This window comes from Schistocerca serialis, chromosome 11 (assembly GCF_023864345.2).
Source record: "Schistocerca serialis cubense isolate TAMUIC-IGC-003099 chromosome 11, iqSchSeri2.2, whole genome shotgun sequence".
Taxonomy (NCBI): domain Eukaryota; kingdom Metazoa; phylum Arthropoda; class Insecta; order Orthoptera; family Acrididae; genus Schistocerca; species Schistocerca serialis.
The window spans coordinates 109,734,936-109,807,024 of record NC_064648.1 but is presented as its reverse complement, the minus strand read 5'-3'; the positions used below and the strand labels follow the sequence as shown (position 1 = coordinate 109,807,024).

The 72,089-nt window shown below is 42.0% G+C and overlaps 1 protein-coding gene across 1 annotated transcript; it reads right to left on the bottom strand.

Annotated features, from left to right (window-relative positions):
* Nucleotides 1-14,006: 14,006 nt before the first annotated feature.
* Nucleotides 14,007-59,763, bottom strand: LOC126426787 (ankyrin repeat domain-containing protein 65-like). Its single transcript, XM_050088782.1, has 3 exons — nucleotides 59,626-59,763; nucleotides 29,605-29,760; nucleotides 14,007-14,599 (listed from the first exon to the last, which is right to left on the bottom strand). The coding sequence occupies exons 2-3, from the start codon at nucleotides 29,739-29,741 to the stop codon at nucleotides 14,107-14,109; spliced, it is 630 nt and encodes a 209-aa protein (XP_049944739.1). The 5' UTR covers nucleotides 29,742-29,760; nucleotides 59,626-59,763; the 3' UTR covers nucleotides 14,007-14,106.
* Between the last annotated feature and the right edge of the window lie 12,326 nt (nucleotides 59,764-72,089).

The following is a 72,089-nucleotide window of genomic DNA, read 5'->3' as shown; positions in this document are numbered from 1 at the left end:
AAATATTTACAAATATGATCAGCATGAGAAAAAAATCAGTACACTCCTTTTTAAGTGGTGCAGCAGAAGTACAGTATTTGGAAAATAGCTGCTTCTTGTAAGCTTGAAATTCAGTGTGTATATCTCGTAATGTTATGGGTGAATTACAATAGTCCGGTATTCGATCAGTATATTTGAGTTCGACATTTTCAACACTTATTCGAGGAATAGCACAATAATTGGGCACTGGTGTTATGCACGTACTAAAACAATGTTCTATATTATCTATGTGGATGCTACATGTGTGAAGCCAATTAATGATGTCGGTGTATACTGCCTGAACATATGGGCACCATCTATTTAGTCTCTCTATCGTACTAGTTAGAGCCATGTCTAAATTGAACAAGTCATCAACAGTGCGGTGGGGCATGAAAATATTATAACCATCCTAGATCGATGATAGCTTTCTGCACTGAAAGAAAATCTACATCGAATATTATGTCAGATGTTAGTTTCAGTATTATGAACAGATTTACAGTCATATGGTGTCCTTGGCAATCAAAATCTAGACATATTTGTTGAGATATTTCCATACTCTTTCCAACTAACGCACCTCATACCTTTGTTTTTGTGTACTGTGAGCGTAGGTGGATTAACTGACTTCTTGGATCTAGCGAACAGCCTATCTCAAATAGCTGAGAGTTCGCTTCCAATATCTATTACAGCAGTACCCATAATTCCTCCAATTTGTACTGTTACCACCAGATAGATTTCCTGTTTGGGTAATGTTTCCTTTTCATCAAGTAATATCTCCCTAAGTCCTCATATTCTATAATATTATTTAATTACTTCCGAGACGGTTTATGGGCGCATTTTCTCTAGTGTCTGTCGTCTGGCCTAGTCATTGTTCATTTTCAATGTTATTTTGCGTACTCTCCCAGGGTTAGGTGGTCTAATTTCAATCAATTGTTTCCAATTCCTGTTGTTGTCCAGTCCACCCCATCCTCGGTCAGACCAGTGACAGGTTTCTCTATTGTCGCCCCATGATGCGCCATAATTTTGTGGCTCCCATCTCCGGCCATTTTGTTGCCTACATTCTCTGCCATAGTTTCTCCACTGCCCGTTGTTCCCACTACGATCTCTCGCGCCCATGTTTTCATGGTGCGGACGATTTACATTGTTTTGCTAATCATGGCCTATATTATTCCCTTCGCTGTTCTCCCTTCTTTCGCCCTGCACGTCTCTCTGCCTACGTTTTTCTCCCGCCTGCTGCTCGTTGAAAGCGAACTCCAACTCTCTTAAGATACTCTTGAAGTCTTCTACACCACTTCCACATCGGTCGACGAGCGTTTGCGGGTAGGCAATTGGCAGCTTCATCTATCACAGTCTTATCTCAGCCGGTGTGCATGGGTCTTCCAAATACTGATTTTCTTGGTCAAGTCTTCGAAAACCTTCACTGGACTATGGAATCCTGAACTCTCCAAGTCTCTGCTCATCATTATTTTCGGCATTTCTTAAACAGGAGATTAGAAAACTGATGGATCGGTCGTGGTGGAGATCATGATCAGCAATTCATGTCATGGCCTCCACGCTCTCCCGACTTAACCCCATGTGATTTCTTTCTGTGGGGTTATGTGAAAGATGCAGTGTTTAAACATCCTCTACCAAGAAACGTGCCAGAACTGCGAGCTCGCATCAACGATGCTTTCGAACTCATTGATAGGGACATGCTGCGCCGAGTGTGGGAGGAACTTGATTATCGGCTTGATGTCTGCCGAATCACTAAAGGGGCACATATCGAACATTTGTGAATGCCTAAAAAACCTTTTTGAGTTTTTATATGTGTGTGCAGAGCATTGTGAAAATATCTCAAATAATAAAGTTATTGTAGAGTTGTGAAATCGCTTCAATCATTTGTAATAACCCTGTACTTTGGGCATCCCCTCTTCTATTCTCTGTCACGTTGTCCTCGCTGGAAAAATGTTCCGTGTTGCGCGTTAACGGATAACAATTAATCACTTGAAACGTTTCATTGCTCTTCTCCATGTTCGCAATTTTCGATCCAGTTGTACTCTGTGTGGACGCGGGGTCCGTATCTCTAGCGATATTTCGTCACTCTGCAGATACGCTTTCAGTCTCTAGTTGGCGAGCAACTCTTACATTGGAGCACATTCTAATAATGTCTGGGCTTGAACGTGATCGTGAAGAGTTTGAACTGGCTCTTTCACATTCTGTTGTTTCCAAATTACCTACTATTTCTTTTCCGGGAGGTGATTTTTGTCTGTCTTGGTTGCGATCTGACTTCCTGAGATAATTGTTTAATTTCGCTTTCTATGTTCTGTTTAAATTGGGAGAGCTCCACAGCCAACGCCTTATTTGGTGCAATTTCTGTCTTTTGCAGCTGCGTTATTTCTACTTGTCTCACGCGCCTCTGCAACTTCGTTAATGCACCTCTCTACCTGTCTTTGTCATGTTTTCAGTCTTCTCTAATGTTTCAATAGTAATCCGCTTTGCGCCCCTCGCTAGTAATCGCGCCTCGATCACGGTTCTTCTGACTTCCGCTGTCCGTCGTTCTAGTATTGTTCTGAGCGTCACAGCCTCATTTTCACTTCCCTCGTTTCATGTTTTATTGCCCGAATTTCGACACTAACGTTCTGGATTTTATTTCCCATTTCTGAGCGTACTTCGTCGGTCCCCTTTCTTACTTAACTTCCCAATTCAGAGCTGACCTCCTGAATTTTACTTCCCGTTTCTGGGCGTACTTCATCATTCCCCTTTTTTATTTGCTCTTCCAATTCAGACACGACCTTCAGCATTTCAGCACTAACGCTTTGAATTTTATTTTCCATTTCACTTCCAATTGCTTTTAGGTATGTAAGGACGCCCAACACATCTGTGTTATCTAAATCTTCTCTCCTGTTGTGACTTTGCATTCCACTACTCTTACATGAACTGCTCCCCTTTTCCCTTTCCACTTGTTGGTATTCAAAAGAGTCATCACCACACGCCCCTTATATGCTGACACGTGACGATGTCACTGACGGCGATATACCACAAATCTAAGTTGTTCAGCATTCACTTGGACTCCATACATAATACTCCCGTATCTTTATGATTGCTTCAGTGTGTCGCTGTTCCTCATCTTCGCTATCAGATTGCCCACCACGGGCTTGACTGTGTGTATCATCGTCACAAAATACCCTTGGATCGGTATTCTCCTGACCAGTGCCTTTTGCTGCTAACATAGCTGACTCTTTCTCATCCCATGGGCTTTCTTGACTACCCCGTGTATCTGCCATTTCTAGTACTCTGCTGTGCTACTTGGAGCGCTTTCACCCTAGTTAACATGGACTGACCCCTGATAACAGTTCTCTGATAAAGGTACACAATCTACACAACCCACATTTATTATGTAACGGGCATGTAACATAAAATATGTACAACAAGGAAGTTAAACTAATGGCTACGTCATGAACGACCGCCGGCCAGTGTGGCCAAGTGGTTCTAGGCGCTTCAGTCTGGAACCGCGCGACCGCTACGGTCGCGGGTTCGAATCCTGCCTCGGGCATGGATGTGTGTGATGTCCTTAGGTTAGTTAGGTTTAAGTAGTTCTAAGTTCTAGGGGACTGATGACCACAGATGTTAGGTCCCATAGTGCTCAGAGCCATTTGAACCAGCCATGAACGAGCAGTGTCTTTACAATACAAGCAAAAAACAACGATAAATACACTACGTGAATATCAGTGAATTGCAGCCAGTGGGATGAAGCGCAACGCCTCTGAAGAGAAATACATTAAAATTAACAAACATTAGCTTTAATGTTATTGCGTGAATTTGCCACTGCAAACTATACATGCAAGCTGGTGATCACTATCAACAACACCTAAACATAAAATTGAAATAAAGACTTTTAGAAAATTTCCCAGGTTTCAAACCACTTTATGACTACTATCGAAAGGGCATAAGTAGGATCCTGGCAGGATAAGCCATATCCAAGATAATACTAGAGGGAGGTTTAAATGAACGTGCACAACGGAAAATAATAAACGCTAAAATGAAGATTTGGCCCTGTCTGACTACCCCTTGAAGCAGACCTTAGGATCTCTTAATGGAATTTAACATGTAAATTACAACGTAAACATAAATGAATGAATAAGACAACTAATACTACTAAATGATAAACGTTGTTCCTGCTTATATATTTATTGTATATAAAAAGCTTTATATTACAAAGTTTACATTTCCTAACTAAAATTACTAATGCGACCTAATACCAATAACGTGAAATGACTGACATCATGTATGTACCAAACTTTAGAAGACACTGCTTTCAAAGATGATCTACGGTGGTGTGGAACCTCAGTGCATATAAGCTAAAGTGATCACAGCTGTTTAGCTTTTATTGCCCTAATAAGCTGAAGCAGTTTTCGATATCACCGTGTGTACAGCGTCCAGTGCGTCGAAGTGATGCTTCTCGTACTCGTCTGCTACGATGGAAGAACTCCAGCCACAAATAAAAACTCTTTCCAACACTAGGACGGCAGAAGGCGGTCCTCTGACTAATATACTCTAATACTGTCTTCTCCTCTCTGTGTTCTACAGACGAGAAATGTGAACTCCCAGCCACAATGACAGAGTTCAGATAACTTCGCAACGTAAGTATAGGCAGAGGAAGTGCTCTCAATCACTGAACGCTGCGTACTCAATGACGACTTCCAACCTAGAGGTGAAGTCCAGAATCGTATAGATTCGCAACAGTACAGTGCCTAACTGTTCTAAGTATAAACTCTCCTGAGAGGAAAGACAGCAAGTCCGTCTGTCCCAACAAAGCTGATTTCGACCGAACGTCACACTTGGGCGCTCACAACGGAAGACCTCGTCTCTCCAGTGCTGGTCTCCCAGCAAGGCTCAGTTCCCCACCATCGTAGTTCCACAAACGAATCATATTCCCGAAACTACGGAATACTTTACCTCTCTACATATCCTTCCGAGCGCCGACCAATCATATTTTACTATTTTGTCGTCCAGCGCGGAAAGTTTGCGAGGAAATGCGTATACTCATACAATGGTAGGCTTCTGAGTAAAAATCCTTGGAAATAACCCAGACTGCGTGGTTTCCGGGATGCCGCTTCTTCGTTCCTCTCACCTGCGTCCAAGATTTGCAGAGTTCGGAAGTATTATCCAGTTACCCTTCTGGCCCTACGCAATAGCGGCCGGTCGCCCCTGTATTGTGTCTTCGCGCTCAGGTGTCCAGACTGTCCGTCTCGGCACTTCCTGTGTGGGCCGTCCACCCAGGGCTTCAGTTCCTGCTGCCATTTCATTTCCACTGTCGTTCCAACCTCTACTAGTATAGGCAATCATTCATTACGCCGTTCTGATAATAAAGACACTGCATCACTTTTCATTCAATAAGCGTTAACAGTTATTTCCAAGGCGTATGTGGCAATGTCGGTCTCCTTGATATATTCATATATAAGAGGTGCAACATGATACTTAATTGTGTTTGTAGATCAGTGACAAAGAATGTGGATGGGTGCTTGTAAGATGCGAAATTATAGCGACCTTACAGATGAAAGAGGAAGAAAAGCGTGACGTGTTAGAATTGGTCTCTGAGCACTATGCGACTTAGCTTCTGAGGTGATCAGTCACCTAGAACTTAGAACTAATTAAACCTAACCAACCTGATGCATCACACACATCCATGCCCGAGGCAGGATTCGAACCTGCGACCGTAGCGGTCACTCGGCTCCAGACTGTAGCGCCTAGAACCGTGTTAGAACTGCAACAACATTCCTATTGCCATTTCTCCAGATATCGATGATTCTATCTGTTGGCTCCAATGTATTTATTTGTTTATTTTTCGTGTTCAGCTCATCTTCAGTTGCGGACGTATTCTCTTTGACGCATTCCTCACAGCAGCAGAAGGTCATCCTTGCATCTAATACGGCCCCATTTCTGACGAATATAGAGACTGTGTGTGTCTGGAGAGGAGATGGAGTCTACTTGTGGGGTGTGACGGGCTTGGCGCTGCGCCACTTACTCACTCATGTAAAATGCTCCATGTTCAGATAACAGCTGCTCCAGAAAAATGATAGCATTAAACTGGTGGAAGATATTTGCTGCTGTCAGGGCTATAACTCCCAAACTCCCAAATCGCAAGCTGAACCTCATCCGAAAGCTGAGCTCATAGACATCCTTTTGCTAGGAAAGTTACGATACGTGAACGTCGTTGATTAACCATGCCGTTTACTTGTGTCTGTGGCGGGGAGAAATTCGGTGCTCTAACGAAATAATGTGCAACCAGTTGCGTTTTGCTGTATGCACCTCACTGATGACACCTGCAAACAATGTGACAAGTATACCATCCTGAAGATGGGCCAGAAATCAAATTTCTTTTCTGCAGCTGGTTGCTTATTGCTCCTGGTTAAAACATTAAATTCGGTGCTGTTCGCCACGTTGTTTCATTGGATTCACACAACACCCCATTCTGCAAGAGCTCCTCCAGTGTTTCGGCGCATCTTTCTTACATTGTCATAAAATGCACAAAACTGACCACCATTTCTGTGCCAAAATGCTACCAACTAGGCACGAATTCTAAGTAAATGATTACTGGCTGACAATACTGACACTAGTAATGACATTATTCGTTAAACTGACACTTCACCTTAAATAAACATACAGATACAAAAAGAAAATCGAAAGACCGAAACGGAATTGTCTGACATAAACGACAGTTAGCAGGCATGTTCCTACATCTGAAAGATGAAGTCATCTCACATGTGGCGTCAGTAGAATAAGAGTGGAGCCAGTAGTCCCTCTATGAGGATGCAAATGAGGTGTGCTTCAAACGTGCGACGTAACAGTAGCGGTCGTGGGCGTTAGTTGCCTTTAGCAGTGGGAGTTGCTTTTAAGGCGACAAAGACGCCATTACCAACACCCCACCGAGTTTGAAGGAGGTTATGTAATATGGCTACGAGACGCCGAATGTTCCTTCTGCAGAAGGACTTGGCAGGAATGTAGACACTGTGCGTGGTTCCTGGCAGCTGTGGTCACAGGAATGCACAGTCGCCAGAAGACAGGGCTCCGAACAGCCACGTGGCTCTGCCAAGAGGGAAGACTGTCATGATTGGCGTATGGCTCTGGGTCATCGTAATGCATCTGCACCAGCAATCTGAGCAGCAGTTGGCACCATAGTGGAAATTTGTGGTAAGGTATTATGGGACCAAGCTCCTGAGGTCATCGGTCCCTGAGCTTACCCACTATTCAATCTAACTTACGCTAAGGACGACACACACACCCATGCCTGAAGGAGGACTCGAACCTCTGAGGGGAGGAGCTGCGCGGACCGTGACAAGACTCCTCAGAGCGCGCGGCTACCTCGCGCTGCAGGCATCACAGTGACACAACAAAGTGTTGTATATCCGTTACTTCGAGGACAGCTCCGAGCCAGAGGACCTGTAGCGTGCCTTCCACTGACCCTAAACCGCCGCCATTTGCGACCTCAGTGGCGTCAAGTGAGAGCTCATTGGAGGGCAGGGTGTGTTTTCTGATGACAGCTGGTTCTGCCTCGGTGCCAGTCACGGCCGTGTGTTGTTCAGTAGGGGGCCAGTTGAGGGCCTGCAACCAACCAATCTGCATGCTAGACTCGCTGGACCTACACCCTAAGTTTTGGTCCGGGAGGATGCACTCTCGTGGTTATCCCACACACCCGGATTGCAAATTTGTATGTCGATCACGTGATTCGACCTGTTGCGCTGCCATTCATGATCAGCATTCCAGGGGGTGTTTTCCAAGAGGATAACGCTCGCCTATACACTGCTGTTGTAGGCTAACATGCTCTACAGATTGTCGACATGTTGCTGTGGCCTGCAGTCGAGCAAACGTGGGACACCATCGGACGACAACTCCAGCGTCATCCACAAACAGCATTAACAGTCCCTGAGTTCACCATCACACAAACTGACCTTCAGCACCTCTACAACACAATGCGTGCACGTTTGCATCCTTGCATTCGCCGTTCTTGCGGTTACGTCGGTTATCAATGTACCAGCAACTCCCTTTTGCAATGGTTTATCTCACATTTACATTAATCTGTATCTTGCAATGATAATCGCTTAAATATATTACCTCGACAAATGTATTCTTGAAATTTCGTTAGTATACACTACTAAATTTTGGATGTAGCAATGGTCTTCACTTTAGTGTTCGTATAAATCTAGCGTAAAATCTCTTGCCATGAAACAAAGAAAATTATGTAAGAATAAATGAGATACTCAACACAGATAACAACTTCATGCAGTTTTATTTTCTTGAGTGAATATGGAGTAGTCTAATGGTTCGACATAGATTGACAATAAAATACGTAAAAACCTACCATCCACGAAAGCAGCATGTACTGTGATTTTGCTTGTTTCGTTGATAGCTGTTATCCAGGAGATGGTTCAAGGCACTTGACTAACTCATTTAAGCCGGTGTGGCCGTGCGGTTCTAGGCGCTACAGTCTGGAGCCGAGCGACCGCTACGGTCGCAGGTTCGAATCCTGCGTCGGGCATGGATGTGTGTGATGTCCTTAGGCTAGTTAGGTTTAATTAGTTCTAAGTTCTAGGCAACTGATAACATCAGAAGTTAAGTGGCATAGTGCTCAGAGCCATTTTTAACTTATTTAATATTTGACATGTTATCAGTTTTGCTGTAGTCTCTAACTTCGGTGTTTTTATTGATACAACTATGAATGACATTTTATTAGACACATCACACTGTGATTATTTGAAATGCTTGGTTTTGATCTACTATCTTCTCCTGAATAATAACAGATCATATACTTATTTAAGAATGTCCACCTTTCGTAGGCCTCAAATTCTCTCCAGTGTCCAGAGTCACCCACTCCAGGGAAGGCGAGCTGCCGGCAGACCTACGACGGCAACTGGGCAAAACCTGCTGGAATGGTACCTGCCTTGACACCCTCTTCCTTGCTGAGCACTCAGCCCTGCCAGAGGAAATCCCATACTGTGCTCAACAGCTACTCCACCCAGAACAGCACTCACATTTAACTTTGAAAACATTTTCGTCAGTCTCTCATTTATCCAGCATACACTTTAACTTATGGCTTCCAGAACAGTTCGTGCATAAGCTTCAGGAATTTAATATTAACTACAAGTTTCGATGTTTATATCAAAGCACTGGCCTGAACGAAGCAGTCGGCCACTAGCTATGTGTCATTCATAGATGTTGTCAGAGTACGAGATGTGTTTCCTTAAAAAAATTTTACTTCATTACTGAAAGAGTAAATATTAATTCTATCACATCATATGTGTTAGCCCTGGGTGGGGGGTGTGGTTTTGTAGCTTTAGGTACACATTATTCGCGCCAAATTGTAGTACATGTTTCTAGTATGGACAACTTAAAAACGAAGGGGAGGGGACACGGTGTTTGGGAGGAACAGATACTAAAGATAAATTTATTGTCTGTAGTCAAAGCAACCATTGTACTATTTAGATACATGATTGGAATGTGTACCGGTAACGTGTCACAGCAACACTTCTTGGAGGAAGATGCAACTATAGCGCAAAAAATTGATCAATATAGGTTTCACAATTCGATTACCAAGGCCGAAACTACAGCAATAAAATAACGTACATTTGATTATTAATGACCGGATTTCACGTTATTCTGCATCTTCCTTTTTCCGCCGACATATTTTGCGATAAGTAAGGATATCATGAAATTGATTTCCATCAGGGCTACTAAATAATATGTAAGCACTTCTTACCACACACTTACTATCACGTTCTTTCATTCAATGCACCAAAGCTTGTCCTACTTCCGGTATGGAAATTTTAGCTCTTAAATTTATTTCGGAGACATCTGTTGGTCAACTACGTCACTATCGTTGGCCATTTCTTTACGAGAATAACTGCCTACGATTTCTTCGTGTCAGAGAACCTGCAGTCGGTTTTATCGAGTATTTCAGTACTTACGAACCACATACTGCACTGTTTAAACGTTCATCTGAGAGGTTAAGAACAATTTTGTTCTTCAGTCCTTACTGGTGTTTGCCTTTGATGCGTGTTTAATTTTGATGTATCAGTTCGCATCTATCCTAAACCTCCATAGCAAGCCCCGAACATTCACAGTGCTATCCATGACTTGTGTGGCGAGATTGAATGCAAAGAATTTTTCGGACAGGAATTACGCTCATCAGATGATGGTACAGATTTATTCCAAACTGGGATTGTGTAGCTGTGGCTAGGGATAAATAACGAAACGTGTAAGCAGTGAGTGTGCCGTGAATTACGTAGGACATGAGATCTACTTAATGGCACTACTTTCAGTTCCTAGTATCCGTTGGTTTTCTCCTACCACACGTAATATTCTGGAGAATACAATTTGTTTTCCCATAACCTCTCACACCTTGCAACACCCAGTACCAAGGCGATGGTCTGGAAGATTGCGTGTGACATGATACGAAATGTTTACTGGAGTTCCTATTGGGACATTGGGAATGAATAGCAGAGGACGCGAAAAAACTAAACTACAGCCAAGAAGTGCTCCCCATCCAGAGTAGCTTAACTTGGGAAGGTGTACGAGAATCAGTGCATTCAAAGATGTACGGTTGTATGGGTGTCCCTCCAGAGACACAGAATTCACAATTGTCGGCCGAAACCGGACAATATTTCATGCAAGGATGGCCTTCCTGCACTGTGTACAATGCGGCAATGAAATTACGTGTGTAAGTGGTGGTGGAATGTTGGTCTGTTTCTACTGTAGACTGTCCGTTCCACCCTCCACTGGATTCAGCAGTTGATATTCCCGCTAAACTGGAGCCACACGCTTTTTGGAAAATGCCCATAATGCAGAAATAACTCGTGTCGGCATTTTAGTGAGAAATTGAAATGGGCTGTCCTATTTGCTATGTCAATTTTCAAGTTCTTTGGACCATGAATGTGAGTGCAGTTGTGAATGTGACAAATGCACTCAACTCTTGTAGCATCGGCATAACCATATTCGTTGTAGGTCTGTTCCCGAGATCACAGGTGTCACTTATTTTCCAGTCAGTAGCAGGCAGTGTGTGTAGGGCAGTCTGGCTGTGTACTCAGCTGGAAACTGGACTGCCGTGTGTTGGAGACAGCATTAGCTAAGAAGGACATTGTGCTAACATATTTCGAGTAATGATAACAAGTTCCTATTTCATATATTTGTAACTGTGTAGTTTGTTATTGTTATGACACTGCGTGTGGCTGCAGGTTATAGGGGAAATTTCATAATGCAACATAAGGTTTTGTCCTATAATTGAAACACATGATAAGGAAAGTAACAGTACATGGGAAATTTATCAAGAAATATTTTGCTAACCTGTGTAGTTGTGAGAATTTTATGGAAGAATGTATTGCTATTGTGGCTTAATAAAGCACACTTATACTTGGAATCTTTGTTCTCATTTATCAGTGGTGGACTTTAGTTCATCATTTTTCATTCTTTACCTCTATGAATGTGTCTGCATACTGGAACTACACATCGCGAGTTGCGTACTGGAGAAACATTTTTATGGAAACTGATAAGATACCGCTTGCACTGAATATCTTTATCAAGTGCGGTAGATGAAATTTGGTTTTTGACAGTTCCATCATTATCATAATAGTAACAGGTTGCAGAACAGACGAGCCTTCTGTTTGCACAGATAGGCCAACAAGTGTAATTACCAGCAAAGTTAATGCCCTCTGTAAGGTACAGTGACTGTCAGAATGTATCCGTTAAAATCCGTTTCAAATCGCTGAAAGATTTCAGAAAGTTGATATTTTGTCAATTTTCAAGCACTTTTAACACAAGGTCAGATGTGTAAAACTTTATGTTCTCTTGCTCTATGATTACAATAACAGTTCTGATAGAGTGATTGTTTGCAACTCTTAAGATAAAAATTAACAATATTCAGGGCCAACATTTTAATGTGAGTCGTTTTGCAGTCAAACAGCATTTGTAAAAACGGACTGCTCTCTCGCAGGCGAATTGACTTACTGGCTAGCGTGGATTCTGCTTCGTGTAGCGTGTGCTTCACGTACTTCCGCTCAAAATGTAATCTTAACGCATTTCTGTTGCCCTGCACGTAGATTTACGTATCTCTATAGCAAAATAAATTTTAATAATTTCTCAGATACCAACCATACATTCACAAACATGAGTTTAAATAAATAGGATCACATTTCAGAATATAGGATATCCCGTTATTGAGCAGTTACCAGTAGTGAATACTGGCGTTTTTGACGATTCGAGGAAAGGAGGTGGAGTTATGGGCTCTTTCCACTCTGCTGAAGCGTGCTGTACCGTTCCAATGTGAGGAAATAGCAGACAACACCAGATAAAGGGCGTCAGGTGCATCCCGTATTTTCGGCGAGGGGCATAAGATTGCGCTGTTTTAGTTCCATAAAGAGCGTTTAATATCATGGCGGAGGTGTGTGAGATTGTGTCTGAGATGGAAGTCATAGTTGCACACGTAGAAATCAGACGTCAGTTTATATCTGCCACATATGGGGAACATCTGGGAAAAAGAAGCACTCAAGATAACTGCGATACTTCCCGAAGACGTTTCTCCTCTGTTTTCAGGACAGCTGCTGTTTGTAAGAAACTCATTTAAAACGGATGTGGCAGCTATGGAAAGTTTTAAAAGAAAATATCGGCAACGAGATGGTCTATGCGGGTTGGCACCATGCATCCATTAGATGAGAATTTACCAGGATTACAAAGGCTAGTTGAACTTGCTAATAACTTGGACTGCGGGAGCAACATATTGAACTAAGGAGCATTCAGAAGTATTTGAAATTATTATCTGGAATAAACATACGTATAGTTGTACTTCAAACCAGAGAAACTACAACACATGTAAATAGTATTAATACGTGTCTCGGAGAAGAATTAAATCAACTGAGAAATGTTGGGATACTATCTACGCAGGAAGTTGTGAAGTAGCAGAAAATATTGGAATATCACCTGAACTGAATGTAATGATTGATGACGGAGACAAACGGCAAGGCAGAAGAAAACGATTTGTTGATGAAGCACCAGATGACGACTTAAACCAGAGCTGGAAGAACAGTTTTAACTAAATGTTTCCCATTTTAATACACAGCTGTATGAAAGTATAGTGTAGTGTGAGCAGGCACACACAGCACAAACATGTTGTTTCCTGTGCAACTACGTAAGGAAAACGACGAATCTTCCTAGAGTGTAGAAGTTAGTAGGGAGGGTCTCAGATAAGAAATTTTGCTGTTGAAAAGATTCATGAAGGCAATGTTGGGTCTGAGCGACTTCTTCTGCGTCTTTTAAATGCTCTTCGTAAGTGCAATTTTAACGATCTACTGCAAAACACGATGACGGCCTTACGGACTGTTCTGCAACAGGGTCACAGTTTGTCTGGTGGTTGCATTATATTAGGATTATAAAAGAGGTGACTCCTAAACAAACTAGAGAGAAAGTACAGTTTGGTGAAGTATCGAATTTATACAAACAGCTGTGGGGTACTGTGAGGGGTGAGGTTGTGCTCTAATTGTGTTTAGTTACATGTGGACCGACTGTATATTTCCTGATGACAGGCGCGTTATGTGGGATGAATGTTGCTACTAATATCTCATTGTAATTAGACACAGGGAGTATGGTAGTACACAATGTATGCTGAATGTGCTGAAGTAAAGTAAGTGTGATATCAGAAGGGAATATTCGGTTGATACAACTCATATAACAGTGCATGTTGCAAAATAAAGTAGTCTCATACAGCACCTTATAGACTGCTGTGAAATACTTTTCAGCAATCAGATATCATAGAACAGTTGTGTTTGTTCACAATGACCTGTTGACTTTTGCCAAGTTTAATCTGGAAGAGTACTCACGACATTTTTCTTGAGAGATAGATTGTCTGTTGTTATCTGAATTATTTTGCTGTTATCTGGCGTTGTCTCAGTTTTGCTACAGCGTTGCTTAGAGTATTTTTGTGCTGTATGCTACTTGAGGAGGGCTGAAATTAGTGAGTCACAATAGGATTGAGTTATTTGCTTCTTTATTTAAAAAATTGTGAATACTGCTCTTCTACAAATTGTTTCAGTTCTCTTTTCTCGCACAGAGTTCATTGTACTGGCTGCCTCATGACAGCATCTCCACCACCCGCCTGTAGCCCGACTCCCTGGCGATCTCCAGTGCTGTCTCCCCATCATCACCAGTTGTGGCCCCCCTGTCGGCCCCCGCGTCGAGCAACGCAGCCGCCACTTCTGCCTTGCCATAGGCTGCTGCAAGATGCAGAGGCCTCCACCCTCTGCAATCTCTGGCGTTGGGGTCGGCGGTCGCCCGCAGCAGCAGCCGCGCGACAGCGGCGCCTCCCTGCTCTGCAGCCAGGTGCAGAGGCGTCCTCTGCTTGCCCTTGATCTCCCTGGCGTCCACCGCCGCCCCTGCCTCCAGCAGCAGCCTCGCCGCCTCGACGTCTCCCCTGCGCGCTGCCCAGTGCAGGGCGGTCCGCCCCTCCAGCCCGGCCCTCGCCCCCACGTCTGCCCCAGCGGCGAGCAGTGCCCTCAGCTGCCCCACTGCCCTCTTCCCAGCCGCATGGACCAGCCTCATGTTTCTCGTCTTTGCAGAGAGCCTCCTGCACAAAACACACAAACTGCCACTTTCTGTTACAAACACACAACACACCCACATAACGAGGAAAACTGCCGCACGAGGAAAAAAAATGGTTCAAATGGCTCTGAGCACTATGGGACTTAACATCTATGGTCATCAGTCCCCTAGAACTTAGAACTACTTAAACCTAACTAACCTAAGGACATCACACAACACCCAGTCATCACGAGGCAGAGAAAATCCCTGACCCCGCCGGGAATCGAACCGCACGAGGAAACAACTGTTGTGAATACAAAAGTGTCATGAAACAAGCCTACAATATAAGCTACAGCTTATCTGTTCTATCCGCCCTCATAAAAAATTCTTCACTCATCGTCCATTACAAATAGCATTACACAACCTCTGAAAGAATTACGTTGTCACATTTTGTCACACTCATCCCTCGAATTCAGCTCCATTTCTATCATGACGCTACAGCTAACCAGTCGCTAACCTCCAATGCAGATCAGGCTTGTTGCAGCTAATACTACTACTCTGTCTGCAGCTTCACTGCCAGAGGTCACACACAAGAAGAATCCCATACCTTGGTTTTCAAAGGCACACTTTCCTGATATGCGGCCACAAAATTTTCACTGCAGTTACCGGCAGTTTTCTTGACACAGCCTCACCAAATACTGAAACTTTCTGACAGACAACCATGCCTTCGAAACATTTCAGACGTAACATACAGCACAGTGGCCACTCCACCCCCATAAAAAAAACTGTGTGCGAGTGTGTGTGCGCACATCACATTTCGTGTGGCTGGTAGCATGTGCACATGTATTTAACGTGTACTACCATGCACAAAAGCATCTGTACAATCTGATTTGTTGTCCATCTTCGCGTTTTCGCGGTGTAAAGACTGTGCCATGAAGTTTCTGGCATCCAGCAGCATAAATTCAGCGTCTTCTCCTAATATTTCGGCTGCGGCTGGACGGTATTCAGCCGAAATATTAGAAGAGGCTGAATTTATGTGGTTTCATACCCTAAACTTTGTGGAACGATCTGAATTGTGATTCGCCTGATTTGTGATCAGTCCACATGACATTGTTCATCTGCTCTGTTTTCGGTACAGTCTTTGCCTATACAGAATGTTCACTGCATGGGGCCACGAGAGACAACTGCTCTGTGCGATGCAAATTAATACTTCGATAATGCAATTACCAGAAACATGTTATTGGGGATTACACAGCCATTACGCTTGCAAATTGAAATTTATTGCAAAAATGAACCTTCAAAGCAACTTCCACCTTCAAATTACACGACGATTTTTATTTTACTGCGCTACTGTCTGGGAATTCAATCGAGCAATTAAGGACGACATATTTTTAAGTATGGTTTCAGTCAGAAGTAAGAAGGAGTGTGCACGTTCAAACTTGAAATGACCTGACGCAGATTTGTGTTTACCGGATATTCCAACACTTAATCGTATGGTTAACTAAGCACAGTCAAACGTCAGAAATCATTTTTCAGCAGCAGTGAGATGACAAACTGAAATGAGGAGACTAAAGTCTTGTCTTTTGGGGATTCCAACCCAGCACCTACCGACGTTGACATCTATAACCCGTTCATTATAAGAATAAACCTGGTGTAAACAAATGCAAACGCGATGACTGGTCAGAAGCCGTAGCACACGTACACTGGTGTTGTTGACACTTTTGGAAGTAGGACCTACTTATGTATCAGGTATCTTATTACTAACTTACGTTAAATGAAACTTTAAGATATTCAAATGCATTAAGAGCCATCAAAGTTTTTGTTAGTCACGCTTTAGCCACATAGTTGTTACTTCAAAAATCGTGTACAGTCACAGCCTCTGCAGCGTTGTGCTCTGATTGTCGTGCTGTTAATGCGCAGTATGAAACTGGCTGAGGCTGCTCTGTTCCGTGGTGAAAAATGCGCATGAATCACGGTTAAAAAGTGCCGAGAAATAGGCTGTTCCTAATGTTTTTACATAAATTTACAGAGATAATGGGCTGTGAGGTTTTTCCAGAGTTGTACATAACGCAGTTGTTTACAAATCCAAATTGATCGTGACAGAATCGCCTGTGCCGCAGCGCCGCTTGTGTCGAAGCCGCTCAGCTCAGTCTTGGTGTATCGGCCGGAGTCACATCGTAGTCGGCGTAGCGGAGTTTGTCGTCGTTTTGCTCTCGGCGGCGGTGTTTTCTGCCCGCGCCATGGTGTCCGTCGAGTCTCCAAAATCTGTTCCTCGTCGAGCCACTGTTCGTTTCAGTTTTGACGCGTCGTGTTCAACCCGGCTCCTTAGAAATTCAGGATTGGTTGGCTGATGTTATCCGTGGTACACCTGATCAGGTAGATACTGCTTACTTCGATTCTGATTTGTATGCATTCTTTGTGAAGTTTTATGATCCCGTTCAAGCAGAAAGACTTCTCTCCCGGGTTGGTTCTAAAGTGTTGTTTACACATCGCGATGGTTCCGTTAGTCAAGTCCTCCTTGAAAATGTGGCACTCGAGTACACTCCGGTTAGAATTTATTTCCTGAAGTGGACGATTCATTTCTTAAAACAGCGTTGCTTCCGTTTGGAGTCATACGGCACGTCCGATGGGAACGCCGGTCAGCACAACGTCGCTTGCAGTGTTATAATGGTATCCGGACTGTCAAAGTGAAGTGAATTCTTTAATTTTAATTGATTGCCTTCAGCAAGTACTTTGGAAAAAAAGGAGTGACTATTTTCGTTTTTTGAAGGAATACACTGCCATTTGAGTGTATAATTTCGGTGTTTTTCCTGTGTCTGGGAAAAAAAAGAAAAATTAAAATTGGTCGCGGTATTGTACTGTGGGGTGAGCGAGCAATATTAAAAAAAAAAAAAAAAATGTGTCTGCCATCTAAGTATGACATCCCGCGCCCGGGTTCCCGGGTTCGATTCACGGCGGGGTAAGGGATTTTCTCTGCCTCGTGATGACTGGGTGTTGTGTGATGTCCTTAGGTTAGCTAGGTTTAAGTAGTTCTAAGTTCTAGGGGACTGATGACCATAGATGTTAAGTCCCATAGTGCTCAGAGCCATTTTTAGCCAGATGACATCCTGCGTTCGAGCCCCGGTCGGAAAGAAAAAAAGAAACAAAGTGGTAATTGTAAAAAAAAGAGGTAATCGTCATACATTCTAAACTTACAGTCGCGTGTTCGCGTCCGAGTGTATCGACCTTTTTTTTTTTTTTTTTAACTACATTTCGGCCCTCGTCTAAAGTTACGAGTCAGATAGAAAATCTGACATAATTCGCTTCACATTCTACCCAACAGTAACACAAAAAAAGTGTCGGTTAGTCGGTAGCGTAACGAAATGCAAACCACACGCGGTTATTCGTGCGTTTGTTTAAATCTCCCCAGTATCATTTTTTTTTCCTCGTTCAATTTGAAATACCTACATCTCGCAATTATAGAACTACTCATTTTTTAAGAATAATGCATGTCTTCTTGTTTCTAATTACATACTGGACGAGAAGTTCCAGTTTCCATTTCAAATACAAATTCTTAATTATCTATGTTTTATGAAATACTGTTCATAAAAGTTGTTTAAATTAAAAAATATAATAGTTTAATTTTTAATGCAAAAATGAGAAACCAAATCCTCTTTATTTGGACTATGTCCATCGTATTATGCCACAGAGGTAGACTAGTATCGTACAAACACGTAATATGAACCCAACAGAACTGAGCTGGAGCCAATCAGCGGGATTTGGCCCGAGAAGTAACAAGACTGTTAAGCTGTCAGACGTACCGGAACTAAAGCACTCAGCTTTTTCACGTCACTGTCGTACGCTGGCGCCTTGTAGAAAGGGTTCATCATAAAAGAATAAGAGAAAATGCTCTGCCTGGTTGGCTTCGTGGATTCTAGCAGCAGGTGAACTGAATGTTTTTCTCGGATTCGTGTAAGGAAGGAGCTAAGAGATTACCAGATGACTGACTATAAGAAATACTTCAGTGGCTTCAATATTTACCTGTACAGTGAAATGCTTCACTCTTCTCTCACGTTACACACAGATTATACAGAAAAAATACCATGTGGCTCAGCCAGGAATTTTCATCATTCTTGCTGTCCGCCTCTCGTGGTCTTGAGACAGCGTTCTCGCTCCCCGCGCACGGGGTCCCGGGTTCGATTCACGGCCGAGTCAGGGATTTTCTGTGCCTCGAGATAACTGCGTGTTGTGTGTCCATCATCATTGACGAAAGCAAGTCGCCGAAGTGGCGTCAACTAAAAAGAACTTACGGCGGCGGAACTGCCCCGCATGGGGCCTCCCGGCCAACAATGCCATATGATCATTTCATTTTTTGCATCATTCTTGTTTATAATTACTATAAAACATTAGCTAAAAACGATAACGTGTTGCGGTTTGCGTCTAGTCGTCTAAGGAGCGTATTGAGGAAGATTTGCAGTGTATTATTTCATTCTGCTTAAATATTAAATGACATTCGAAGCTGTATTGCTCCTCTGGTCGTCTCTTGTTACGTGTGAACTGCAGCTGGGCACGCCACACCACGCTAGCTGCACCAGCTGACCGGCCACTGCTGTCCAAGATAAAGGCACCGGTACAGCTGTTGTCGCGTATTGTCGCACAGTCCATGTGCGCGTAACGCACCACACAGAACATACCCTTATTACCGTACCTGACAGTACTTCAGACAGCTTGGCTGCAGTTCCACGTGAAAAGAAATCCAATGAGGTTCCAGAAAATGCCGAAGAATACATAGTGCAATGTTTACATCAGGTTTATTCTTATGAATAACGGGTTATAGTCACTCGTAGACGTTATATATTGGTTTACTCCATGAGCAGCGAAATGTGCACATGTATGAATTGTAAATACCATGATGAATGTTATCTGCTGACTAGGAATCGAACCCTAGACACATAGTTGTTGAGTACATACAAAGACACATTGACTGTACTATTCTCTTTCACCAGTTGCTAGGAGTGGCATGTTTGAAACTGACATAAGAGAACGAAAAGCTGCCTGTCTGACTTGGGAGTCAAAACTAGAACCCACTATTATTGTTGACAAAGCGCAGACAGGCGTTAAAAATCGTAATAACTTGTCACATGTAGTTTGGTGTGCGCATGGTACAACTCAAAATGACATACCAGCATTCCAACCCAGACCTGTGTCTTTTGTGAAGGTCTTTATGACTTTTCAGACAAGTGGAAACAATGAGGCGGAGGAAATGTATCATCTGAAAGGCATCGAACGTCGCGAAAAGGGAGAGGTGAGTTCGAATCCCAGTCCAGCGCCAATGTTTTCCACATCTCAGGCTCGAATACAGTAAGCGCCCTGTGGCCTTGCACGGTGATTGGCTCATTGATTTAAAAATATATCGCTTAAGAAAGGTGACTGGTGACAGAGTTTCGACCTGGCATGACTTCCTCCTCTGCCAGGGCCCAGCCTGTACCGACTCTCCTCCAGGCTACCAGAGGTGGGAGAGGTGCTACTTATGCTTGTTAAAAATGATTGCCGGATGTGAGAAACAAACCCAGACCTTCGGCATTCGTAGCAAGAATCATTTCAACTTTTTTTAACTAACAACTATTATCACGAATTAAAATTCATGCAAGTTGCGGTATTCGAACCCACTACGCCCTTAACCCCTTTTCTTTCATTTAATTTTTTGACGATTCCGACGTCTGGCCACGCCTCACCCATACCTGTCACCGAGTCGTTGCGTTATTTTCGCAAAAAAGAAAAAATAGCAAACAGTTGAAAGCCTTTCCAGGTTTCTGTGGATTTTACAAAAAAATTGTTAAGGGACAAGGCTTCAATAACCCATACTTGAACAACCTCTTAAAAAGGAATAGTGCGTTTGTTTGGACAGATGAGTGTCAGCTGGATTTCGAATCTCTGAAGAATGAACTTTTACATAATAAATGTTTTACATCAGCCAATACTGTCAGAGACTTTCCATATGAATACCGACAGTAGCAGCTATGGGATTGGTATTGAAATTTTCCAAGCGGTAAATGGTTCAGAAAATTCAGAACAGAGCTATAGCTTTTGCCAGTGGGATGTTGACGGGATATGAAAGGAACTATACCATACACAGAAGGAGGAGTTGGTCATAGTACGGGGCCTAAAGAAATTTAGAAATTATTTGTGGGGTTATAAGATCATCATGCACACTGACCACAAGAGTCCAACATTTTGAAGAATCTTGCCTTCTAAATGGCATGCTAACTTGATGAGTTTTATACCTGTAAAAATTTAATTGCAAAGTCTGCTATGTAAAGGGAACAGAAACTTATGTGGCAATGCATTGTCCCAATGGTATGTATGAGGTACTCAAGGAATCCAATGAAGATGAATCTTTCCACATTAATCACATGAAGGAAGTTTCAGGCAAAAATAAAATTGAACGATTTACAAAAAAATGATATACCAATAAAATGAGGATCCAAGTTGAGATCTATGAAAGTAAATTTTGATAATATATAATATCCCCAGATTGAGAAGTTTTTAAAAATATCTTGTGTAGGAGGAAAGACTTCGTTTCTGAAGAATGGAGGGTGTGTTGGCCTATCAAATTTGATACCAATGTCAGATTATTTTCACCTAGCATTGAGACAAAGGGGTGTCCAGATAAACTGGCTAGTGTTATAGTGATTGCCAATAGTGCGCGTAGAAAGGTCACTGAACATATTAAGTCTTCTGACATCTGCAAGAGAGCTAAGGTAACCAACAGAATTAACCAAGGCCCAATGCAGAACACATTACCTAAAGATACCATGGATTTATCATCCGTGGATCTGTATGGCGCCCCTTCCCCAAAACTTCTCGTAATTGCAAATATAATTTAGTGATTTTGGAAGTATTTTCTACATTTTCAAAACTGTAGGTGACAGCAAAGTCAGTGTTCTATAGGATGATTGAGTATTTGGAAAACCCAAAGCAGTACTGTCCGATAATGGCACCCAATTCAATTACAAAATCTTGAAAGATGGCATGGAGCGAAATGGTGCAGAAATTAAATATATTTCAGCCTGACATCCAGCAAGCAACACTGTTGAACGGTATGTGAGGTAAATAGGAAGGTTATGTAGGACCTATTCCATCGACAACGGGGCAGATTTGTATCTGAATTTGAGTGTGTAATGAATATCTTGGCTCGTGAATCTACTGCGTTCACACCTGAGGAAATCATGCTCAATAATAAGAACAAATGTTTAATTGAGAAAAAAACTAGTTCCCACCATGTACCCGATTTGACATTAGTGCAGAAGAAATAATTGATAAAAGAAGAAACAAAGCAGAAACGAGATCTAATAGGCACAGTAGGAGCCTGAAGTTTGCGACGTTCATAATTGGAGGCTATGTTCTTCTGAAGACCCATGAAAAATCAAGTGAACTTAAGAATGATATTAAAAATATATATAACACGCCATTCATAATACAAGACATACCTTACAACAATGCCTTCTATTTAATCTATCCCAAGTCCAAGAAGCCCCTTGGTGTCCATAATATAGTGGATCTCAAACCGTATGTCCCTAGGAATAAGTAAATGAAGTATATTCAGAAATGATACAGAAATTAAAATGTGTATTATGCTGTAAAGGAAATACGAGGTATGTCCACAAAGTAAGTTCTGTTTGGTTATATAAAACAGATGTGTACAAATACAGAAAAAATATTTATTGTACAAAAGCTACAACTGTTGAACTACTTTCCTACATAGCTTCTGAAATTTTGTGGGCACTTGTCATAGCATGACACAAGTTTTTGTATGCCTTCTTCAAAGAAGGTTGCCGCCTTTGTATTTAACCATATGGTAACATGTTCTTTCAGCTCGTCACCATCGTTGAAGTGTTGACCACCAAGGACAGATTTGAGGTGCAAGAAGAGATGGAAGTCGCCAGGAGCGAGGTCCGCGCTGTACGGAGGATGAGCAAGCGCGTCCCAGTGAAATTCCCGTAAGCGTAGTTTGGCCACATTCGCCGTGTGAGGCGAGGCATTGTCATGGAAAAAAACAACACCTTTTCACAGTAATCCTCGGTGCTTGTTCTGTATTGTGCGTCGCAATTTCTTAATGGTCTCGCAGTAACCATGTGCATTGATTGTTTAGCCTTGTGGTAAGAAATCAATCACAAAAATGGCTTTTCTGTCCCATTAAACTGTGCAAATGACTTTTCAAGGTGTCAAGATTTGCTTAGGCTTAACCTTCATTGGGGATGAAGTGTGCCTCCATTCCATTGATTGCCGTTTTATCGTAGGGGCGTCATACGATACCCAAGTTTCATCCCCGGTGACTTTCCGAGAAAGAAAACCATCGCCTTCTTCATTGTAGCGTATCAAAGCCTGAAGTGCACTGCTCTTCCATTGTTTTTTTTTTTTTATTCGTCTCACCCATCTAACCACTGAATCACTCCTAGCATTTTGTCCCTAAACCTTGCAGATTTACCGACGAATTTCCTTTGGCTTAACTTTCTTTACATTTAGAAAACGAATCATAGATCTGTTTTCACATACGGCCCCGTTTTCAATTACGGCTGACAATATAAGGAAGCACTACAAAGCACACGTCGGCAGCAGCGATCTGCAAATGGTGTACACTTCTTCTCCTCGAGTCAGAGTAACTGCCGTGCATGCTCGGAACTGCGATCGTAGCGCTGCCGCGGATAGAAATAGAAACGTATCTTACTTTGTGGATGACCCTCGTACATCTGTCTAATGAAGATATTGTACTGTACTTAACTGCAATTTATGTCTTTATGTAAATGATGGTACCTATCTAAAATTGCTGATACTTTCTTGTAAGTTACACATTCTTAAAGCTGTTGTAAAATGTGAAACCCTATGTTGAAATGGCTAAAGGCAAATGTTGCCGAATTGAAAAGAAATGTGGATTGCCTAAAATACAGAGTGGGCGGCATAAAACACTTGCCAAAGTGGGGCAAGAAAACGTGTCTGGAAGACTTCCAAAACTAAAAATGGGCAGTCAATCGATTGATGAGATACGTGATGTGTCAAATGTTGTCAGACTGTGAGATGCTGTGTCAGGTAGGAAAATTATTCGATTATCACCTCTGTTAGTATCGTATGTGTTTGCTATGGTTTTCAAAGAGGGACTGTGTTTCAGATAAGGGCAGTGAGAAAGAATACTAGGTTCAGTTTAAATATTTTTGTTTGTTTATGTAAATATCAAAGAATGGACTGCTATTATTAGAAGCAGCATTTGTAGATTCCTGTTTCGTAGCTTCAAACTTATGCTATAGGATGTGTTGCACGTACAATGTCAAATTGCTTGTGATATTTGTAGGGGTATACTTGTATAAGAGTACCTACATTTTTTGAATGCTTACAACATGCTACTCTCAATAATCTTGGCAATACAGAAAAATTTTACTTACTACTCAACTTAACTGTTTCTCAAAATGAGATCCAGTTATGATAGGTGTACATAACTGAATAATGATGCTTATGTCTTGTTTTGGTAATTATGTGTATCGAGTGTATAGTGTTTTAACATGTTTTTTAACGTATTCTTTTCAAACCCAACTCTGGTAGAATTGGTTATTTCTCTGACTGTTCAACACCATTAAGGTGTTATTGATGTTAACCTAACAGCAAACTTCAGTGAACCATGGGGTATATGTAACATCCATTTTTGACCATTTCTATGTCAATTTGTAATGCTGCTTATGTAGACTGTTGTATCAATCATGGAAAGTCTTTGACTATGTATACATATTTCAGTTATGTGAACCTTCTGAACAATATTGTTTAAACCGTGCTTGTTGATTTAAATAACTACTGGAATGATTGTTATATAATGTACTGTAAATGACTTGGTCCACAGTTAGGGAATGTAGTGTTGAATGTCAGAGATACGGGGGAAGCCCTGCAGCTATGGAAGTAGCCTGGCGGACTGAAAAAGGTGTGGTTGGTACGCAAGTGACGACTCGTCCTTTGTGACGGGTATGGAGTCTGGGCAGAGCAGTACTGAGGTTAATACCTCGCTAGCAGTAGCGGAACATCGTGGCTCGTGTTCTCGGAGTTTTGAAGCAGAGGAGCCTAAGAGCAGTATTTATGGGCCTTGGGTGATGAATTTGGTGACACTGTTATCATGGCATTGTTTTTGGCCCTTTAAAAATATAATTCCGATTCCAATGAGGTCTGCAGTAGGGCGAGGCCAACAGTACAGCCGTGACTGCATCGCCGCCATGTTAACAGCCACTGTAAATCACGCCACCAGTGTCGCCAGCTTCCTTCAAATTTTTTTATATTTGGCACTCTGTAAATGACCCAGGCATTGGTGAACTTTTCTTGATTTTAATAATAATCATGGTGTTGCTTAAAACTGTCTTACACCCGTGATTATCCCAAATCTCAAACCTGCACAGGAACCCCATCCTAATGAATTTAATTCCGAGTAGACTAACGTATTAAGGAAAGACTTATTCAGCAGTTGTAAAAATAATTGTGATTGCTTTCTAACGTGTGGAGTTATAGTGTTTAAAGTTCAGTTTTATAGTTTCAGAAATATTCCACTTCCAGTTCATTTTTAAATTGATCTGCAGTTATTTTCTTAAATAATTTGCTTTACTTGAAAAGCTGCCCATAGTAGTAGAGTTACTATTTAAAAGAACAATATTGATTTGAGGTGAAAAAGATTAATTGTTGCACTTATGCAGTTTGATCAGAATTACAAAGTTTTACCGCTCTTCATTTCATGAGAAACTGTTTGAACTTGAATTTAATGTTGTGTTGGCATTTGCACAGCCAAGTATACTTTCAGAAGATTAAAAGACTGTTTACCAAAGCACATTTGTTATTTAAAGAGTTACAGTTTGTTGTGCTTCAGTTAATAATTGTTGATGACAATACCTACCATTTCCCACACACGCTTGGGTAGTTCTGTTAATGAGCATGGTTCTTGAAACCATGAAAGTGTAACGACCATCGTGTGCTAGGGTAGTTAATGAAGAAAAGCAAAGACTCCTTCAGTGTAGTTAGATTTGCATTCTGATTAATTGCTTCATACTGAGTGTCAGAAAGATTTCCTGTTTTAGCTATTCTAAAGCAATTTGGTTAATGCACAGGCATAGAGACCCTGTACTAAGTAATTATTTTATAGAGTACAATCATTAATAGACCCACTGATTTAAATCAGAATCATTTCATGCTCTGACCTGTTTAGTATTGCTATTAGCATCATGTGTGTTGAAGACTGTTGCTATCTCATTGGCCATTTGTTTGTCTGTCTTCCAAGTCAGTACTACTTTTATCTGCAAAGTTAGGTTACTGTGTTGTAGTGTGTTCATATAAAAGAATTTAGTGTGTGTGTGTCAAGGAAGTTTAGGTTAGCCGTAACACTGTGTTCTGATTTATTATATTGTTTGACAGAAGAATGCCTAATTATGCTGATGACCGATATTAATACCTAATATTACAACTTGCTTTTGTGCTGGCAGAATGTCGTTTCCTGACCCACCAGTTTACTGTTCTTTATACTCTGTTGAAGTGTTTAGGGAAACGAATCCCCATCTGATGGTTCTGTTCCCTTTCTGTTATCTCAAGGCCATAACTTTAAAAAAAAATTCCTCGCACAGGATTAAAGTTAGCATCAACTGCTGTTTAAGGTGGCCAGTGTTACCGTTATAAGTGCTCCCTGTGGAGGACGCCTCCTGCAGCATTCCAGCACAGTTTCTGGATGGCGGACTCACTGAAGGACTACGCCCTGTAGTATTCTGTGACATTTGTATGGCTGCATCTGTGTCTCAGCATTTTCGGCTCTTAGGGATGGAGGCGGAGGTATAGTTGGTAAAGAGGTTTCCAGCTGGAGTACATCACAACCAGACACACATTCCAAAGTCAGGTATTGAATTGTAAGGTGTACCCAGGAACAAACGTATAGTAAAATCACAATTCAGTTATGATGATCAATGAAGTTAATTTTTAGAGAATTGTCACGAGGAAATCAATGTGTAAATAAATGGAATACGGAAGTACTGAGGAATGGAATGGGAATTTTAACTTCTATGAGGCTCTAGATAATGTGATAATGAATGCCTAACTGGAAGTTCAGGTGAACAGTGGTTGGCGACTCTGGAAAGGCCAATAATCAAAGTTTGACAGACAAATCTAGGTACAAGGAGAGGAAATCTGAAGAATCCTTGGCAAACACAAGAGATATTTAAACTGTTTGACGAAAAGAAATACATCATTACAGGTTACTAAGGAATGAAATCAATCGGAAATTTGAGGAAAGTACAAGCAGAATGACTACAGGAAGAATTAGAAGAAATGAACGTAGCAAGGACCTATTCAACACATAGAAAATTCGGAACAATCTTCAGTGAAATTAAATGCACAGCAGTCAACAAGAGTTCGAAAGGAATTTCACTGTTAAACGTGCAGGAAAGAGCAGATGGCAGAAAACAGTTCATGGGAGGAACTATCACATGACTTGATGGAAGAAGAGATGAAAGCCGAATTGGAAAATGTGGGGGACTGACAGTTAGAATTTAAAGCTCAGGAAAAGTTACACACAAACAAGGCGGAATGGTTAGTTACCATTCCTTCAGAACTTACATGATCGTTGGGGAAGATGGCAATCAAATGAGTATTCACGTATCTGTGTGATTCATGAGACAGGAGTCTTAACAGCAGACTGCCAGAAAAAGACCATCTAGACACTACAGAAGCGACCAAGGGTCAGTAACTGCGATAGCTTTCAGACAATGACCTAAACAGCTCATAAATTCAAACTACTGACAAGAATAATAACAACATGCAAAAGAATGGAATACAAAGCTGACGATCTGTTTGAGGATACTAAAGTTGGAGTAAAGGATCCACAGAGGCCGATCTGACCTTTGACTTGATAGTAGAAGGGGTGTGTAAGAAAAATCAAGAGATCTTTATTGAATTTGTAGATCTTTAAATGATATTTGATGAGGAGAAATTGTGAAAATGTAAGACCTTTTTCTTAAAAAAAAATAGGTGTAAGACATAGGGATCAGAAGGTAACATACAATATGTACAATAATCAACAAGGATTGGTACTCTGATTAAAGATAGTGAAAGACAGGGTTGCAGGTAGCCTCCAAAAATGTTCAGACTGAACACTGAAGAATCGTTGGTGGAATTGAAGAAACTTCTAGAAATATAATTAAAACTGAGGTTGAAGAGGATTTCAATGATAAAATTCACTGGTGATATTGCTATGCCGACTGAAAGTGAGAAAGGAATATAGTAAACAGTCGAATGACCAAATTAGGATTAATGAACAGAAGAAAGACGAAAGTGCTAGGGGGTGGTAAAAATAACATTGGTGGCAAAGTTTACATCAGAATTAAGGACAAACTGCTACCCTGAGGGACGAAGTGTGGTTGTTGTAAGGAGTAATGCAGCATGGAAAAACAGGAGATTCCTCATAAAACAAAGTTACTAATACCAAAGATATGCCTTAATGTGTGTTATATCTGAATGTATGTTTGGAGCTCAGTACTGCAGGAAAATGATTTGTGGATTATGGGAAAAACAAGAAGGGAATCGGAGCATTCTAAATGTGGTGCTATAGAAGGATGTTGAAGTTAGGTGAATACATAACAAAGGAACTCTAGAATATCTCTGCAGAGTAGGTGAGGATAGCGATACATGGAAAACCATGACACTACAAGGGTCAGCGTAATAGGTTAAATGTGAAGGCAACAGGGATTAACTGCAGTGGTAATGGAAATAGCTGTAGAAGGTAAAAACTGTAGGGCAAGACAGATCGAAATGCATACCAGAAATGATTGTGAACTTTGGGTGCTCATGGCACTCTAAATCTGGTGCTCAAAGAGGCAGAAACATCATGTGCAGCAGGCAGAGTCTCTACTATGCATGTTTTGTTACTGAGAGTGGCTGTTACACCAAACTACGGTGGGATGACAAGGTGATCCACAACCTGGCAAGCTGAGGCTCTGAAGAAAAATGGATCAAATGGCTCTGAGCACTATGCGGCTTAACTTGTTAGGTCATCAGTCGCCTAGAACTTAGAACTAACTAAACCTAACTAAGGACATCACACACATCCATGCCCGAGGCAGGATTCGAACCTGCGACCGTAGCGGTCGCTCGGTTCCAGACTGTAGCGCCTAGAACCGCACGGCCACTCCGGCCGGCTGGGCTCCAAAGACATTTGCTACTGTTTGGTGCTTTATTAGCATATTTCTTGCTACCAGCAGAAGTTTTATGGCAAATAATTAGGTTTTTTTGTCCTCTCTCATTCATGCCAACCACCGCTAATGGTCTTATAAACATGTGTTTATCTGACCTCTGCTAGACCATTCCAGTACTTCGGCAGTATTAGATGTTTATCAATCTTTACCTAAAGTGTTACATACTCAGTGCATACCACCCTACCTCTTATAGTAGATTTTCTTTGTATGATGCTAGTGTACATGCCTGAATTATTGCAGACATTGGTTTGCTGATTCTGATGAGAATGAATCACTGAAGTGTTGACAGTAACACACTATTTTCTCTACCAACCTATTCTTAATTAACCACTCTCTCATGATACTACAGTCCGCCTTCTTAGCTGGGTGGTAATGCGCTTGCCTCCCATGCAAGTGGGTCCAGGTTCGGCTCCCAGCTGGATTGGAGTTTTTCTCCACTCGAGGACTGGGTGTTGTCCTCACCATCGTTTCATCCTCACCACTGGCACGCAAGTCGCCCAATGTGGCATCGACTGGAGTAAGACTTGCACTCGGTGGCGGAACTTCCCCACAATGGGGCGTCACGGCCAACAATGCCATACACTCATTTCAATTTTCTTCATGATACTACAACCTAATCCTGTGGATACCAGCCTGTTATTCATCTATGTTCTGATTATATTCCCAGTTGACTTTGCTGACCCTAATTAAATCTAGACTGAGCATTTACAGTTGACTTTTTGGTATTTATATCTTATCTACCACATAATGGTGTGTGTGTGTGTGTGTGTGTGTGTGTGTGTGTGTGTGTGTGTGTGTGTGTGTGATGACAACTCACCGCATGCGAGAGACAGTGGCCTCATCAGGTTGAGGAGTCGTGGGCCGTGCAGCAGCAGGTGTCTGGCGAGGTGCGCTGGCAGAGATGTCGGCGGCGGGGGCGGTGGTGGTGGCAGTGGTGGTGGTGGCAGGCCTCATCTGTGTGGCGGCTGGTGGGCTGCACACACACAGAGAGAGAGAGAGGCAGAGTGTGAGCTGGCTGATGTGTCCTCGTGGGGTCCTGGGCGCGGCTCACTGCAGCCAGCCTGTCCACACACACACGCACACACACAAACGCAGAACGCACGCCGACGACGGGAGTAGCGGTCCAGATTGTGCAAACGACTTGCCGGTGACAAAATCACATCAGTTGTGTCGAAGTGGGAGCAATGAAAGTGAAAGGTTGGCTCTATGCTCTTATGTGTCATGTAAGTGCATGAGGAAAACTGTCCCTGCATCTTGACAGAAACATTTTAATTTCCACATATAGAAACAAGACTGACTTAAAAAAGGAAAAATGGAAATTATCGTATGGCACTGTTGGCCAGGAGGCCCCATGCGTGGGAGTTCGGCCGCTGCATCCTTTTTAGTTGATGCTGCTTTGGCGACCTGCGGGTCAATGATTATGGACATATAACACCCAGGCCCCTGCCGGGAATTGAACCCGGGCCCCATGCGTGGTAGAAGGAAACGCTACCGCTAGACTACGGAGGCAGACTTTAAAAAAAAGGGAAAATTAGTGAACATTTAAGCTAGTTGTCCATCCAGCGGAAATACGCTACTGGCCATTAAAATTGCTACACCACGAACATGACGTGCTACAGACGCGAAATTTAACCGACAGGAAGAAGACGCAGTGATATGCAAATGATTAGCTTTTCAGAGCATTCACACAATGTTGGCGCCAGTGGCGACACCTACAGCGTGCTGACATGAGGAAAGTTTCCAACCGATTTCTCACACACAAACAGCAGTTGACCGGCGTTGCCTGGTGAAACGTTGTTGTGATGCCTCGTGTAAGGAGGAGAAATGCGTACCATCACGTTTCCAACTTTGATAAAGGTCGGATTGTAGCCTATCACATTGCAGTTTATCGTATCGCGACATTGCTGCTCGCTTTCGTCGAGATCCAATGACTGTTAGCAGAGGGTAATACGGAACGCCGTGCTGGATCCCAACGGCCTCGTATCACTAGCAGTCGAGATGACAGCCATCTTATCCGCACGGCTGTAACGGATCGTGCAGCCACGTCTCGATCCCTGAGTCAACAGATGGGGACGTTTGCAAGACAACAACCATCTGCACGAACAGTTCGACGACGTTTGCAGCAGCACGGACTATCAGCTCGGAGACCGTGGCTGCGGATACCCTTGACGCTGCATCACAGACAGGAGTGCCTGCGATGGTGTACTCAACGACGAAACTGGGTGCACGAATGCCAAAACGTCATTTTTTCGGATGAATCCAGGTTCTGTTTACAGCTTCATGATGGTCGCATCCGTGTTTCGCGACATCGCGGTGAACGGACATTGGAAGCATGTATTCGTCATCGCCGTACTGGCGTATCACCCGGCGTGATGGTATGGGGTGCCATTGGTTACACGTCTCGGTCACCTCTTGTTCGCATTGGCGGCACTTTGAAAGGTGGACGTTACATTGCAGATGTGTTACGACCCGTGGCTCTACCCTTCATTCGATCCCTACGAAACCCTACAGTTCAGCAGGATAATGCACGACCGCATGTTGCAGGTCCTGTACGGGCGTTTCTGGATACAGGAAATGTTCGACTCCTGCCCTTGCCAGCACATTCTCCAGATCGCTCACCAATTAAAAACGTCTGGTCAATAGTGGCCGGGCAACTGGCTCGTCACAATACGCCAGTCACTACTCTTGATGAACTGTGGTATGGTGTTGAAGCTGTATGGGCAGCTGTACCTGTACACGCCATCGAAGCTCTGACTCAATGCCCAGGCGTGTCAAGGCCGTTATTACGGCCAGAGGTGGTTGTTCTGGGTACTGATTTCTCAGGATCTATGCAACCAACTTGTGTGAAAATGTAATCACATGTCAGTTCTAGTGTAATATATTTGTCCAATGAATACCCGTTTGTCATCTGCATTTCTTCTTGGTGTAGCAATTTTAGTGGCCAGTAGTGTAGTAACTTTAATTCCATAAAAAGGCGAAGCCACATTTTCAGAAATTCACTTCGGCTAAAAAAATGGAAAAAAACAAAAATGTGCAGTAGTGGCAGTGGTTACACTGACCACACACACGCGCGCGCACACACACACACACACACACACACACACACACACACACACAGTTAGCGTTAAATGGATGTTGCTTTCGTGCTGTACAATTTTACTCCTTGTTTTCCACAAGCGTATTACATAACAGCAAAAAATTACACACAGCGATGTGTTATGCCTGCTCAGGAAAACTACAGCTGTAAAGCAGGACCCAGTTCATCGAGTGGACGTCAGAACGCTTTGATTAGTATACTGAAGGTAATAACAGCTCTCTATTAGCACGGGACGTAGCCGTTTAATGCCGTGTTGGACATATTTCTAGTTCCAGATGATTGTGTCACATAGACATCACTCACAAACGAAAGTACTTCTGACAGATGGCTGCTAGCAGGTATTATTATGCCAGTTTATAACTTTGTACTCCAGCTCGTGTGACTTCCTTCACAGAGCCAAAGTCATGCTGTCTGGGGAGTGTATGTTCGACGTTATCTTTCCCTCCATACTCGCGCAATTAAAGCTCCGATCTAGGATTGCGGTCATACCAAGACAAGCCGCATATGTACCTGAAACACTGGAAGGCTTGCAAGGGAGTTATCGTTTTGGTCTGATGTTTCAACTGTTCTGTAGTGTGAGTCATTCTACAGTCCAGACCCACTCTGACAGTGTGTGAAAGGTTTCCGACCAACGGTCCTGCGCTTACTTTTCCGAACGACAACATTGTACATCGATCCCCTTCTCAAGCAAACCGAAAACCTTATAACGATAGATTAAACAAATTAGATCCCAAATAAAGTTGTACATCCATGTACGGCCATGAAATGAGGGGACATTCCATAAAGATCTTCATTTTCAATCTCTATGCTATTTACACTGCAAATAAACCAAAATAATGTTCGATACATTGTATATGTCAACATTTTCATAAAACGAAAGGACAAGCAAATCCACAGATATACGACGAAAATTTTCAGGCTAAACAATCGCCATCGTGCAGTGTTTAGAGTGATTCTTCCCGATATATAGTCCGTTGTCATCAGGCACAGAATTTGGTCAAAAATCTTCACAACCATACTTATCGTGAGAGAAAAGGAAATCACATCCAAACAAGACTGCATCAAAATATATTCCATTCTACATCACCAGCTATGCTTGCCAATATTTGGCGAAATGGTGCGTTGTGTGTGGTTTGCTGCCAAGCTATGCACTGAGGGAGAAGCTTTTATGTATCTAAATCAAGTTTTCTTTTTCTGGGGAATCCTTAAAACAAGCATGCAATTGTAAAAATTCAGAGTGGATTAATATCGACCAAGCACGTGTAAATCATCAAGTGTAAAACGTTAAAAGTATCGCATTTTACGTACGAAGTTTTCGTGCACGCTCTACAATCCAGTTCAGTTGCTGACCGCAGAAGAGTCCGTCCGCACACGGAGCGCCCTCCCCCCCGGCGCGACATTTCCGACCGTCCGACGCCCGCCCTGGTTTCACTGCCGCCTGACACCCCCCGCACACTCCCGACTTGGCCCCATCCATCCCATTTTCATCTGCTCCCGAAACTTAAAGAAACGCCACCGAGGACTTTGCTCTGGTAGTGGTGAAGCGGGGCGTCTAGAGTTGAGGTTGTGGCTTCGTCAACAAAGTCAAACATTCTTCAGTGACGGCATCGCGAATATGGTCTCTTGTTCGCACAGATGTGTTCGTCGTAAGGGCGGTATGTTGATTTACAGATACGTAAACATGGAGAGAAAATGCAGAATGTTAATAAAGTCTGCCGTATTTAAAGCGCTTTAAGACTTTCCAAATAATTCGACAGCTAGCACTGATATTTGCAAACTCAAATTTTACTTTCCCATTCGTTTTCATGGCTTTTAATAAAATATTAATAAATACATTGCCTGGAGTATTACTCCGGTTTATTTGCGCTGTGACGTACAAAATGAGAAATAAACTAAAAAGACTGCACCAAGAGACTCGACCCCAGGACGCTGGGATTACTGCTCGGAACTCTCTCTGGACCGCTGGCTGGGGGCTGTGCCGACATAAATGACTCATTCCCCGCCCGACCCGCGCCAAAAGACCCAACGTTTGCTGAACGCTTGGCGTTCTGGAGCCCTCATTTATGTCACAGTGATTTATGGCCGAGCCCTGCTGAGACCATAAATTTGGAGGAAATCGGTGTTGACCAGCAGGTGAGCTGCCCTTGTCAGTGAAAAGGAATAGAGAGACGCATGTTCGACAGAGAACGCAGAATAATTTCTGTCGGCGAACATGCAAAATCTGCACCAGATGAGGTACGTAGTACCAGGTTGCAACCCATTTTTCATGGTAGTATTATGATTCCATAACCTTAAATAACTAGCCTAGCTTGTGACTAGCGAAGCAAATTTCCGTCTAGCCTTTATTGTGAATTATCACGAAGTAGCGCAAACCATATCGCTATATAATGTATCATTACACAATGGAAAGGTTAGGCAATACAATGCTTAATAATAAAACACTACAGAGCACGTGAGTTACACCTTCAGGCAATATTCTTCAATCATTGTGTTCGACTGGATAAATAACGAGTTATTTATTCAAACACTGTTTCAAAAGGTGGTTATTGTTTACTGTGATCCCAGGCATTCGGCTGCAGGTGCACCTAGCAACCTAAACGAATTGCACTGGATACGAAACACACAGTTTAAAGACTTCTATAGTTTGAATTACAATGAACAGTCAGTATTGTTGAAACAAAACTGTGTCAAAATTGAGCACACCAAAATAAGATATGTCAAAGATCTTTCTCGTAGACACTGCAGTTTTTCTTATTTGGTAACAATACCATCAGGTGACAGCAGCTTTGTCAAAAGACGCTATTTCACGTTTGTAACAACTCTTCATGGAATACATGAATTGGAAGAGAAAATAAAAAATTCGAAGGTGTTCTGTGACAAGACGGGCAAACATAAAAATCAACTTGCGCAATACCTGGTCATCGGAAGCTATGTGAAATCAAACGTACACTGCCAGGACAGTCGCCACAAATCTGTTAAGAGTTGCTTGTCCGCTGATCTATATTTAAAAAAAGATGTTGATACGTTTAGAAAACAACATCCCGTATATAAATGCAATGAATGCACATAGAGAGCGATTTTCCACTCGTGTTTCAATCTGAGATTTGATGTTCCTGGAGCAGAGTCTTGATCCTACTGTGACAGGTTTTATTTGGGTATTATGTCAGCAGAGAACGATGAAAGAAAAGCTATTGAAATTGAAGGAAGATTACATCATTACAACGCTGAAGGGCCTTATAAAGCGGTGAAGGAAGACGAAAACAAATCCCCAGTCCTATCTCCTTTTTTACTTTACGTTGCTTTACAGCAAGTGTTTTTCTGTCCTGTATTGTCCCTCTCCTCCGTGTTTTATCAACGGCAATATTCCTGTTATAGTGAAGCCACACATAATGCGGGAACTAATGATGGAACAATGTGCTTTTGGCGTGAAAGTGTTGACAGGCGAGGATCAACCGACATTTCTTCGTGTATATTGAAGTACATCACCACAAACTATCAGCTCCTTCCTCAGGGGGAAGGTAAGACTTTCGTCATTTGGTCTGACAGATACACAGGGCGGAAAAATAACTGGCATATGTTGTCACTTTGGCAATATTTAATAACTCTGGAATATTTTACTACAGTCAACCATAAAACTTCCTGGCAGATTAAAACTGTGTGCCGGACCGAGACTCGAACTCGGGACCTTTGCCCTTCGCGGGCAAGTGCTCTACCATCTGAGCTACCGAAGCACGACTCACGCCCGGTACTCACAGCTTTACTTCTGCCAGTATCTCGTCTCCTACCTTCCAAACTTTACAGAAGTCTCGGTCCGGCACACAGTTTTAATCTGCCAGGAAGTTTCATATCAGCGCACACTCCGCTGCAGAGTGAAAATCTCATTCTGAAGTCAATCATAAGTTCCTGGTATCAGGTCACAATTTTCTGCGGTGTGACCGAGACCTGGTCCTGATACAGCATCAGAAGGATCATCATACTGTGCATTTTCCTGAACATTGGGTAGAGGTTTTCGCTTCATCGGGGCTATGAAACCTTTCCTCGTATATGATATGAAGCCAGAGGAGTTATATTGGAGTGATTAGGAACATTCGTTGAGAAGATATTCGAAATTCAAAATAACTTCTTCACACTGGATACAGATAACTGCAGATTATCCAGGAAGAGTTCGCATCAGAATCCGCCACAATGTATTACAACGGTTGCATACATATTCCACCATAAAGAAATCAGGAGGGTGTAGTGGGACGAAATTAAACGTCACCCATCCACCAAGTCAGCCCAGTTTGCAGGTGACTATAAGTTTAATTTAGTTTTTGTTTATGTGTTTTCTTATTATTTGTAATAAATGTGAATTATCTAAAAGTTTTGTATTTTTTTTTATGTGTTTCATGTACGGAGAGATCGGCGCAACGAACGGGGACAGCATCTTCGTTGCCGCGACCAGAGAGGAAATTGCTGGCCGCTATACGTCGCGGGTCGACAGCCAAGGAGCAACAGAAGATCCTGGAACCGAGTTGTTGCGTCGTGTTTCTAAAAAATTAAAAATGAATTTTTATACTCTTTTTGTACAACAATGACATCAAATAGAGCTGAATCTTATTGAGATGTTAGTCACTAACTCTCAACGCTCAAGTTCACATCTGTATGTGTAGGAAGCTAATAAAATAGTGTATGCTACTAAAGTTGAAACACGTGTCTTGAAGATTTATTTATGAAGAATTATGTCAACGGATTAAAAATATATTTGACAAGATTCGTGATTCTTACGGCGTTCGCCGAAACTTTGAATCTAAAAAGTTTATTTAATGTGTGATTCTGATATCGATTAGATCAAGATAACGTGTGTCAATATAATTTCTGAGGAGAAACAAACGAAATTTAAATTCGAAAAAGTTACAAAAACCAATTGGCCCAAGTGATGTAATTCTTTGCACACGACTCAACGGATGTTTTACAGTTTCGTTCAAGAACCATCCTATGACAATTTAAAAGAATATGAATCATTTTTGAAGTGGGTTGTAACTGACGTAGGTGACGAAGTCTGCACATGGTCATACATATATCAAACGAAACCTAAATACGTCGTTACACCGCAAGGGGAAAACAACAACACTTAACTTTAGAGTTGTTAGACCCTCCTCCATATTCTAAACGGTGGGGAGGTTATAGGAATTATTTTGAATGGCATTTAAACCGTGCTAAATTAATTGAAGAACCAATTATTGAAAGTCATTTAATACGAGTCCTAATTAGTAGGTTACCGTATTACGTAAAGGAAAGAATGATAGAAAGAGAATGGTCACAGCCGTGCGAATTGTTAGGATATTTAGAGCAGTTAGATATACTTAATAGAGAAAGGGAAGACGAGAAGTTTAGATTTGGTAGAAATGACAATCCTCGAAATAATAATAATGATTCAGAACCACGAAAAGCTAATAACAACAATCATAGTCGGTTCTGTTATATAAAACGTCAATCTAAAGATAAAGAGAGCCAACAAAATCGTGGTAATAACTCTAAAGTGCGGAAATTACACAATAACGATCATGAGATAAATCATCCTCAAGTAATTAATGAAGGTCAAGTGGTAGGTGACGTCATCATAGAACGTTCGGAAAACTAGTAAAGTCCTTTAGTACGGGTCAACTAAAGGGAACTATTGGTCAAGATTATCCAAGACCCAATTGCAATTTATCATTAAGCTGCCAAAAGGACGATGACTGGCAACAAGATTTACTTCAGGAAGACAATCAGATAAGGGAGAATGTAACTTATAAACCCGTTATTAAAGGTTATATTGAAGATACCGAAGTAAATATTATAGTTGATTCGGGTAGCGAAGTAAGTATTTTATCCAAAGAATTATTTCAGCTTAAAAGAAAATATTGGAATTTCCCGACTTTACCTGTAACTGGGGTGAAAATTATAGGAGTTACTGGTAAAAGAAGTCAAAATATTACTGAGGAAGTTTATGTAACTTTTGAAATTGCTAAACAATTAATTGCTCACTCTGTACTCGTCGTAGCCAACTTAAATGTGGCCATAATTTTAGGTATAGATTGGCTGTGTAAATATAAAGCTATATTAGATTTTAAAGACTCTTCCTTAACCATCCATAAGGAGGCATGTACTTTTAAAGTGAAGTTCTCTAACAGTCAAGTACCTGAAAATTGCTACGAATCCTTACAGATTAAGTACGCACCGACCATGAATCTATTAACAGATTTTAGTGATCTTGGGTATGCAGTATACCAATGTCAGGCTAGTAATAGTATCGAAACCGTAGTGAAAGAAAAATGTTTATCTACGAATTGTCTATCCGAGCAAGAAAAGGAAGAGTTGCAATCTTTGATGTTAGAATTTAGAGCCGTCTTTTCAGATGAACCGGGGAGAATTAAAGATTACGTTTGTAAACTTAAGATTAAACATCAAAAACCATTCTTTAAGAAACCTTATCCTATTCCAGTACAATTCAAAGAACCGGCTAGTAGAGAAATAAGTAAGATGCTAGAACAAAACATTATCGAACGATCATGTAGCGCTTTTAACAGTCCGTTGTGGGTAGTTAAGAAAGCTACTGGTGGGGTACGACTGGTTCTGGATGCCCGTGAATTAAATAAAATTATAGAGATGGAAAGAGACAGACCTATTCCTATGGAGGACGTACTTCTTAAGATCGCTGGTTCTCGTTATATGAGTACAATGGATCTAACCTCTGGCTACCATCAAGTAACATTACACCCGGATTCACGGCAATATACGGCTTTTCTTTTTGAAGGCAGATCATATCAGTTCCAAGTTTTACCTTTTGGACTTAATATATCAGTGTCAACTTTCATTAGGGCATTAGATTCTGCTTTGGGTCAGCAATTGTTACAAAAGATTATTTTATATGTAGATGATATTTTGGTAGCTACTAAAACGTGGGAAGAACACGTAACGATATTACGGGAATTGTTTAACCGTTTAATTGACAGAGGAATTACTTTAAAATTATCTAAGTCTTACTTCGGAAAGGAGGAAGTGAGATTTTTGGGGCATATAGTGGACAGTAAAGGTATTAGGCCAGACCCAGCACGTATTGAAGCTATTGCTCGATGCCCGAGTCCTAGAAATCGGAAACAATTGAAATCATTCTTAGGAATGGTAGGATTCCTGAGAAGATTTCTTCCAGGGCAGGATATTGTTAATCCTACATTACTAGATTTATTGAAAGAGAAGTCAGTATGGCTCTGGGGACAAAAGGAAGAGGAAGTTTTTAATAAGATAAAAGGAGCGTTAACGAAAGCCAAAATGCTATACCACCCAGATTTCGATCAGGACTTTGGTATGTGTACGGATGCCTCTGATTATGGTGTGTCTTGTGTAATATTCCAAGGTGATCTGACCAATGAAGAGGGATTATATCGGCCTATTGGATTCGCTAGTCGAACTTTAAATAAACATGAAAGAAATAATTTTGTATCCGAGAAGGAAGCTCTCGCAGTGGTATGGGGTTTTCAACGATTTAGAGGATTATTAATGGGAAGAAAAACAATTGTATATACTGATCATCAGGCTTTAATCTTTTTGAACAATTGCCGGTTACTTCACCGTAGGCTATTACGTTGGGTATTATGCTTGCAAGAATTTCAGTACGAAATTAGGTATATAAAAGGATCTCAGAATGTAGTTTCAGATGCTTTGTCGAGGCTTCCCGTAGGGATGGAGAATATTAATATTGCAGAAGAACCAGGAACAAATTACCATGTTTATTTCCTTTTAACTAAGGAGAACGAACGTAAGGTTAAACGGATAGTAACTGCTGTTAGATGCAATCAAAGAAATGACGATCAATATAGGGACCTTATACAAAACCTTAATAATGGGGACGAAACAGTTAACACCCGGGGTGTGTGGTTATATTTTAACGACTTGTTGTATTGGAAAGCACAGAGGGAACACCAGAGATGGAAAATCTGCATTCCGAAAACTGTTGTGGACGAGTTAATTACTTATATTCATGAAGGTTACGGGCATTTTGGGATTCATAAATGTATTAAACATCTAATGAAGTATTATTATTTCAAAAATATGTCCCGTATTGTGAGAAGTATTATTAGGGCTTGTGAAACCTGTCAAAAGGTTGAAGTTAATAACAAATCTAAGCGTTATAAATTATATGCTGTAATTCCTCGAGGTTTGTGGGATCTACTATCATTAGATTTTTTCGGCCCTCTGCCTCGGAGTTCAGGAGGATTAACATATGTGTTTGTTGTAATGGAATGTTGGTCCAAACATGTGAAGCTATATACTTTGAAACGAGCGAATACAGCAAGCGTTATACGCTGCCTCACCCGAAATTACTTTGTTAACTGGGGCATTCCTAAACGACTTATGTCTGACAACGGTAGTGCCTTTATTAGTCAAAGATTTCAAGATATGATAAGACAATATGGAATCAAACATATCTTAATTTCGAAATATCACCCTCAAAGTAATTTAGTAGAAAGAGTCATGAAAGAATTAGGACGATTATGTAGAACTTATTGTGCACATAAACATACTCGGTGGGCCAAACTAATGCCTGAATTCGAAAAGATATTAAATGAATTGCCTCACCTAACGACGGGATTATCACCTATAGAAATTTTAGGCAAACGAATTATAGGTGAGCCTTTACTAGCTGCTTTACCTTGGCCACCAGTAAATGAGATCCAACAATGTATCCCAGACGAAAAAGTTTGCGAACAGATTGTAAAAAATGCCGAACGGAGAATTAAAAGTTATAATCAACAGGCTATAGAACCCTCATTTCAGGTAGGAGATCTTGTGTTAGTACGATCTCATCCTAAAAGTTCTAAGATCGATAAGGAATGTAGAAAGTTCTTCTTTATCTTTGAAGGTCCATATGTTGTACATAAGATTGTACATCCCAAAGCATTACTTCTTATGGAACCTTCATCAGGTGTAATTAAAGGATTATATAGTGTTGATCAAATGAAACCCTTCATTCCTAAATAAGTTAATAATTAGTATATGCCACACACGGAAGAGCATTCATAGTTTATTCATGTGAAGTTTTTCGTGATAGTTACGTATTATTTTAAAGAATAGAACAGAAAGCTTAAACAAGTGTTCTGCAATAATCTACTGGTACTTCAAAAAGAGAAAGATAACCAAAAAGGGGGATTTATATGGAGGAAATTTTGCTCTTAGGTCTAAAGGAATTTTGCGTATTTTCAATTTACTCGGATAGTAGGAGCCAAAGGGGATGGTTAATAGTTTTAGGGACCATGGGCGTCCAGAGCTATATGGCTCACGATAACATAGCAGAGTGCCTTTAATAGAGGTTTGTAATAGTGTTAATATAGAACACACCAAACGGGGCTCTCTCGCTTGTTTCTCCTAAATAAATGGCCATTACCCAACAAGGTGTCCGAAGGTAAAGAAAGCCGTGCCGAGATTCTAAAGAAAGTTTTGCTTGATTTCTTCTTGACCTCAGGCATAAATAAGGCATTAGGGAAGAGAATGATGTAAAGTAAATAGTACTATTAGTTATTGTGAGAAACTTATTAGTAATATACATTCTTGGAAAGAATAACTCTAGTAAATAAATGAAACTATAACTAATCTATCACAATTTGAATGCTCTGTCCTAATGTATAACGTTAAAGAACGTACTAGATTGGTATTTATTAGCAACTGTTAACTGAAGAGGAGCAATCTCCCTATATTCGGTTACGAATTACCATAATAGCACAATTAAGAGTAAATAACAAATAGTCACAACAATATCGTATTAAAAGGATTAAGTCTATCTAATAGCAAGGACTCTAGGTTACGTAAAATGTGAGGAAAATGTATTAACAGTTAAATATTGTATATTGAACAGTCTTAATTTCGGTTAAAACCTGACAAACTGAGCTTGTGGGTGGGGTATGTAGTGGGACGAAATTAAACGTCACCCATCCACCAAGTCAGCCCAGTTTGCAGGTGACTATAAGTTTAATTTAGTTTTTGTTTATGTGTTTTCTTATTATTCGTAATAAATGTGAATTATCTAAAAGTTTTGTATTTTTTTTTATGTGTTTCATGTACGGAGAGATCGGCGCAACGAACGGGGACAGCATCTTCGTTGCCGCGACCAGAGAGGAAATTGCTGGCCGCTATACGTCGCGGGTCGACAGCCAAGGAGCAACAGAAGATCCTGGAACCGAGTTGTTGCGTCGTGTTTCTAAAAAATTAAAAATGAATTTTTATACTCTTTTTGTACAACAATGACATCAAATAGAGCTGAATCTTATTGAGATGTTAGTCACTAACTCTCAACGCTCAAGTTCACATCTGTATGTGTAGGAAGCTAATAAAATAGTGTATGCTACTAAAGTTGAAACACGTGTCTTGAAGATTTATTTATGAAGAATTATGTCAACGGATTAAAAATATATTTGACAAGATTCGTGATTCTTACGGCGTTCGCCGAAACTTTGAATCTAAAAAGTTTATTTAATGTGTGATTCTGATATCGATTAGATCAAGATAACGTGTGTCAATATAATTTCTGAGGAGAAACAAACGAAATTTAAATTCGAAAAAGTTACAAAAACCAATTGGCCCAAGTGATGTAATTCTTTGCACACGACTCAACGGATGTTTTACAGTTTCGTTCAAGAACCATCCTATGACAATTTAAAAGAATATGAATCATTTTTGAAGTGGGTTGTAACTGACGTAGGTGACGAAGTCTGCACATGGTCATACATATATCAAACGAAACCTAAATACGTCGTTACACCGCAAGGGGTTCGCAATACATAAAGTCTAAGCCCTATAGTGTGCCACTAACTGAAACTCCTCTTCTCTGTTCAGAGCTGTTGCCAATATAGGGAGGAAAATTGAATGACTTAATGGATATGCACAACTGTATTCCAGTGGGACTGAAACAATTTTATGAAGTGAAGGTTGAGTAACATTTTAGTGTACTTATTTCGTTGTAAATGACGTCAGCATAATACATAGTACAAGAATTTACTTCAGTGACAATTTCCTCTGCGCTGCACGTAGGTGCAACACAACAGACGGGTATCTGTTGAGAGGCAAGAAAAAACGTGTGGTTCCTGAAGAGGGGCAGCAGCCTTTTCAGTAGTTGCAGGGGCAACAGTCTCGATGATTGACTCATCTGGCCTTGAAACACTAACCAAAACGGCCTTGCTGTGCTGGTACTACGAACGGCTGAAAGCAAGCGGAAACTACAGCCGTAATTTTTCCCGAGGGCATGCAGCTTTACTATATGGTTAAATGACGATGGCGTCCCCTTCGGTAAAACGTTCCGGAGGTAAAATAGTCCCCGATTCGGATCTCCCGGCGGGGACTAATCAGGAGGACATCGTAATCAGGAGAAAGAAAACTGACGTTCTACGGATTGGGGTGTGGACTGTCAGATCCCTTAATCGGGCAGGTTGGCTTTAAAAAGGGAAATGGATAGGTTAAAGTTAGATATAGTGGGAATTAGTGTTCAGTGGCAGGAGGAACAAGAAAATGGTTCAAATGGCTCTGAGCACTAAAGGACTTAACTGCTGAGGTTCGAAATGGTTCAGCCGGCCGTTATGGCCGAGCGGTTCTAGGCGCTTTAGTCTGGAACCACGCGACCGCTATGGTCGCAGGTTCGAAACAGATCGGGCTTGGATGTGTGTGATGTCCTTAGGTTTAAGTAGTTCTAAGTTCTAGGGGACTGATGACCTGAGATGTTAAGTCCCATAGTACTCAGAACCATTTGAACCATTTCAAAACGGTTCAAATGGCTCTGAGCACTATGCGACTCAATATCTGAGGTCATCAGTCGCCCAGAACTACTTAAACCTAACTAACCTAAGGACATCACACACAACCATGCCCAAGGCAGGATTCGAACTTGCGACCGCAGCGGTCGCGCGGTTCCAGACTGTAGCGCCTAGAACCGCTCGTCCACCCCGACCAGCGAGGAACAAGACTTCTGGTCAGCTGAATAAGGGTTATAAATACAAAATCAAATAGGGGTAATGCAGGAGTAGGTATAATAATGAATAAAAAATAGGAGTGCGGATAAGCTACTACAAACAGCATAGTGAACGCATTATTGTGGCGAAGATAGACATGAAGCCCACGATTACCACAGTAGTACAAGTTTATATGCCAACTAGCTCTGCAGATGACGAAGAGATTGATGAAATGTATGACGAGATAAAATAAATTATTCAGATAGTAAAAGGAGACGAAAATTTAATAGTCATGGGTGAGTGGATTTCGATAGTAGGAAAAGGAAGAGAAGGGTAAGTAGTAGATGAATATGGAATGGGGTAAGAAATGAAAGAGGAAGCCGCATGGTAGAATTTTGCACAGAGCATAACTTAATCATAGCTAACATTTGGTTGAAGAATCATGAAAGAAGGTTGTATACAGGTAAGAGACCTGGAGATACTGGAAGGTTTCAGACAGATTATATGATGGCAAGACAGAGATTCAGGAACCAGGTTTTAAATTGTAAGACATTTCCAGGGGCAGATGTGGACTGATGACAATCTATTGGTTATGAACTGTAGATTAAAACTGAAGAAACTGCAAAAAGGTGGGAATTTAGGGAGATGGGACCTGGATAAACTGACAGAACCAGAGGTTGTAGTGTTTCCAGGAGAGCATAAGGGAACGATTGTCAGGAATGGAGGAAAGAAATGCAGCAGAAGAAAAATGGGTAGTTTTGAGGGATGAAATAGTGGAGGCAGCAGATGATCAAATAGGTAAAAAGACGAAGGCTAGTAGAAATCCTTGGCAGGGCGTATACGCGGACAATGAAAAAAATTCCCGGCTTTTTCCTGGATTTCCTGGTTAAAAATACTCTTTCTCCCAGGTGAAAACACACTTTTTCCATGTTTTTTATGTGACACTATATTTTCTCTCGGAACTATAAAACTTATCAATCATTTGGATGGTTATGGTTTTATGCACGGGCGTGGAATTTCCCGGCACTTTAGAAAACGAAACTCATGGGGGAAAAAACACGTTTGGAAATATGTCTAACGTGCAGCAACATATACGCTGCGTATTTTCGTATTACGAAAGTATACATTGGAATTCCATCAAACACCGCATGCTGCTTTCCGAATCATTGAAATCGAGATTGCGATGCGCTTTTGTAAGCCAGTCACAGCTCATGTCACGTGATCTCGCCAGCCGTTGACAGCGGATATTCAGAGCATAGGACACGTGATGTAGTCAGCCAACAGCAACGTCACTGTTAAGTAGCACGAAGACAAACAGCGAAAGTTAATAGTTTAAATTAATATACATGGTGTTGTTACAAGAAAAGCAAAGCTTTCACATATAAAATTATGTCTCTAAGGTTAATAAGCTGCAAGGGAAGCTAAGCTTTCGCATATAATGTTGATCTTTTCTGCGCGTGTTACACTTTAAGATATATCACACAAATGTGCCAGTAAAATTTTCAATAATGTCGTAAATGTCTGATCTTCAGAGTTCGAATTCTTCTAAATGGCTCGTCATTGAACAGTTGATTTGTAAATGAGAGTCAAATGCTCTTTCATTTAAGGAATTCATGGTACTTTTTCGCACATAGTTCAACTTACGTAAAAGGATATTTACTTTGAAAGTAAAGCTTTTCAAACCACCATTCGCAATATTTTCCCGCGACCTGTTAGAAACAGATTCGTTTCCGCAGTTGCCAGAGAGCGCAGATAACGCGACACCGCGCTTGCGCAGCTACCATGACGTAGGAAGCCAGTATGTGCGTACGTGTAAAACATTAAAAGATCGCACATTATGTCATAAAAGAAACAAGACGTCAGAGATTACTGCAAGAGCATCGGAATTTCGTGAACCATACTAAAATGTGCACATTTAAAGTGCATATTTAAAGTGCACATTCCAATGTCCAGATGCCCAATGAAGTAGTCCTCGACCTGATACTAAGCTTTTCAGTGTGGTTTTCAGGATGTAAATTTTATTGGAGCACCAGTACGGTATTATATCATGTCTGGCTCTTAATTGTGGCAAAATGTCATACGTGCTAGAAGATGAAAACGTGCACTTGAAATTCAGCAACCAGTTGAAACTAGCCAGTACTGTACAATTTCGTTTCAAATACATTGACTGCCTCTGCGGAAAAGGTTAATAAAATCAAATTTCTTTAGCAAACAGACAAAAATAACTACATTGTTCTGTAACGTGATTAATGCTTGACTGTCAGAAAGGTGGAAATAAAATAAAATCTGAAACTAATAAGATATTTTAGCCTTCCGTAATTATGTGAATGTATTTTAATTCACTTGATAGCTCCCGGCCACAGACATCCGTTTTGTTTCCATTTGACGTGAGAGTAAACGAGGGGGAAACAGAAAAATCGCTAAATGTAAAGAAGGGTCACGTGGGGACTCCCCACTACAGCTCAGACTGCTCTGCGCGTCAGCCCCGGATCTACGACATTTGCGAACCGGGTCAATACGAAAAAATCGAATTTTCAAAAATATCTTCATCTTGTAGCTTACATCTTTCTGAAAAGTCTGAAACATAAAACATATGTGTTCGAGGAAATGTAAGACATGTTATATGGTCTGAAGTGCGCCAGTGTGTATTTTGTAATGGATGCCATCAAACTATATTCAAGACAGTGGAAATTGAAATGTCCTGTTGTGCCTCTCCTGCCCCCAGTCGGCCCGTTTGACAGCCTGCCCCCCCTTTTTTTCAAATCTCGCAATTAATAGTGAATGGGATTATTTGTAAAAGGGAGAGTAAGATCTCTTTTGAAAATTTTCACTCTTTATTGTCTATTAGCTAATAACTTGCTCTTTTGTGGAACATAACATTAAATATTAGGAAACACAAAACCAATAAAGACAAGAGAAACAAGTAAGTACACATTTCTTCAATCCTTAGCTCCTAGCATTTTTTTCTCTGTAATCTTGCTATAGCTTTACATGGTGTGCTTACCTCATCAAAGTTCGTCAAACGTTTGCTACATGAAAAATCGAAATGTCATTATCTAATACTGAAAAAGCTGTTAATACAAATCATACCCAAGATGGTGTGGTTTCTCGATCTGATTACGTCTATTTTGTCACTGTCTGATAGATAAAACAAAATAGGCCTTTCTAATATTGCAGCAATTTTGTAACACACACCAAATAAACGACACTGTTTTGGCACAAACGGTAATTTTTACAACACGACAGAATATAATTGACGAAGTACCAATATCAAATGCCTATAAGACCTACTACAAGCAAAAAGCTTTATGTTAGGAAATAGTTTCACATTTCATTCATACGCACCAGTTTCTCAAGCACGAGATCGAAAAGCAGTATTACGAAATTTTTATATAAATTTGGAATCGTCTTATTCTTCCATAATTTGTGTGATGTCCTCGTTTCTTCTCCTGCCCCGCTCTAACAAACAATCTTGTCATCAAGAATTCTGTAGCTATTCCTGCCATTGTGAAAATTTGTTCGCCGATTAACTTCACAAACCCTGCCAGAATCACGGGTTTAGTTACCCCGCGATTATTTTCCGGTTAGGCGCTATTACGTTGTCGTACAACACGTTTGTCGCGTTAGTTCCAAAATATAACTTAAGCGGCTGCTAGCCGGGGACTGTACAACTGGTCCTTACAAGTGTAGCGATCTGGCCAAAAATTTACTGTCAAAATTTCATTTTCTTATATACACTGAGAATATAATACGCAATCTTTCTTACCTGTTATTCCTGTTAGTCGTTTATTTCCACTGTGGTAGTCTGAATTTATGGATTTCGCTAGTAACGCTGAACATTTGCAAACCCAGTCAACCACATAATCAGACAGCGATTGGCGTTCATCCGTTCGGCTTTCCTCCGCTCAGCTCGTATAGTCACGTTCCCTTTGGTCTGCGGAAGTTTATTTCTAAATGCGACGAATATTCTCCTGACAGAGACATCAAGTACACTATGCAGGCATTCAAAAATCAACTTATGATTCATTCAGAAAACAACCTAAAATGTGTTAAAAAATGTTCATAAATCAACAGGGATGCGTTTCAAAATCTTATGAATAATCGATAGACCAACGTGCGCTGGATGCTAGGCTTTTGTGAAACAAGTTTTTTTCCCCACGAGAATATGAATTTGACGCCCCCTTTTCCCGGAAGCATCTAGTTACTTGCTGCGACTGCTTGCACAGCCAACAGCCACATTCCTGTAGCCAGAAGCGGGAAAATCTACTGCTCAAACGCGACCCAACTGCGCATGCGCATGAGCCCGCTCGTAACTGCTAAAAGAAAATAATGTAAACAGTTGTGACTTCACACTCATCGGAGGCAATTTGTTGTTATGAAGCATTGCATAGTCTTTCTAAAGCCTTTGACACATTTGCTGTTGGCAGACGCTTGCATGATCACTGGGTGTCGTTGTTGTATATGGCGCATTTCCTTTGCAATTTAAATTATTATTTTTTTCTCTAGTTTATGTTTTATTGTTGAAGTATTTTTCTGCAGTACGGGGAAACAGTAATATCCTTACATAGAGTATCAGTTCTTACCGATCAAAATTAGAAAACTTTAACTGAAAATTATAACAATGAAAAATTCCCGGAATTCTAAAAAATTCCCGTGTTTTTCCTGATCACCCGGTTCGTATACACCCAGCTTGGGTAACAGAAGAAATATTGAATTTAATTGATGAAAGGAGAAAATAAAAAAATGCAGTAAATGAAGCAGGCAAAAGGGAATACAGACGTCTCAAAAATGAGATCGACAGCAAGTGCTAAATGGCTAAGCAGGGACGCATAGAGGACAAATGTAAGGATGTAGAGGCTTATCTCACTAGGGGTAAGATAGATCCTGCCTACAGGAAAATTAAAGAGAACTTTGCACAAAAGAGAACCACTTGTATGAATACCAAGAGCTGAGATGAAAACCCTGTTATAAGCAAATAAGGGAAAGCAGAAATGTGGAAGGAGAGGATCTATAAAATGGTAATGTACTTGAGAACAATTTTATGGAAATGGAAGAGGATGTAGATGAAGATGAGATGGGAGGTATGATACTGTGTGAAGAGTTTGACAGAGCACTGAAAGACCTTAGTCGAAACAAGGCCCTAGGAGTAGACAACATTCCATTAGAAATACTGGCAGCCTTGGGAGAGCGTGACAAAACTCTACCATCTGGTGAGCAAATGTATCAGACAGGCGAAATACCAGCAAACTTCAAGAAGAATATAATAATTCAAACCCCAAAGAAAGCAGGGGTTGACAGATATGAAAATTACCGAACTATCAGTTTAATAAGTCACGACTGCAAAATACCAAGGCGAATTCTTTACAGGCGAATGGAAAAACTGGTAGATGCAAACCTCGGGGAAGGTAGTTTGCATTCCGTAGAAATACGGGAACACGTGAGGCAATACTGACCCTACGATTTATCTTAGAAGATAGATTAAGGAAAGGCAAACCTACGTTTCTAGCATTTGTAGACTTAGAGAAAGCTTTTGACAATGTTGACTGGAATACACTCTTTCAAATCCTGAAGGTAGCAGGGATAAAATACAGGGAGCGAAAGGCTATTTACAAATAGCACAGAAACCAGATGCCAGTTATAAGAGGCGAGGGACATGGAAGGGAAGCAGTGGTTGGGAAGGGAGTGAGACAGAGTTGTAGCCTCTCCCCGATGTTATTCAATCTGTATATTGAGGAAGCAATAAAGGAAACAAAAATCGGAGTAGGTATTAAAACCCATGGAGAAGAAATAAAGACTTTGAGGTTCGCCGATAACACTGTAATTCTGTCAGAGACAGCAAAGGACTTGGAAGAGCAGTTGAGAGGAATGGGCATTGTCTTGAAAGGAGGATACAAGATGAACATCAACAAAAGCCAAACGAGGATAGTGGAATGAAGTCGTGTGATGTTGGAACTAGTTAAGGAAGTGAAACACTTAAAGTAGTAAATGAGTCTTGCTATTTGGGGAGCAAAATAACTAATGATGGTCGAAGTAGAGAGGATGTAAAATGTAGACTGGCATTGGCAGGAAAGCGTTTCTGGAGAAGAGAAATTTGTTAACATCGAGTATAGATTTAAGTGTCAGGAAGTCGTTTCGGAAAGTATCTGTATGGAGTGTGGCCATGTATGGAAGTGAAACATGGACGATAAATAGTGTAGACAAGAAGAGAATAGAAGATTTCGAAATGTGTTGCTACAGAAGAATGCTGAAGATTGGATGGACAGATCACATAACTAACGAGGAGGTATTGAATAGAATAGGGGAGGAGTTTGTGGCACAGCTTGACTAGAAGGGATCGGTTGGTGGGACATGTTCTGAGGCATCAAGGGATCACCAATTTAGTAGTGGAGGGCAGCGTGGAGGGTAAAAATCGTAGAGGGAGACCAAGATATGAATACACTAAGCAGATTCAGAAGGATGTAGGTTGCAGTAGGTACTGGAAGAAGCTTGCACAGGATAGAGTAGCATGGAGAGCTGCATCAAACCACTCTCAGGACTGAAGACCATAACAGCAACAACAATTTAGTATTCACAATGTTTCATATGAAGATTTTGTTGAATACCGTGGTTAACTACAATCCATTGTATACTGTTGTTGGTTACAATCTTGTACACTTATGTGTGAGGTTGAAACCTTGTTCTCTGTCAAGATGGTAGTTTATCCATTATTTCTTTTTTTAGTTTACGTGTGGCGTTCACAAGTGCCTGTCAGTCAAAGACGAAGTCAGTAGAATTGTTGCATTACAGTTTTGGTTTTAGAAGTACAAACATTTGTAAAATATAATGTTTTCCTTCTTCCTGGAAAAAAAAAGTTACTTCTGTCGGTTACAACCTTGTTTTGGGAGGCTGTTCAGTTACAATATCAGTCCGTACTTGCCGCTGTTTATACTGAATTCAAAGTATTGCTACCGGCAACAGTCGCAACATTTTGCTGTACACGGGGCTTCCACACTTCAGAGAGCAGGACGTGATACGTGTCGTACAGGCGAGTTCGTCACTGGGTATGCGGTGTTCCGTGTCTGCAGCGACGAGCGCGTTTAGACGATACTGGAAAATGCTACAAGACGCTGTCTTGTGGTTTTGAAAGGATTTAGACAGGTCAGCCACACATTACGCAGCATTTTACGGCCTCAGGCCGTAAACCAGACAGTGCCTACATTCTCTGAATCAAGGTCTAGGAATTAAATTGCACACATCACGTAAATTCCGAGGATAACAACTACTATAAATAATTAGAAGGTAACTGTCAAATAGGTAAGCGAGACTGACATATGGCATAATATTTTTTACCACCTGAGAGATTATGCACACACTCACACACACACACACACACACACACATGCCGTGATGTAGGAAAGTAACTGAGCGCCGCGCCGCGAGCCACTGTTCCCTGAAGTGGCGGGGCAGCGGCTCTGACGTCACGTGGCCCCCTCCCCCCCCCCCCCCCTTCCCCCACCAACAGCCTCCGGCAACGGACGCTGCAAGCCGTGACCTTGGCGCTCCCGCCTGCTTTTTTGCTCTCTCCAAGATGCGAGCACATGCAGCGCTTCCCGTGACAGAACGCTGCATTCCGAATAAACAGTTTCGCCCTCCACTTGCCTCTAAGTCTTCCTCAGCCATTCTTAGCAACGACAGAACAGAACCTAGCCCCGTGTTCTCAAGGAAATCTAACGTTCCGAACGTATCCTTAAAGGCTATTTTCACTTACAGTAGTACAAGTACTTTTAACTCGAAGTGGTGGCCACTTGTATTTTCCACAGTTATTTTGATTTCAGTCTTACAGAGAAGTTGACAGGTTGCGAGTACATAACGTAATCAATTCGTATCAGATGGCCATTCAGTACATTTCACCGACTCAGTTTACTGTTGGCTGCCCTGGTATCCATCCAGGAACTTAAATTCTTCCGTCCGTTCCCTTGTGCTGTGCCCAGTACGAGGGCCTGAATTGTTATTTTGTGTCAACTGTTTTTGTAGTAACCGTCACTTTTGCGCTAGTATTTTTTAACAGTTCTCAGTAACTGGCTGTTATTGTGCTGTGATTGGTTGATGCAGTACAGACTGACCAGTCCCGTATTCGGTTTTATACTACCGGAGTACTGGTGCCACATTTAGTGGCTTTGTGTTGAACATAAGTGCAAGGAAAGAAAGAACCCTCGGAAGCGCGTACTTGTAGGTGCGAATTCTTACAATAGAACAGCGCAAAATGACGCGCCATATGACGACGTCGTCATCGCAAGCTGCACTTTCTTTGGTGTCAAACACAGAGTTTAATTTCTGCCCCTTCAAACCAACTACAGTAAGAAACTAACGACAGTAAGGTCAGCACTGTGGATCACCACACAAAACTCACGTTAGTAAAGTCTTGGATGCACTTATAAAAACTGCGCCATTCATCGTGTAAAGACTGGGTATTACGTTTCGCACTGTGAGAATGGAGACTGCTACACCTGTCATTAAACTGTTTTAAAGACCTCCTGGGTGGTGTCTGCACATTTTGGACAATATTTGACCGCCGTGTCGGCTCCTCTGTCCTGGATTTTTCTTTCCATTGTTTATTTTTATTCACTATCGTTGTTTTAGCTTTGCCGCCACCTGCTCACAGCCGGCGATAAACTGTTGTAAAGATAATGAACATCAAATAAAGATTTTGTTAACAAAAAAATTAAAAACCGGCTCCCTCATTATCATTTCAAGTTAGAATTTCTCCTAATTAATTTTAGGTCTCAAAGAAAAATGTTTTGGAAGACCCCAACACAAAAGAGATTACGAAGAAGAAACTAATTCTCTTCTAGCCGCAACAGAGAGTAACCGACCACAGAATCAATTTGCATGTTTTACATCGGTCTAGGTGCTAATGATCATTTGCATATTTTTATGTGAAGTAAAAACATGAAATAATTTGCACAGGCGATAAGAACAAAGAAATATTCGAAACTAATTTTCTCACTAGGAAAAGATAAAGAGAAATAGCTGTTTGAAACTGATAAATAAGGGGACCAAAACTGTATCTCTGATTTGGCAGTTAACTTGTATGATTGGAGTTGGAAAAATTTACCCGTCGAAAGAAAGAAGGCGCGAAGGTCGAGGCCGTATTTTGAATAAGTGTAAGTAGAACAATATTTGCTATCACTAGATTTGCCAACTACTCAACATTTTAAACGTGAATGAACGAGAGATGGAATAATTCGTGAGTGGTATCGAAATTTAATTGTATTATCTGTACAAGTCAGAGATGTAGTAGGGATCCAACTGTGCTTTACAGAACGTTACATCACTTACTGTGGCCTTTCGTAGCTTGTAATCGGAATGTTACACAAGGAAACCAATGATACTATAAGTAAACTGTCACTAAGACGTGAATTACAAGTTAACGAATAGCAACACTGATAGCTCACCGCCGGACGGAGTGGCCGTGCGGTTCTAGGCGCTACAGTCTGGAACCGCGTGACCGCTACGGTCGCAAGTTCGAATCCTGCCTCGGGCATGGATGTGTGTGATGTCTTTAGGTTACTTAGGTTTAAGTAGTTCTAAGTTCTAGAACCTCAGAAGTTAAGTCCTCAGAAGTTATGACCTCAGAAGTTAAGTCCCATAGTGCTCAGAGCCATTTGAACCATTTTTTTATAGCTCACCATACGTGTTAGGAAACACTATGACAAATTTCTCAGTATTATTTTGCAAGAAGAATGAAGCCATTGGTGCAGTGGTTTTTCGTACTTGACTCTGCACATAATGAACTTCTAGATCCAATTCTAGAATTCAAATACTTAACGCAACCTATTAACGACACCTGGGTCTTTTGTCTATGTATACGTCAGTCACACACGAAACTGCGTTGGTCCCGTCTATGTGCGTAATTAAAGTGTGTACCACAAAGGAGTAATATGGGTCCGATACCAATAGGCATATACTCACCATTTATTTATTTATTTATTTAACCTGGCAAGATTAGGGCCATCAGGCCCTCTCTTACATCTAACCAGGCATTCTACTTGTTTTACATTCATATGTTTTAGTAGGCATGTTAAACTACATCTAGTACAAAAAGTGAAATAAACAATTTGAAAGGTACACCTGGAAAAATACATACATATAGAGTTTATATTCTTAGATCACAAGTACTGTTATAATTAGACATTATTGAAGAGACAGATTTTAGATAGGAGTGCTGGCAGCAGGGAGTATGAGGGAGACTCATGGCGAAGGGAGGAGAAGAATAGAGAGACATGATGAAACATAATGAAGGAAAAGAAGATTCCGTGGCTAATATAGATGAAGAGGAAGGCATCTCAGGAGCAAGATAGGAGACGCTAGCTTTGCTATTTGACAGATGAGGGGATTGGCCTTGTACATTAATTTTGTGGAGAACTTTATGAGGATGATAGTAGGAAATGCTTCAACTTCTTCTTAAAAGCAGCAGGAGATTGAATTTTGCGCAAGGTAAGGGGCAGTTTGTTCCAGAGGCGGACAGCGGCAACTGAGAAGGAGTTTGCAAAAGTTTTTGTTTTGTGAGTGGGCACAGTTAGGACACGCTACCGTTGACTGCTTACGGACAGATTCCCGACAGTAACGTACACAGTATATGTGCTTGAATTATAGGCAGCACTGTGTGCTCAGTAAATACCAAAATGCTGCTGTACTCTCTCAATTAATACTGAACACTGCAGTGATTAATAGTAAGGGCACAGGAGTACTCTGATTGTAAACATTGTCGGGAGTGTTCTTTGAGGCAGATTATGTGTACAAATATTTTCTAGGTCATTCAAAGAATTCGCAAATACAAATTTATCAACAGTTCTGACTAAAAATTAAAATAATTTTTGGCATTACATGAAAGCAGCAAGCGAATCGAAATTATAAGTTCATTGGCTCAGTGACCATACTGGCGTAGAAAAGGAAGACGACAGACAGAAGGCGAAATACAGGGCTACCAGGAATCATTTGTTTCCTGAATTCTGAATTTTCCAAAATATTACGTGCACAAATATTATTGGATCATCAATACAAACGCAGCTAGTTTAAACTGTGCCGACCACCTGACATCACGAATTCACCGCCTTGCCAAAATGCCGACGAGGCAAGAGAAGCGATTTCATGCGTTGGAATACGCGAGATATTTGACCAAATGTGGGCAGCTGCAACCGTGGGGGGGGGGGGGGGGGCTGAACGAGATTTTTGTACAAAGAAGTCAACAGCAGGCACAAGCCGCGAACTCTAAATACCGCAACAAAGTGTGTGGAAGACCGTGCGTCGGCGCTTACACTTCAAAAGGTGCCGTTTGCAGCTCGTGGGAAAGCTGTGGCGAGTAACAGAATGAGATGGGCTCAGGTAGTGTGCATACTCGCGTCCATCTAGAAAAGGTTTTACTGAGTTTAACGAAAGCGATGTTGGCCTGATGTATTGACGATGCCCTTTGGCTACACTGTCTAAAGGATCATTCTAAGAAGTATCAAATTAAGATCAACCTGAAGACGCCTAAGTAAGGCGAAACGCGTAGTTGAAAAATAAAAAAATTAAAATGCAACCAAGACTGTTTTGGCAGAAATAGTCATTTTTATAGCACGACAGAATGTAATTCACGAAGTATCAACAAAAAAATATATATATATCAGATGCCTACTACACCTACTAATAGCAAAAATCTTTATGTTAGGAAATAGTTTCACGTTTCATTCATACGCTCCAGCTTCTCAAGCATGAGATCGAAAAGTAGTAGTATGAAATTTTTGTGTAAATTTGGAATCATCATATTCTTCCATAATTTGTGTGATGTCCCCGTTTCTTCTCCTTCCTCATTCCAACGAACAACCTTGTCATCACTAATTCTGTAACTTTTCCTCGCAATGTTAAGTAAGACTCATTCTCTGGTTAGCTTCACCAGCCCTGCCACAATCACCAGTTTAGTTATGCCGCGTTTATTCTCTAGTTATGCGTTATTACGTATCCGTACAACGTGTTTTCCGCGCTACTCCCAGAATTTAACTTAAGCGGCTGCTAGCTGGGGACTGTACACTACTAAGTGTAACGATCTGACCATGCTTTTCTGTCAAAATTTCATTTTCTTAGATACACCGAGTAGATAATATATAATCTTTCTTTAAACTGTTATTCCTGTTTGTCGTTTATTTGCACTCTGGTAGTCTAAATCTACTGATTTAGCTAGTAATTATAACAAAGCTGAACATTCGCAAATCCCGTCAACCACATAGCAAACAGCTATTGGCATTCACCCGTTTGGCTTTATTCCGCTCAGCTCGTATAGCCCTGTCCGCTTTTGTCTGCAGGAAAGTTTATTCCTAAATGCGACCGAGATTCCTGTGGCAGAGGCATCACATACTCTATGCATGCATTCAAAAATCAACTTATGATTCATTCAGAAATCAACTTGGAATACGTTCAAAAATATTAAGAAATCAACAGCAATGCGTTTCTAAATCATATGAATAATCCACAGACCAACACGCTCTGGATGCTAGACGCTTTGTGAAACAAGGTTTTTTCCCTCAAGAATATGAATTTGGCGTCCCCCCCCCCCCCCCTGAAACTGTCGATTTTTACGGGTAGCATCTGGCTGCTTGCTGCTGCTGCTTGTACAGCTAACAGCCACACTTCAGCAGCCAGAAGCGGGTGAATGTACAACTCATAGGCGACTCAACTGCGCATGCGCATAATGCGACTCGCAAGTGATCAAACTGATGTAATGGGAACAGTTGTTGTCGTAGTTGTTTTTGGGGAAGGAGACCAGACAGCGTCGTCATCGGTCTCATCGGATTAGGGAAGGATGGGGGAGGAAGTCGGACGTGCCCTTTCAGAGGAGCCCTCCCGGCATTTGCCTGGAATGATTTAGGGAAATCACGAAAAACCTAAATCAGGATGGCCGGACTCGGGATTGAACCGTCGTCCTCCCGAATGCGAGTCCAGTGTCTAACCACTGCGCCACCTCGCTCGGTAAAAGCTAACTAACCTAAGGACGTCACACAACAGCCAGTCATCACGACGCAGAGAAAATCCCTGATCCCGCCGGGAATCGAACCCGGGAACCCGGGCGCGGGAAGCGTTTATTGCTGCAGTATTATTCTGTAGTAAGGGGGATACAGTTATATCCTTTGTTAGAATATCGCTTCTTAGAAGCCGAAAACACAAAAATTTCACTGAAAACTAAAACAATGAAAAATTCCCGGAATTATAAAATATTCCCGGGTTTTTCCCGAATCTCCCGGTTGTCCCGGGTCGTATACACCCTGTCATTACATCATTCAGAAGCCATACTGGAAATTACCGATAACTCGCGTCACAAATATGCGCAGTAATGTTCAGATCCGTTTTGTTTCTTTTTATACCAACTTAAAAGTAAGACGCAGTAAAACGGAGCAAACGAAATAAAACCGTGGACGGAACAGCCCGGTCTGTACTCGTCCGGGACGTGGGGACTCCCGCGGGGCGGCGTGCTCACGTGTGAGGCGCGTGCGACGCCTCTCCGTGCACAGGCTGCGAACGTCTTCAAACGTACCTCTACACTAGCGACGAACGCTGCCCAATACCGAAAAATACTGAACCTGCCGATTCCAGCCACATTTCCATCCACGACGACGTCAAAACAGACATAAAACTCTTCAGAATCAAACATGCGTAAAATACGTGCCACAGCAAGAATTATTGTTGCTATAACATTCCATTTCTTTGGCTTCGCTGACAACCGTACTGTGAACCTGTCAACTAGCCTAGGCCTCGGGCTATGCAACAGATCAGTTTTCCACCACAGCCTACATTACAAAAAATAATCTACCGGTATGTAAAGTTAAAATTAACAATTTATAGTTATGGTACTCAAATTTGCGTTTTATGACGATATGCGGTCTAAGTGATACACATCTTACGGTGTGCAGTCTAACTGACACACATTTTCAGGACTGTTTGTCAAGTCAAAGTGTCGATAAATGCGACGTCAGGGGCTGCCCGTTACTCCAGAGCAGTGACTTACCGTCAATTACATGTGAGGCTTCTGTAACAGTACATGGCTAAACGAAGTATTAACTACAGGTTTCAGTCAAATATAATCAGCAAATGTCTCCACAAATGTTCTAATTCTGGCGTGATTCACTCTTCTGACGGAAACTAGTAACAGAAATCTACCTCGATGCTCGCAATTATAGCGCTGAAAATGAGAAATTGAATCCAAATTCTGCCGTCGTTATAGGTTGCATATAAAAATTTACACTGCTCTTTAATCGTGTCATTTCAATCTCAAGTAAAGAAGTTGGTAAATGACAGCGTCATAATCACTTTCATTCTTTGGTCACATAAGATGCGACTAATGCGCAAGCTCAGTTACGACAATTTTTCTACACGAGCTGCACACAACACGACGCGTCTCAAAGATCGCTGATGCGTTGCTTTGTCAAGACACAACGCTCTCTTATCAGACAAATATTAACACGAGAACAGCCAAACAAAGTGTTGTATGCTGCAAAAAGAATTGTGGCGTGTGATCGCTTCCGTTTCATCGGCAAATCTCAACCGAGACGTCACAGAACAATAATAAATAATACGAAAGGTTTATTTCACGAAGCACAAACATTACGATGAATTCTCCAGAATTCGCCAACTACTAACCAAATCTTCGCCTCAGTTCAACCAGGATGTTGCGGAAAGCAACAGATCGCTCGTGCATCACAACCTCAACTCCAGATAATTGTGAAAATAGTGAAATGAACGCGAGTGCTGCGTTTGATCGCCGGAACCATGTCGGCACGACGCCAAGTGTTGTGAATCGCGAGTGGATCACAGGATTCGGAACGCCCACGCACAAAACAAATTCCGACGTCTGAATACTTTGCAGACGACTTAAAGTGTGTAATATCTGACGTTAAGCACGTAAGCGAGAAAATAGGAACGGTTTGAAAATATTCTTAACGTGTGTTCCAACTCGCGAAGTGCTCATTCCCAAGTACTTGTTGAATAACGTCCGCGTATTTCAGCCGTGTGCGTTACGTTACGTCCAGACACGCCAACTTTCCAACTGTGATAATTTCCTCACTGTGTGCAAACCGTAATGGCAGATTATACCTCTGAATATTACGACAATATTTTAGACGTTTAAATTCGGCCAAATTAAGCGAAATGCTGAAAAACAAATTGTCAGCCGTGCAAGCCGCCGCATAGGCAACCTGCAATCGTTCTCGGCTTGCGGGCTGGCGGTCCAGCATTACAGACAACCACGGCTGCTGGAGTCTGGAATCGGTGGCGGAACACGCCGTCTCGCAGTAAAATTCCCTCAGTCCGAAGTGCTGAATTTGAAGGTCTTCGCATACTGGCGTCCTAATACCATTGGTTATTTCGTCGCAGTGACGTAATCAGGAACGCGTGGTTTTCGTTTTCAACAACAGTGGTACGAGAATTCTGCAGGATTCGACACTGGCAGATCGAAACGCTGCCCGGCCGAATGTGGCGGTATTTTCCATTTGGTTCCACGTTATTCTCGCTCAAGTTATCAGCGATTAAACGACTGAAAGAAGGCGATAAATAACGAGTAATAAATTACTAAACACTAGACACGCTGTTTCAACACACTATTCGCCATCCCTCTGTTCGTACCGATCCTAATTTTTTAACGTAAGAATGTATTAGGCAGGAGCAGCAGTTGCTTGACGTTGCCCTGCCGTGAGTTACGGGACAAACCACACAGAAGCGTGCAGAACAACATCCGCCGCTTCCACATAATCCAGTGGAGCCCTGCTGCCCGCCTCACCTGTCTCTAGTGTTCTCGCCGAGGCTGGACCGAGCCGCACTCTGCTACACGCCTGGCCGCTCCCTCACAACTGGGCCGCACAGGCAGCCGGGGCGCGCGGCTGCCCCCACCCGGCGACGACGTCACGGGGCGGGGTTGCCAGGCAGGCGAGGGAACGGCTGCGGCAGGGCGGGCGAGGCGCCCACGTCGCTGTCGCCACGGCACTCCGCTGCTCGACTCGCCGCGGCTCACATCGTTACCGTCGCTCGCGCACGCCGACGCCACTAGCCCGACGCCACGGCTGGACGGAAAGGGTAGCAGGTTGCAGCCGCACTGGAAATTCCCATCCGTGCGATGGGGAACAACAGCGGCCGCCAACGGCAGCCAAAGCGCAGGCGCACTCAGCAGAAGAGCAAGATTCAGCGGTGCTACAAGTGGCGGCAGCTGGGCCATACAGAGCGCGACTGCGAGAACGCCGTCGCCTGCTCGAAGTGCGCGGCGGCTCACGACACGCGCAGCTGCACGAAGCCTCGTGGGGCGGCCAGCAGCTACGCGAACTGCGGCGGCCGACACGCCGCCAACTCGCGTAGCTGCAGCTGCCTCAGGGAGTCACGTCGTCAGCCCGCCGTACCACGCGCTGCGGCGGCGTCAGGCCCCCACAACCGCACGAGTGGTCGACTGTGAAGAGCGGACAAATTGAATAGCTGGCCGGCGGCCATTAGAGTGGTAAACTGACGCGCGGAGTTCGAATGTTTATACATCGCTTTTGGTTGTAAAATGCCTTCCCTAGAGTTAGGTCACAAACATAACGCCTCATTTAAATACGTTACTACAATATAGTTTTTAATTTATGAACAAACAGCAACTAGTCACTCTTTATGAATTTATGTTACGTAGTACATGGAATCTGCCGTAGCTAAAAGTTATGCACTGGACCCCTAGCATTTTTCGTAGTTCATTTACGTTAGATGTACGCAAAATGCATCAAAATAGTCCAAGATTTGCCCACTATGTTAATAGATATTTTCTGACTCTACCTTGCTTTAGATTTTATGATGAAAAGTGCGTTATATATGGCGTAGTGCTTTGGCAACTCACGACCAAATTATCAAGTTTCAACCTAACCTAGACCATCAAAACACTACCGATGAGCCAGCTACAACAAACAAGACTTCAGGCAGGCAACCAGTATCGCATTAGTCACAATATTTACTTTCGTAGATGTACACTTCAGTTTATATGTGTGGTTTTTTCATATAATAAATAAAACTCAACAACTGTTCCATCGAGAGAAGTTATGAAATCAGATTACAATTACACACATTCAGTTGCATTTTATAACGATAAAAAGCCTGCTAACTCAAATTTCGTGTTGCTTGCAACTCAACTTTTATAGTTAAAATAAAATGTGGTTCACAAAGAAAAATTTATCTTCCGCTGTATATGGTCTGGAAAACGAAAGATGGATGGAACAGCAACATCTTTCAGCTTCCTGCGATTTACGTAATTTTCAAGGAAACAACTTTCTTCAAAATGACCGGAACATATAAAATGGTATTCTGTCGGTCGGAAATCTTGCCTCCTGACAGTGTGTAACCATTTTTGTAACAGCTTTGGTTTTGAGAAAGGAAACCTGCAAATATATGCACAGACATTATGCTAATACCGTGTTACAAAAACATTTACTAACCAAGTGCACTGACATACAAAACAACTTAAATCGCTACACAACTCTTCACCATTGTACTTCTTTTGATTGGAACGTACAGACAGTAGAATTACGAGTAACAAATACTGTATGTACGCCCCAACAAATATACAACGTTGAATCAGGGTCTTCATAAACAACAGTACTACACAACACATCAGACTACAACCACTATAATGGCGTCCAGCCGAAGGTTCAAATTATCCCGCGACTGCAGCGCCACCAGTGAGTCTAGTTATTTTTTACAAGGTCTTTGGGCGGCGTCCAGCGCCATGGCGGCCGCCCCCCCCCCCCCCTCGCTACGGCCAGGGGTGCGAGCCGCGCCGTCACGAAGCAGAAGCCGCCACTGACGACGCCACGGCCGGCCTCCGAGTCCCCTTTGCGGCAGAACGGGCCGCGCTCAAAGGAGAACTTGTCGAAGTTCATCGGCAGCTCCAGCAGCTGCGCGAGGAGCTGCGTGTTCTGAACAAGAATATGGTTCCCACGCCCGCCCCCCCCCCCCCTGCGGTGCGCCCGGTGGGGGTGGACGCCGTCACGCAGACGGACCTGCTGTCGCAGAAGGACGTGGCCACTCAAACGCACGTCGCCCCGGAACCTGTAGCAATACAGGAGACCGGGGAGACGCCCACGGACGTGGCACCGTCCTCTCCTTCCACAACTCCTGGCGGGAAGGCAACACAGAGGGGGAAGCAAGAAGAGGATGGCAATCTTCGCACGGGCATCATACCCTTCCCGGACAGCACGAACGTGCCAAACGTGCTCAATAAGATTGCCACCGTGGTACGGGATGGGCGCTTCAACGCCCAAAAGAACCCGTACCTCTTCGCCCAGGCGGAAGGGGTACGGAAGCCGTCGCTCCCGCACAGGCCGTTTGAGATACGTGGCGGGCATCGGGCAATTCTGCTCGAGTACGTCACCAAGAAAGATCTCAACACCATCAACGCGAACCCAGTCTTCACGCCGCGCGACTGGGAATACATCCTAGAGGACGCAGTCGTGCGGCCGAGGAACGAGGTTCGCGACGGCACGAGGAAGCTGTCTGCAGACCTGCAGACAGCGCTGCAGAACGTCCCTCGCGTGACAAAGAAGACCTAAAACATCAAAGTCCACTAGTATGTCTCCCTGCTAGTAGCCAGGCCAGGACAGACACCCGACAACCACAGGACAAACCATACAGTGAGGCCACATCACCATCGCATCACCAGAAACAGGAGGAACGACTGTAATAAGTCTAAACTCCTATACCTCGGGCCAAGGCCAAGGCCCGTTTGTAAAGCGTAAAGCGTAAGCCGTCGCCACTGCCGGGCCGCCTGCCTCCTTGCCCGCCACAGTCCGCTTATCTCGTACCGCGCTATGCGGCTGCTGACACAAACCCCGATCACATGGGGCTCCCAAAAGCGGATTTCGTGAACCGATTTCCCAACACCACTACTGGGTGGTCATGTAAAGACTTTAAAATCAGTTCTGCAAAACCACTTCTAGTTGCCAGTTTTCCAATTCCGCAACCGATTTTCGCTCCGGTGTAAAAGCAACCGGTCCTGAAATGTGCTTGTGCTCTCAGCATTCGCGTTATTTTTAAAAATTTTTGGGTAATATGGATAGAGTGGCTTTTTCTACAGTGTAGGATGAGTGTAAATGTTAAACTATTTACAACTCGTCTGATTGAACAGAAATAGCGATTGTGCTGACTAAATCAGAAAGTGTAACAGCTCTTCTCCACGCGCCAGCAAATGCGCTTCAGACCTTAATATGTGAACAAGACGGCAAAAAACAGTTTTCTTCTTTCAGAAGATGTGTCTCACGTACACGTAGTGACGGGTGCCGTTTTAAGTCGCGTACACACTAGGACGTAGGCTGGGGTGACTTAAATAGTCCCTTTTTTAAAGAGGCCGCCCTTTTTCTCGTTCTGCGTCCCGTTGTCCAGCAGAATATACAACGGGTTACCAAATACCCCATTCCTTCGACATCAGGAGTAACCATTTTTTTTGGCTTCATTTTGTGTTTTGTATTTATTTTAACATCAATTTAGCATCACAGACATGGTTTTTTAACATTTTAATGAGTCTTGGAACGAAGAAGCTGCATTTTGGTCACCGCATGAGGAGAGGTCCGAACAGGAGATTTTCCGCCATCGTGCTCACTGCTAGTGGCGTATGAATCACCTTGGCGACTTGTATCGATGATTTGCTACTGCAGAAATGGACAGATGTAACAAGTTTTCGTTGAAAGAACGTTATAGGGCTATCAGTGTTCAATTGTATTTGTAGTTACGACTTAGTTATTCTCTGTTTATGACAAATTTGTAGTAGATGCAACCGGCACGATGTCCTCGGAGTTTTACAGACAACAATGAGAAGTAGACAACAGTTGAAACACTGGGTTCGGAGAGCTCGCTTTAGTGCGCTCCATTGTTGTTTCCTGCATGTGTAACTAACTCGTGCCCGTTAATACGAGGGAAAGAAAGTGTTCTTCCTCTAAAACCATGAAGGAAGAGTCCCCTTTCTTTAAGGAAAGCACGACTATACGAGGGTAGAATGTGCGCCGTGTCGTTTGGTATTTTTCACTGAACATTGGGGACGTGTCGACAAAACGCAGCGCACAAAGTTTCTGCAAGAATTTCTAGCAGCATAACTTTCTTTGTAACTACGCATAAACTACAAACAGAGGAACAGAAAAGTTCCGCTACGGAAGAAGTGCTGTTTGGGTTCCATACCGCAAAACACGGTCGTTCTTTCCGTTCTATGGCCTTCATGGCTCTTCTTATCAGAGACGAATTTGAGAACAACTACACAAAATGCGAGTCGATCTTCATGAACGTTTTATAGCCATACAAATTGCGAGAAGTTCACGCAGAATTTGAGTTCTAATGTTCAAATGTGTGTGAAATCTTATGGGACTTAACTGCTAAGGTCACCAGTCCCTAAGCTTACACACTACTTAACCTAAATTATCCTAAGGACAAACACACACACCCTTGCCCGAGGGAGGACTCGAACCTCCTGCGGGACCAGCCGCTCAGTCCATGACTGCAGCGTCTGAGACCGCTCGGCTAATCCCGCGCCAGAATTTGAGGATGCTGATAGTCCGTTTGTGTGAGTGATAGCTGAGGCATCAAATCACAAAATCTTGAAGCTGGTGACAATCCTAACTAGATAATTCATTCATACAAAACTTGTTCAATCCAACGTAATACATCTTCAGAACATTAGTCGAGAAATGGCGGAATTATTAGCTAGCTTGAGTCTGGGTATTTTAAAAAAGAAAAATATGGTTGACAAGATTGTCACATTTTGTACAAATGACTGTAATACCAAACTTGGTGAATACAAGAGGGCAGGAATAAACAATGGTTATTCCAAACTTAACAGTGTTCTCGAGATTAACTTTCAAGGCATTGGTTGTGCAGTCCATGTGGTACAAGTGGAGATCAAGTGCAGAAATTCTTCCCATTAACATAGAAAAAGTTGTGAATTAAATTTTTCAGTATTTTGACATTTACATTCGGTGTGTGTATGGGGACTCAAATCATTCTGTGATTTCGTTGATATAGAATACAAACAAGTTCTAGGTAGTATTAACACTAAATGTTTGTCATTGTTGCCGGGTGTTACAAGAGTTATTGATATGCATGAACCTTTGAAATCTTATTTTCTGTCTCAAGATAGGTGTCCCAAATTGCTGAAACAATTTGAGAACCCACAGACACGTCTTTGGCTTTATTTCACACAAAGCTAATGAAAATGTGTTCAAAAATTGGAAAGAACCACAGTTCCGCAATCAGCTGAAGAGTTGGAGCTGTCAATTGTAATTAACTTGAAAAAGAAAGGCGTTTTCAGTCTGGTACGGCACAGTTGTCAGTTCATTTTATGACACTTTTGTAACTTGTTTAGAAAAGTCAACTTCTCCGTTTCTACCTCTGAAATCATTTCATTGTGTAACACTGAAAATTTCCGTTTCTTGGGCTTAACTTTTAAATTGTATGATAAATCTTGAGACAGTAGACTGATGTGCAACATTTCAGATGAGATTGGATGCGTGAACAACATTGCATGCCAGAAACATGAGGAATGGGAAAAAAACTAATTTGGAAACAAGTAAGTCATGGTGTGGTGGATTCCATACACTTCAAATCACAGGTACTTCATGTAGAAATATAGAGACACATGGGAGTTTTGCTCTTGCTGCACCAGGCACAAATGCTGTTGTGGAAAGTGTGTTTTCAACTGTGAATTCCATTTGGATAGATAAGAAAAACCGTTTTACCACTAAACTGTTGCAGCAATTGGAATAGTTAAGACTCATTATGCAGATTTTACCTGCAACGAGTTCTGCAATCTGCTATTAACCAAGTCAAAGCTTTTGAAAGGTATTAGGTCTTCTGATAAGCACAAAGTTAGTTCAGCTGGTTCAAATGGCTCTAAGCACTATGGAACTTAACCTCTGAGGTCATCAGTCGCCTAGACTTAGAACTACGTACACCCAAATAACCTAAGGACATCACACACACACCCATGCCTGAGGCAGGATTCGAACCTGCGACCGTAGCAGCAGCGCGGTTCCAGACTGAAGCGCCTTGAACCGCTCGGCCACAGCGGCTGGCACAATGTTAGTAGCAGTGTTCGTGATAGAGTAGATAAACGGTTTACATATTTTTGATGTCTACATTTGAGTCCATTTGTTAGAAAACGTTTAATCAGTTTCTGAGTATTTAGCATTGTAATCAGTTCTTGGAAAAACAATGATGTGTTATAGGATGCTCTGCCATTATAAGCCTGTTTCGAAGTGTCTTGTTAAATTATGAGCCTTTTCGCTTTTATTTATTTTAGTAAAGCGATTCAGCCATATATGCAGAATATTTTCTTTTTGCCTAGTGACCCGATTTGTTCCAATTTTTTTTATCCCAGTTTTTCGCAAATGTCCCGTTTTCTCACGTGGGAAATCTGGTCACCCTAGCCTAGGCCAACGAATGGCAGCAACCGCTCCGTTGGCCGACGAAGCGGCTGACCTCGGTTGCGATTCGGTCTACGTTTGGTTGGCGTTGGAATCCCACAGCTAGTGGTCACGCCTGTTCGTGTTCGTGGGTTCAGTAGCGATTAGTTGTGTCTCTGGAACGGGTGTGTATTTAAGTTTTTGAGGGTAGCCACAGGTCGCACTGAGTATGTTTTATTGCCTGGTCTCGTTCTTTAATTCAACAAGAGCGCCATCAGTAACTCTGGATTTTATAGTTCAAGTACAGTATTTGGCCGTTATACTACGTTCATCGTAAGAATAAACCTGATGTAATCGTTACACCATGTATTATTCCACTTTTCCTGGAATCTCATCGAGTTGCGTTTCACATGGAGCGGAAGCCGAGCTGACTGGAGTAAAAAAAAAAGATGGTTCAAATGGCTCTGAGCACTATGGGACTTAACTTCTGAGGTCATCAGTCCCCTAGAACTTAGAACTACTTAAACATAACTAACCTAAGGACATCACAAACATCCATGCCTGAGGCAGGATTCGAACCTGCGACCGTAGCAGCAGCGCGGTTCCAGACTGAAGCGCCTTGAACCGCTCGGCCACAGCGGCTGGCACAATGTTAGTAGCAGTGTTCGTGATAGAGTAGATAAACGGTTTACATATTTTTGATGTCTACATTTGAGTCCATTTGTTAGAAAACGTTTAATCAGTTTCTGAGTATTTAGCATTGTAATCAGTTCTTGGAAAAACAATGATGTGTTATAGGATGCTCTGCCATTATAAGCCTGTTTCGAAGTGTCTTGTTAAATTATGAGCCTTTTCGCTTTTATTTATTTTAGTAAAGCGATTCAGCCATATATGCAGAATATTTTCTTTTTGCCTAGTGACCCGATTTGTTCCAATTTTTTTTATCCCAGTTTTTCGCAAATGTCCCGTTTTCTCACGTGGGAAATCTGGTCACCCTAGCCTAGGCCAACGAATGGCAGCAACCGCTCCGTTGGCCGACGAAGCGGCTGACCTCGGTTGCGATTCGGTCTACGTTTGGTTGGCGTTGGAATCCCACAGCTAGTGGTCACGCCTGTTCGTGTTCGTGGGTTCAGTAGCGATTAGTTGTGTCTCTGGAACGGGTGTGTATTTAAGTTTTTGAGGGTAGCCACAGGTCGCACTGAGTATGTTTTATTGCCTGGTCTCGTTCTTTAATTCAACAAGAGCGCCATCAGTAACTCTGGATTTTATAGTTCAAGTACAGTATTTGGCCGTTATACTACGTTCATCGTAAGAATAAACCTGATGTAATCGTTACACCATGTATTATTCCACTTTTCCTGGAATCTCATCGAGTTGCGTTTCACATGGAGCGAAAGCCGAACTGACTGGAGTACAAAAAAAAATGGTTCAAATGGCTCTGAGCACTATGGGACTTAACTTCTGAGGTCATCAGTCCCCTAGAACTTAGAACTACTTAAACATAACTAACCTAAGGACATCACAAACATCCATGCCAGAGGCAGGATTCGAACCTGCGATCGTAGCGGTCTCGCGGTTCCAGACTGTAGCGCCTAGAACCACTCGGCCACTCCGGCCGGCGACTGGAGTAAAGTACGATGATAAGGATACGTTTTGCGCTGTGCGTTACGCGTACATCGACTGAGCGACAGAACGGGACAACAGCTTTACCACCGCGTTTAACTTTGAGAGCACTAACCTGCAGTGATTTGAACGTTGCAGTTAAATCGTAAGAAGGGACGAGCACACAAATAATGTAGCTTCGAAAGTCATTTAATTTTAAAAGAGAACGTAATACTGCTTAGCTATAGTCCAGCAATAAAGCATGTTTCTTAGGGGACCAGACAGAAAGCATTACACGCGCTCGTTCTTAGCTAACATAGTGTTGTAATTAAAAAGAGGGGTGATGCAAATTCCTAACTTGAACGCAGGGTAATCGATCTGCGTGAGGTATGTGTGACGCAAAAGTGTATTCTAAGGATTTCACCATACAGTTAAATACTGAAGCCACGGAACGGATTACTTACGGTCAGTCGCCTGGTGTTGTCTCAATTCCTCCCGCATGCGAATCCGAGAAAGGCATTTCAGTACTGGGCCTGTCATCAACCACGTCGGTGACGACTCGATCAACAACAGAACTCACATCCTGTCACAAGCGCGACAGCGAGCGCAAGTGGAGATTGCAAAATTCGTAATTTACCTGCAGCTGTGCCTGCAACACAAGCGCCATTGTCTCACACTGCTCCGCACACTTGTAACAACACACCGATGTCTCGTAATGCCGCATGTTTAACATCCATCTCCGCCGGTGAAGGGTTACTTAGAAACAGGCAGTTTGCCACGTATTCGTCAGACGGAAAGCGGATAAACCAGGTGGTTTTTATCAGTGCGTTCCACAACGGCATGGAGGCTCAAGAGATAAGATTTGTTGTTGGTTACACCCAAGGTGACGTTCTTTTGTGGGCCACTGAAATGGCGGGACGTTGTCACAGTTACGAGCAATCTGAACGCGCTTGTGTAAATACTGGTTGGAAGCCGTTCAAGAAAGATTAAGACGAAGTCTTTAAACAGACTGCATTTAGTGGCAAGCTTGAAAGCTTTCGAAGAGTATTTAAGTACGACCACATGTTGGACAATTCCCATATCACAGGTGAATGTACTGGAGATACTGAAGAGCCGACTTCCGCCACACATAAGGGAAAAACCACATCAGAACACAACACGATACTGAGTACTTTTTGTCAGTTTTGGATTCCATCGACCTGATTTATGAAGAGGCGCCACGGCAACACAAAGCAGTAGATGAAGAAACACCTCAACCCGTCTTTGGAAACTAACCTGTAAGTAATAATGTTACTACGCAACAAATACGGCAACCATACCCGACACAGTACATACAAAAAGGGATGGATTTGGTAATGAAAATGGGAAAAACAAAAGATTTAGGCGAGGTTGTCAGAACAATAGGAACAATTACAACGGGCAAGCGAACTACGGTCCGCCAGTACAAGGCTATGTTCTGTCAGTGAACTGAAGAGCGAGCGAGCAAGTCCCCACTGTGCCTACCCAGCTACGTCACGAGGCGCTTCTACAGGCTGTAGTGCCGGAGAAGCGTCTCGCGGGCCCCGAGGAATCATGACGTCACATCATGACATGACGTCGTCTCTCACGCTAGCCAATATCGCTGGTAGTTTTCGAAACGCGGATATTCTTTGAACATGACATGCTAATGCCTTGTGGGTGTATAATGGCAGGTTTTGTGATTTGTGTGCGTTAAAGCTTTTCAATCACGGAAAAAAATTGACAATACTTGCTGCAAAAGCAGATGCTTGCAGAGGAGAAAGGATAGTTTATATTCCAGATAATGGATGGTAAGTAACTTCCGTTAGTAATCTTATAATGCTCAAGAGAAGTAAAGTGTGTGGTAAATGTACTGAAATTTCATTATTTGTGCCTATAGTATTCTGATGCATTATGTTACCCAGTAAAGTTTCGTTCAATGCATCTATGTGGATTATTTGTGGTAACGGCGTATTCTCATAACAAATGGCTTCGGTATTTAAGTTGCAATCATCGTAACTTTTTCGTGATCAAAAATTGTGTAGTAACTATTCTAACGTCAGTAACCTGCACATTTGAAAACTTTTGAATGTTCAAAATTACATCGTTCATCATAGTATTTTTTACAGTAAAATAGGTATGAATTGCAGTGACTGAATCCAAATTTGTGAGTGATGTAATCTGTTTTTGTAATGGATGTTTCAGTTTCTGAAGTGAAAATCCAAAGAGAAGACAGCGAGAAGTAGCTTTTTGTCTGTTTCATGGTTTATAGGCCTACTGGGGAAACTCGCCATGTAAAAAACCTAGTAACGCATCAAGCTTGGTACCTCTATGGTGATGTGGAAATCCAAGCGTTGTTAATAAAGAAATTAATTCAGTGTGTGTTTCTTTTGATTCCTTTACCATGTTGCTTATAGTAGACCAAATTTAATTAAAATACCCAAGTGATAATTTCAACATAAATTGGACTAAGGGCATACCTGTTTCTAATGGCTTTGCTTCTTCTCAGAGGCAAAGTATGAACATTTACCTTCCTCAGGCATGTGTGTTCACTAGTCATTTATGGCAAAAGAAATCACTGACTGAAAGCATAATTTGCTTGGTAGACATAATTGGAAATGGCCTTTTTAGTTATAATTTTACATTTTTGTATTACAGTACTCCCAGAGAGATTAACTTATGCATTTCTTGACCCTGACATGATTAGTAATGGATGTTTCACCACCAGGTCAGGCATAAAGCATTAAGTGTCCTGCTCTGCTGTGAGCAGCATGGTAGTCAATGAGTTAAGCAGGCATTTAGGAACTTTGAGTGTGAAGTATATGAATCTGTCCAGTCATGGCTAAAAAGAACAGCTAGAATGCTAATTACTGTTTCAGGAATTATCCTTTACACAGTTAAATATGTATCTAAAAATGAATTCATGAATAACTTTGTAGTCACTTAATCGTTTGGTTTTGTAAGACATTTAAATAAAAATACTGCAGACCCAAAAATAGTCTGGAAATGGCAAGGAATATCAAATATAAGTAAATATTTTTCCTCAGTAAGATTAATGTGTAAAATTGCTGATACCTGGTTGTTACCATATATCTGCTGCGACCACCAGCACCTTCATGCCAGCCAACGGGTTAATACACAAAATAGGGCAGTGCAAGACTTGGTCCGTGATTCTCATTGGTTGAAGCAACTAAAATCAAATTTCTGAGGTGTGCTGGAACTGTGTTATTGGTATATTCCCCAGCATGATTTAAAATTTTTGCATTGAAATGGCACTGACAGTGCGTAATATATTTTGCAAATGAGAATAGATACTAAAAAATTTATGTGGGAATATATTTCAAGAAACCATTTCATACCGAACCTGACAATTATATTGACACACAAGTAAACCCACCTGAATGGCACACTGGGTTACGCAAGCATTAGCTGTAGGTGTAGAATAGGTAATTTACATGGAAAACTTTTCATACAAATTTTATTATAAAGCACACTAAATTTAAGGGAAAGGTGCAATGTCTAGATGAGATAAACTTGGACACACAAGAACTGGTTTTGCTCAGATATATGGAAAATTAACTGTAGTATTATATGACATACAACACATCTGAGGTGCAAATTTGTGGAGAGGAGAGATTGCATTGAACCTGTTGTGTATGGTGCACATTTTGTTGCAGTGCTGGGATGATGTCATCCAGATTTCAAAATTAGTGGTCTAGTAATGAAACTCTCATCAGTTTTAATATTTAAAAATAAACATGCCTGAAAAAGGAAGCTGATTTAGGACTTTCAATTAAATTGCAAAAATTTAATTGTTTTGCACATTCACTGCGGATGACACTTAAAAGCACGGAGTTAGTAGCTCTTATTGACCTTTGTGTCAGCCACAGTGAATATGTTGAAGGTTTTAAAGTAACAAAGTAGTTGTTGACATTCAGGTATTAATGGATGACAGCAGCAAACAGCAATGAAATAATGTGAATTACTTAAACCAGGAATTAAACAAGTCTACATAGCTTTGAACACAGTCAAAAAATGGTTGGTTCAAATGGCTGAGCACTATGGGATTTAACTTCTGAGGTCATCAGTCCCCTAGAACTTAGAACTACGTAAACCTAACTAACCTAAGGACATCACACACATCCATGCCCAAGGTGGGATTCGAACCTGCGACCGTAGTGGTCACATGGTTCCAGACCGCGTAGCGCCTAGAACCGCTTGGCCACCCCAGCCGGCGAACAGTGATTTC

Coding starts and splice junctions, on each gene's coding strand:
- LOC126426787 (XM_050088782.1), bottom strand. CDS start 29,741: ATGAGGCCTGCCACCACCACCACTGCCACCACCACCGCCCCCGCCGCC. Junction 14,600..29,604: donor GCCACTGTCTCTCGCATGCG/GTGAGTTGTCAT, acceptor TGTTTTGTGCAG/GAGGCTCTCTGCAAAGACGA.